Below are 72089 nucleotides of genomic sequence, written 5' to 3' on the forward strand. Positions count from 1 at the left end.
GTTATGTTCTTTTCGTCTAGGGCTTTGTTATAGTCTGAAAGGACGGTAGCACATGTGTCATTAAGATTATCAAGGAATGGTTGACACTCATGCATGCTATAATTGAGAGTTTGAATCATAAGTTTTACTTGCTCGACTATGCTCAGAGTTCCGTCCTTGGCCATATAGCAGTAGTTCTTTTCAGGCTTGATCGATGCATCTTCATCTGCAGTTGCCAACATGCAGATCTTACCATTTCCCTTGATGTTAACGTCTTCATCCTCATCACCCGAAGACCATACTTGATGATCTCTTTTCACATGGGCCACATATGCCCTTCCCTTTTCTTTTTCATCCAACTCTTGTGCCATTCGGAGATAAAAGGCTTTGTCCTTCACAACATTTTCTTTACAATCCTTGGCAAAATGATTCTCTTTGTTGCACTTATGACAAATGACAATATCTTCTTTAACTTCGGTTGAGGGACCGGAGTCAGTTGGTTTAGCAGGTTGTAGTATTTCCTTGGTTTGGTGAGGATGTATTGGTTGCGGTGATTGGTGAGGATTTTTAGGGTAGCGAGAGTGATTATTCTAAGAATTGAAGTTGCGGTTAAAGGGAGGTTTAGTATATTGCTTATTTTTGCGAAAGGATGAGGGTGGTAGCCTGTTGAACTGTTGGCTAACAAGAGCAATAGCGTTTTGGAATTCTTCTTCATCATCGTATTCTGAATCTGCTTCGTATGACTGCAGTGGGTTGTCATACGAGGGTGAGTAAAGTGAGGATTGGGTGTGAGGTGCTTGAGCTATGAGAGCGAGTGGGCCTCCGAAGTTTGCACAGTCTTTGAGCACGGTTGACTCTTGTGCTTGCAGTTCACCATACAACTTGTATAGAGATAAAGAATGAATCTTTCTATCTCCTTGGACTATCATTTTAGCCGTAGTCCAGTGTCTACCCAAACCGTTGAGAAATTGAAGGTTTGTCTCGTGGTTACTTCGGACGGTGCCAACATTAGATAACTTCGTAACAATCAGATTGAACCTTTTGAAGGAGTCTTCCAGACTTTCACCAACAAGAGCTTTGAAGTTGTTGAATTCATTGAGTGTTGTTGTGAGCTTTTTATCTTGAGCTTGTTCTGAGCCTTCATACAGGTTCTTGAGAACATCCTAGATTTCTTTAGCTGACTTGCAATTGATGATGATATCGAAGTTGTCAGGAGCAACTCCGCAAGATATCTCATAAAATGCAACAGCATCATTTTCCATCTTATCGAGATCATCTTTGGTGGGACGATTCATGGCTGGTTGACCTCCTCCCAGTCTGGCTTGAGCGCCATCGGCTTGAACTGGAGTAAGAATAGGGACATGAGGTCCTTCTTCTACAGATCTCCATACATCTCTTCCAAGTCTTCTAAGATATCTTTCCATCCTTTGTGACCAGTGATGATACTTGTTTGCCACTAGTATTAGGGCTCTATTTGAGCCTCCAACACTGTTGGAAACGTTAAGAGATAAAGCTTGTGCCATATTTTCTTGTTTTAAAAAAGTTTTTTTTTTGATTTTTTTTTTGAAATGAGCTTCAGTGGTATAGAAGGTCTTTTAAAATCAAAGTTTTTGTTCGAAAAACAACCACTTTGGCTCTGATACCAATTGTTGAGAGAAAAACTTGAGAACCACACTTAAACAAACATTAGAACAAGTTATATTGCATAATTAGTTTAACTCAAAGGATCATGAAACTCAACAACAATGAGTAAGAGTTAGAGAGTTAGATAATTAGATGCGGAAATATAAGGAAATATAAATGACAACAAGTATTATATCAAGTAAACACTTAAGCTGATTCGTAACAAGGATTACAATCAAACCAAGTTAATAAATGTGATCAGCTTAACGTGATTAAGTCAAGAGTGACTTGCTCCGAGGAGATATTATGATCTTTAGATAAACGATTTAAGTACAACACGATCTTGACAGTAATAAAGTAATAAGAGATAAGATAAGATGAGAAAAGATGTGTATTGCAAACTGAAGTTGGAGGCTCTATTTATAGAGCTCCAAGAGAGTTACAGAAGAAATAAAAAAAGACTAAAGGAAGTGTCCATGCAAGGTACACTGGAAAAAACATAGTAAATACATAAGTTAAAAATACTAAGTGTTTCTTCTTGGAAAGAAGGTTGCGGATGACATCTTTGCTTCACGTTGCGGTAGAAGCAGCAACATTGCGGTAGAGTGGTGACTTCGGATGGAGGTTCAAGAGGGTCACTTCTTGCTTCAACACATAGCGTACATAATCGAGCCAACGACGGAAGCATATGGAACTCAACTCATCTCTGCTATCTCGGCATCCGTAATCGGACACTGAGGTTTACTCAGCTTGGTATTGCTCTGGATAGGTAACTCTCCTTTCTTGGAATTCTCCATGCTAAAACGCTTTAGCACCTTATCCAAGTAAGTACTTTGACTAAGTCCAATTAGTCTTCTACTCCTATTCCTCAAAATTCTTATTCCCAGAATATATGCAGCCTTTCCTAGATCCTTCATAGCGAAACACTTTCCAAGCCAGGACTTAATGTAACATCCCGTAAATTTCTATCTTGTAAAGTCAACCAAAATCCTTAAAATAACTGTAATTGAATTTAGAAGGAAAGGGCTTAAAGCCTTCGGCCCGCAAAAGGTTCGCAACCGTAAACCCTCGCAGCCGTGAACGAGGCCGTGAAAGGCTTCAGCCGTAATCAGGCTTCGGCCGTAAACTCTCCGAATCTTATCGCCTCGGAAATCGAACCTTATCACATTGGGGCACGTTTCCGGTCGCAAACCACCTTCAGACCGTAAACGCCAACCGACCTCGGATCGTAAACGAGGTTCACGGTCGTAAACCCTCGGACCGTGAACCCTCGCATACATACATATATATATATATATATATATATATATATATATATATATATATATATATATATATATGTGTGTGTGTGTGTGTGTGTTCCAGCTAGTTTTTACTTCATTTCTTCACTTCCACTCGAGATTTCAACCTTTTTCTCTCAAGTATCATCCACCAAAACATCATATCTCCTCAAGAACACACAAAGATCATCCTTGTTCATCTTATTCAAGTGTTAAACACTAGTTCTTCACAAGATCTAACAGGTGTCAATTCTTGATCTTGTTATCACTTCAAGAACACCCTTCCATCTTCATATACTAGGCTAAAATCCATTGATTTCACTAGTTTTCACGAAGAAGACGAAGAACATGCGAAGAACACGAAGAACAAACACCTGAAACCCTCGGCCGTAAACCCTTGTTTACTTTGGATCCTTTTCCTTGTTTGGATGTGGGATTATAATATTAGTTATTTTTTCTGAATGTCATTTAAATTTTACTTATATATAATTGTATATGTATATAAATATAAAGGTTATTCCATTCAGTTAAAATACCCTTTGTAACATGTTGAGCAAGGGGTTGCATTCATGAACAGTTAGTACAAATTCAGAAAGTACATATAAATTATAATAGGTACAATTTATGATTCATAGAAAATTAAATTCACGATTCAAGTACACTAAAGTACACTGTTTTACAAAAACAAGAGTTTGATTCAAAACTAAACAAGAGTATACATATTTCATATACAAATTCCGAGGTATACTATCAATCATTCATTTCAGAATGATTGGGTTTTCATAACTATTATACATGTAACGTCTATATGCTTTTTGTGAGTCATTTGGTTCAGGTTGTTTAATTCATTTAAACAACATAGTTAAAGTCCTGACATTATAACCATAATCTCCAGTCGGTGATCGAAACAATGTGTGTATAGATTTATATTGGGATTGACAACCCCGCACTCAGACTGCTAGCTACAATCAAGCATACACGCCTATGAGTGACAGTTGTTATCAACAACTTTCAACGCCTTCAATGCGTTGGGTCAGGCCATCTAGTCAGTATAGTTATAATAACTCATTAAAAAGATATTAACAATACGTTAGTGTATAATTAACTAAACATAAGTACATTTTCAAAGTACGAGTTTTACTAAGATACAATTTACAGTATTACATTACAGCTTACACTAACAGCTGGTGGAACCAGGCACTCTCACAGATACAAGTTTTACATAAAGGAATACAAATACAGAACATTGGTTTACAAACAGAACGGTTTTATGAGATTAAAACTACTTTTCATATACAACAGAAAATATAGGATTTCCTGAAACAATTTATGTTGGGTCTGGTGTTGCGTCTTTGGGCTCGGTCATAAGTCCATTTAGTCTACCCGGTTTGGGCCTGTCCAACCGTGGATAAGCATTAGGGTTAGCATATAAATATTGCATGAATGTATAGCTTTTAGATCGATCGTTCTCATTAATTACTTGCGTTGTAACCCTAGCACACCTCTACAGTCGAAGTTCTTCATCCAGCTCTTCTGAGGTGTGAGTTATTAATCATTCGACACCATTGATCCATTCTCGTGTTCTTTACTTGATTAAATATTGTTTTTCTATTTGGAATCTATCGATCTACAACTCAGATATTCCAACAATTGGTATCAGAGTAGGAGATTGTGTAATACATGCGCATCTCTTCTGTTTGAAGAATCCTTTAGGGTTTCCGCTTTTATCAATATAAAGACGTTGTCTTCCTCCTGTCGACGGTATCTCTAGTGTTTGATAAAACCCTAAGTTTAACTTTACAAGTCTGATTCTAACAGAAAAATTTCATCATGTCTCACGATGACTCGCAAATCAATCCAATCAACATCTCCAACAACATAGGATCAACTACAAGGATTCCCATTCTCTACACTCAAGATTATGAAGTGTGGGCGCATCACTTCGAAGATTATGTAGTTGGATCTGAAGACAATGGCTACTTGATCTGGGAGGCAATAACATTGGGTCTGTTTGTTCACTCTGGAACAAACCGAACAGTCAAGACTCAAAAAGAGTATAACCAACTTCTGGCGGACGTAGATAAGATGCCTCAAGATGAAAAAGACAAGGTGTTATGCAACATTAAATCCATAAGGATGATCCGATTCGCATTGCAATCCGATACTTTTCTTCTGGTGATTTCATGCACAACAGCTAAAGAAATATGGGATAGGTTGAAAGAATTATATTCAACAGATGAAGATCTAGAGCACTCGATCCAAACCCTTCTCCTCTCTGAGTTTGGTGCTTTTGAACAAAAACCTGAAGAGAAGCGTGTTAAGACATTCGAGCGATTCAATCATCAGCTCAGTAAGATGATGAAGCATGGCATTGAAAGGAAGGTGATTGAAAAAAAGGTTACCTTCATGAATGGATTAAGGCCCGAATGGATGGCGGTGGTCTCGACTGTGAAGGCTCATGAGCAATTTAAATCATATTCACTGGCGAAACTAATGGGTATTCTAAAATCTCATGAAAGCGTGGTAACAAAAGAAGCGAAGGTAGTTTCAGGTGTGGGTTCACTGGCCCTCGTTTCTAAAAGCAAGAATGTAGCATACGAGGAAGAGGAATCTGATTTGTCTGAGTGTGATCTATCCAACGAAGAATATGCTATGATGGTCACTAACCCAAAGAAGTTTGCTCGCAGAAAGTTCCCGATCAATAAGAACCGAAACTGGCAGGGAAGCTATAGTTCTGAAAAGGTGAAAGAAGAATCGAAGATCGCCACTCAAAAGGACGATGAAAAGAAGGAGAGTAAGCTTGTGGGAGACTCTGGGTACGATTGCAACTACTGTCATGGCAAGAACCACTTTTCCAAGGATTGCATGCTAAGGAAGATAGCTGAGAAGAAGGATGGCGAAGATGACGAGACTTACTACATGAAAAAGCTGGAGGAGATAAAGAAGAAGAAAGCGACTAACGTTTCTATGAATGCTTTGATTGTACAGGAAAACGTTATTGATGATGAGTTAGGTGGAGTGGAAGTTTGGTCTACAGATTTTGAGGATGAAGAGATACGCATACCATCGCATGGAAGAGCATATGTGGCAAGAGAAGGAGTTGCTGAGTCGGCTGGGAAATGCTTAATGGTTACAACTGAAAGTAAGCATGTGGAAGTGAAGGTCATAGAAGACAAATGCTTCGCTGCCAAGCCCGTGAGTGAAAAGATCAGCGACTGCGATCAGTTGATCAAGAAGGTACAAACTGTCCTAGAATCTCATAAAGTACCAATAACAAACTATGAAAAAGACTTAAATGATTTAAAATCCAAGTTTTCCAATTTAAGTGGTAGTATTATGCAAACTCGCTTAGCCAATTCTAACCTAACTGACCAACTCAGCAGGGAGTCTTCCAAGAGTGAGGAGAGAAGAATATGGATTCAGCAGAAGGAGTTAGAGTTAAGTAGGGCTAGGGATGAACTTATTTATTTGCAAAGAGACAATTTGAAATTTTTGAAACAATGAAATGTTTTCTGTTTGATTGCTAAACGTCTATATACTAATATCACTCAGTTACATTTAGATTGTGAGATAGGAAAACATATTCATAAAATGATTTTGCCTTTCCTTGAATTTAAGGAGGACGAAATCATTGCTGAATGTGAATCTATAATGTCCTCGGATGAAATCTCTATCACTTACAAATATGGACTGGACAAAATTGAATCTTTCATTGAGTCTAAAGAACATAAGTGTATGCTTAAGAATTTGCTAGACAAAAATGATAAATTAAAAATAAAGACCGAGACTATACAAAAATTTGACTCATCCAATGCTAAATTGAGTTCAGAAAATAAAATCAATTTAGAAACCACTTCTGAATTTGATGAGGAGAGTGAGATGAGTGAAATATGTGTAGAAGACGTTGTCGATTGTTCAGAATTCATTAAAAGCGAACCCGAACCAACAAAACCCCTCATATCTAAAAATTCGGTTAAATACGCTCGGGTGTCAAAGGACAAATCAAAGAAGCTCAAAGAAAAGGTTGTTGTCTATCAGAAGGTCCAAACGACTCCAAACTAAGTGTATGCAGTGACTGGTGTAACTAAGAAGCAAACGGCGGAGTTAACATCAATGGTTGACAAAGATAATGCTGAAGGTTATGATAACTTCTTCTGGTCGGCTCCCATCAATAATGCAGACGAAACAGTCGGTCTGTCAGAGCAAACCTCATCGAGAGTTAAGGGACGATACATACCCGAACCCCTCAACAAGCCCTCAAGCTTCGATAAACCCAGCACACGTGGTACAAAAGATATACCAGAGGAACCACTGAAAGCTACCAGCGATTCATCAACTACAACCAGTGCTCATGAGAAGAAAGCGAAGCCTAAGGCCAACATTCACTTGACTCAAGAGCAAATTGCTGAACAGAAACGACAGAGGAACAAAAGATACATGAAAAATCTCAATGAGAGAAAGCAGTTTTGGCACTCACAAAACCCCTCTTATGTTCGCTTTGAAAAAGCTTCTACTCTCAAAAAGGAAGCACAAGCCAAGTCTCATTCCAGCAATCAACATCAATCATACCGTCAGGCGAACCGAACGACCCGTTTCAAACCTAATACTTGTGGTCACGAGAACCAAAAGCCAATTTTTAGTCCCAGCTCCTACTACGCCAAAAACCGAAGGTCCAATTTCGGTCCCAACACAAGATCTCAGAACCGAAAGTCAAGTCTCGGTCCCAAATCCCATCCTCCTCACTCTCATCCTAAATCCAACTCCGTGAAGGATGTCAAAGGAAAAGGAAAGCTGTACTCAGATACTGAAATCCAAAACATCAAAAAGTCAGCTACCCCTAGAAGTTCCAAGAAAACCTCTACTGAGAAACCCACTAACAATAACACATACCGGTTAAAAAAAGATAAAAATAAAATCAGAGTTTACACCATCAAACGTAAAGATGAAACCACCCTAATAAAAAGAACATATATGGTTGATCTTTCGGTTGCAATTCCCTATTCTGTAAAAGACTCACAAGGGCCCAAGCGACTTTGGGTTCCTAAATCTGCTTAATTTATACAGGTAATCAGTGACGAGCAGTTTGACGAAGAATGGTATATTGATAGTGGCTGCTCTCGTCACATGACAGGAAGAAGGGAAGAACATAGGGAGTTTCGGTCCCTTAAGGATGGTGGATGTGTGAAATACGGAAACAACCATTACGGCACGATCAAAGGGTATGGGATGATCACCAACGGAGAATTCTCAATACGAAGGGTAGCCTACATGGAAGGATTGCAACATAACCTCATCAGCGTTTCTCAACTTGTCGCAGGAACCGGTTTGAAAGTCTCATTTGACGATGAGGGCTCTGAAATAATTGAAAAACAAACGAAGAAAATTCTGTTAAAATCTGAGCGAAAAGGGGAGATGTTTCCTCTAAATCTCAACCCGATAAAAGGAAAACCAGCAATATGTTTGCTATCTAAGGCGAACTCAGATGAAAGTTGGTTGTGGCACAGACGGCTATCACATCTGAACTTCAAAGATATTAATAAGCTGGTTGTCACACCCCGCTAAAGCGGAAACACAGGGCGTGGCAGTACAAAGGGTTTCATCACAAAAGTTAAAAGACAACACCAACCATAGTATTAAAAATCATTACAAATTCACAATGGGTTTGAACAACTTTTAAAAGAAATTACAATGTAAATTGAAATACAACACATGCGAATGCTCCTAAAAGTGAAGTGTCCCTAAGTGCCACTTACTCGATGATTCCTGAAAAAGCATGTAAAACGAGCGTCAACTATAAAAATAGTTGGTGAGTACTCACAAGTTTAACAAAATAATATTGGTTCATGAATTGAAATCAAAGTTTTGATAAAAGTTTCCAATAATAAAAGTATATTGCTAAAAGGAGTAAATAAGTTTGTAAAAACAAAGTTCTTTGTCATCATGAGAGATAAAGTATGTTGCCCGAATAAGATGCAACATTCATATTCTCATGGAAGATAAAGTTCGTTACTCAAACGAGTAAACAAGTTTCATTGCTAAAATGAGCAATCAATTTTGTTGCTACAAGGAGCAAACAATTTCATTGCTGAAACATGTATATAAGTTTTCAGTAATAAAAGTTCATTGTTGTAATGAGAAAAAAAGTTCATTGCTATAATTAATAAACAAGTTTATTGCTATAACGAGAAACGAGTTTGTATGTGTATGAGCAAACAATGAGTCTCAACCAAACCTATGACTGAAGCCCTATCAAGATCTATGCTTATCGTTCCATAGATGAATATGGTATCATGCACTCCAGCAATAGGGCGAGTGAGGAGTTGTCAATTCCTAATAGCGCTATCCATAATGACCATTGGCTCAAAGAGTTAATGGTTAGATATAAGGGAAGGGCCTTAGTACGATAAGTTCTCATGTTCCGTGTTGCATAGACATACATAGAGAGACATAGCAATAAAATAGCAATCATGTTTGATACAAATCAGTTTAAATACAACATTCAAATAATAGTTTTTCGGGACATGCTTTTCCACCCCAAAACATAAAAACTGAAAATAGGGGAGTGCGTGAATACTCACAATATGCAAAATATAGCAACCAAGTTTATACGAGTCAAATAAATACAATGAGCATAAATAGTTTAGGACATGCTTTTCCACCCCAAAACATTTAAAAACCGAAAATAGGGGAGAGTGGTGAATACTCACAATATGCAAAATATAGCAACCAAGTTTATACGAGTCAAATAAATACAATGAGCATAAATAATTTAGGACATGCTTTTCCACCCCAAAACATTTAAAAACCGAAAATAGGGGAGAGTGGTGAATACTCACAATATGCATTGAGATGATGCAAATGATGCCTTGAGCTAAGTTCCACTTGTACCACTATCGATTCCTACAATAATGGTATTCGCTAGTGAGTCTCTAATCGAAATCTAACACTAGTATACTTACTACTACAATAGAATTATGCCAATATTGTGTCAAAATTTAATATTGATAAGTTACAAACATTTTTCTGTGAAAATTAAATTTCAATGAATCAATTGTTATATAACAATTTAAGTGGAAATTTCCCATTATTGAAATGCTAATATTTAACAATTTAAGAGGTGTTCCAATGATTAAATATTCAAAAACTAAATTAATTTAGTTCTAAAATTTCCCAAAGTTTGCATTTCAGTTTTAATTGAAATGAAAGACCTCAAGATAAATTTTCTTGAATTTTTGATTTGTCTGACTATTTTTCACGATTTTAGTTTCTTGAATAACCATAAAATCTTGAAAAATACTAAACAGTTAATAAAAAGTACCAAACTTCAGATTTTGGTTCTAAATGTATTAAAAGACTTCTAGATAAATTTTCATGGAGTATGAATATGTATAACCATTTTTCATATATTTAATTCTCTAAATAGATACAAATTCATGAAAAATAGAAATCAGTTTCCAAAATTACCCAAACTTTTTGTATTACTGTTATTAAACATTATTAAGCTGGGAAAAATATAAAAATTGATTTCTAAACTGTTTAACCCAATTTTATGATTTTTGAGCATTTATTCCAATAAAAATTGAAATAAATAGAAAACAGTTTCCAAAATTGCCCAAAATTTTTGTAACACTTTTATTATACATTTAGAAGCTGTGAAAAATATAAAAGATATTTTTCAATTAGTCTTTCTATTTTTCTTTGTTTTATCCTCTTAAATAATCATTAATTGGAGAATAATTATTAAACAGTTAAAGTAAATTACCAAAATTTTTGTACACTTCATTTTCAGAGTAAATAATCTGGGAAAAATACCAAATGTGGTTTTTATATACTGAAATCCGATTTTGTGTATTTAAGTGTATTTAATGTTAGAAAATAGGAGAAAAATAGTATACAGAAGAGAAAAATCATCAACATTTTTATGTAGCCTCCTAATGTACTACAAGGTGTTCTGGTAAATTTGCATGAATTTTGGATGACCAGAAATATTTTTTCTATTTTTAGGCCATTATAATTACAAAAATTGGGGAAAAATAGAAATGTATTATGAAAAATCTTGAAATTATTTTTCTGAGTCTTCCACCTCTGGTAAGAGGTGCGAAAATTGCTAGATGGCATTTTCACACTCTCTAAAGTGGTTTTGTGATTTATTGGAACCACACAAAAAGAAAATCAAAAGACACATCAAACAGTAACAAAAATCGATGAAATTTTATGAAGGGTCATTATTCACCATAAGGGTCATCCACGAATAGGATTTATAGACCTCAGAAAGTATTTTATGTGATTTATGCCCTTGTTTTCTTGTAACAAATTTAATAAATCAAAGAAATGGTAAAAACTCTTGGGATTTTCCAGATATTCATATTATCTTAATGGGAATCTGGGAAAATTTTTATTTTGAACAGAAAGAACTTTTAGATATTTTTTATAAATAAAATCATTTACATGCACTATTAACAATGTACTTTAATCATCAAGCTCTTTAGCTTGGTGTTCATCACATGCATCACGGTTTGAAGACCATGCATGGACATATGTTGGTCATAGTCATGTTTTCAAAGGAAATACTTGAATGCATAAGGTATATGAACCTTCAAAACTTGTAAAAATCCGTATTTTAGTGTTTGACATAGGTTTTGGTCCTTGGATTTCACCATTTACAACATGCATGTTGTTTTTGGTTGAAATCCTACCACCATCATCATCAAAACCATGAGTTTGTGTGTATGTATGTTTATGTGTTCATGATCTTTCATTAGAATGGTGTAGAAGAACAAAGAAATGCAAGAAAATCCATGAAAACTTGAAGGAAAATGAAAGGAAATCGTGTTCTACCTTAATGAACACCATTAGATGATGAAGATTTTGAGTATCTTGAGTGTTCTTGGACATGTTGGCTGTAAAATTTTGTGGTTCATAGTGGGAGGAAGAGAGAAAATGTGTGTGAGAGTGTGAGAGAGAAATGAGAGAAAATGAGGGAATATGGAGTGTGAGAGAGAAGAAGAATCATTTTGTGTTGGGAAGAGGAGAGGCATCTTGGGAGGAGGGAGTCCGACTTTGGAGTGGAGAGAGGGTCTCCCTCTCTTAAATTTTATAAAATTATAACTTTATTTTATAAAAATATCAAGTTTTTATAAAATATGCACCTTATTTTAATTTTCATTCACAAAACCTTGATTTTTTTTTGCATAGAAAATAAGGTTAAATACTAATGACTTAAATTTTTTTTTTTTTAAATGCATTCTCATAATTTTTATTATTATAAGATCATATTATAAGTTTCATAATTATTTTTATAGAAATTTTTAAGGTTAAAGTTTATAAATATGAGTTTTTATGGCTTTTAGGGTTTTGGAGTTTAATAAACTTTGAATATCAAAATAAATAGAATATTTGAGACTTTAAATTATCTTATGGTATTATAACTCTTTTATAGTTATAAATAATGTTTGTAATTTATTTTTATCAGTTTATTGACATTCTATGTAGTGACTCCGAGATTCAAGCGAAATTGAGGAATCAAGTATACTAGTCCTAGTCTACAACTTTGACTTAAGTTTCTATGAGACTCCGACCTAATTTCTACTACTAGGTCAAGTGCATAATGTGTGTATATGATTCATGAAAAGGTGTTCGAGTCAAAGAGTGGCCCGAATAAGGATAGTCACTACCGTTCAGTAGATGCAGAATTCACATATCAATGTGAAATCTAAGCACATTATCCATTGTTTCTAATTGTTTCCAAGTTTCTAGTAGGTCATAACTTAGCTTCTAGTTACTAAGTCTAGTATGTGTCGTGCCTATATGTGCAACTAAGTTTATCCAAATCTAGAACTAACTCGAATTTTGACGGTTGTCAAAGTCTCCCCCGGTTAAAAGAATTTCGTCCCGAAATTCAATTCGTGACGTATCCTATTAGAACTCAGCCGAATACAATTATATAGCTGGAGAGGTGGTGACTTGCAGTGTTCTTTGATTATTTCAGGTTTATTTCCTCAAAGGAAGAACCCAATTATTTAGCTATAATCAAAGTAATGTTTCCTTAATTCGAGTTCTACAGTCTAGATTGCGAGAAATTAGGATCACGGAAATCATGATCTGACAATGGCGACCTAGTTGAAAAAGATCATCTAGTTAGATATTATCTGAATTAAGAGAGCGGTATAAGTTTTGCTGAAGCACCAACTGCACTGAGCGTTAAGTTCGCATTGATCCTTAAGTTGCATTCTAAATTAGCACTAAGTGTAAATTCGCCGCCTAATGAAGAAGAGATTAGGAACAATTTGTTCACTTCCGGGTTGGCTATTACCTCTGGAAAAGATATATTTCGAAATTAGAAGGGGTAGCACGAATGAAAGGGAAGCGATCGAGGGTAAGTTCCTAAAAATACTTACTAAGGGTAGGCAACGAAGTTTTGGTACATCTCAAATGTAAAGGCTATTTAAGTGTCGTCTACAAACTAAATTACGAAATGATTGAGGATCTCCGAGGCTATAATTACTACTACGGTTACTCTTACAATAATAGAACCTTATTCGAAGAATAAATATATTTAGAGAGTCATTGTTGCAAATGGAAGCGATGAAAGTTTATGATATTTTAAATTACATTGTGTAGATAGCATTTTAAGTGTTTAGAAGTGAATAAAAAAAATCTCACTGTTATTAAAATGTGTGTTTAGAAATGATAATTAATCTCACTATTATCAAAATATGTAATAATTCCAAGATAACGAAAATACATGTGTGGCGATCAAACGAAGTAGTAAAATAATATAAAGATTAATTAAGGTTGCAGGTTTAAGTCATCAATAAGGGAATTTATACGAAAATATTTTGATTACTCTTTTGAAAAATTGTCTAATTCTCTAAGTCAGGACAAATTCAAGCTTATGAGTCAGAATATTTATAAAAACAAAGTTGAGAGTTTAGGAACTCAATGAAAATTACAAAGTAGAATGCTATTTTAAGAAACGTGTAAAAATATCGATAATTGAAAATAGTGGATTCTTAATTTAGTGTTTCTACAAAAACAATCATTTAGAGAATATGTAATTGTAAAATTCAAGACTTTTGATGTATTTATAGAAAAGAAGAAGCATAAGAATACATATCCTCCACATATATTTTCGGATATAGAAAAAAATGATAAGCATAAGAATATTCATCTTGTGTATTAATTATAAGGAAAAATACAATGAAAATTGCATTTTATATCAAGTTTTTGAATTTAGAACGAAAGAGCAAATGTAAATAAGGATCGCTTGTTTATAGTAGATTTCAAAATAAAAACAAGATGTATATGATAAAAGGCGTAATTGAATATATCAAAGTTGACTAAAATTAAAGTATGCCTCATGACTATACACGTATTAATCGCTCAAAACGGAAGGGTAGACTTCTAGTCTTTATGTGTACGAACATGATACCAGGAGGGGCAAAATAGACAGAAATAAAGTTAGACAATGTATTATGTTAATATTATGGCGTGCGAGATCTAAAATTGGAAGGAGACGAGAAATAAAGTTCGGGGGAAAGAAAAAGGAAGATAACGGCGGCAATGATTGTTATTGTTAAAATTATAAGAACAATACCTATAGGTAGATTTAAAACCAGGTTGAGATATATTTCAAACTTCAATATTTGATGTATATTGATGATTAAATAGAAATGAAGAAGGTTTAAAGTGTTATATAAGGTTTGCTAAAAATTCACGATTTATCTATTAAGTTAAACTCCATTTGTGAAAAAGAAGAAACACTAAAACTTGTAATTGGAAATCTGACAGTTTTGACCTTTTTGACCGGAGTCCAACAATGCTTAAAACGGATAAGGTAAAGACTTAACATATTTAGATGAATAATTGTGCATTGTCGAAAGTGCGCCACTGGAACTTTAAAAGTGAACACTAAGTTTTGCAATGCTTTATATTTTAGAATCTTTATAGATTATAAAACTATATTGAAGCAAAGTACACAAATAAGGTATGTTTTGAATTACAAGCGTTAGATATGTCTTATAAACATGTTTGAAGTAGACATTTGCATAAATATCATGTTGTGTTTTCGAGAAAACACATTAAAGTAAATTACAATGTCTAAATGAGAAAGCGGTTAAATGTGTCAAAGCAAAAGTGGTTTGGAAAATCCGAGGATGCTTTTACATATATTAGGACTTCAATGTTATATGTTTAAGTTTTATAGCATAGAGTTTAAACACTTTTATAAAAGAAAATGTTTCTAAGTTTTTCGAAAACGTGTCAAAATGGTAAGCAAGGTTTAAAATGGTTTATATGCCCTTAAAAACACATCTATCCATTGAAATGGATTTGAAATAAAATTGAAATAGCAAGGTTAAAACCAATATTGGTTAAGTTGAGTTTTGAAGAAAAGCGTTAAGTTAAAGCAAGTTGTCAAAAGAGTTTTAGCGAGAATATGGCTTAAATTGTTAGGAAATGTCTACTAAGTTGAATGAAGTGGATATAAAATATTTTATCGATGGTAAATAAAACCGATGAAGCGAAATAATTTTTCGATGGAAGATTAAGAAGTAAGGAATAAGTATGTTAGTGTAGCTGATCGTACCTAAATACTAAGGCGAGTCTAAGGCGAGTGCCGATGTCTTTTCCCCCAAGATAAAGGACAAGAAAAATTGTTTGAAAAACGTTTTATGGTCTCAATACAGTTTACGACCTTTTATAGAGGTCAAAGGGAAATCCTATGTTAAGTTTTAAGCTCAAGGTGGAAACAACATAGAGCTAAATCGTAGCGTAGTAATAAGGTCTCACGTATGGGTTAAACTTTCGTGTCTCCTCGTGAGTCGAATCCGGAATGACCACCAATGGTATACAAGTGATTACTTAGTGGCGACTCATCTACCTCCTTACGCGATGCTCCAATTATCATTCGTGTCGATATCGAAACACTTTTTCATAGTTGTAACTCTAGTACGAAGACGATGAAGAGGTATTGAGGAATAATTGGTATAGGTTTCGACTTATGATTATTACTAGTGTATATCTAGCTACTAACCTTACATCTAAAGTCAATAGCTACTGAGGAATACCCATTCATAGTACTATGTGCATTGCTCCTAGAGTGGTTAATGATATAACCTAAGTGGTTAACCTAGCACTTGATAAGGGACATGAATATTTCTAAATAAAGGCATTTTTATAAAAGTGCACTTGGTTTCTAAGTGTATCTAGATGAATGCCTATACTATGCAATGCCCGTACACACACCGAAAAATTTTGTTTTTCAAAAGTTTAAGTTGAAAATTGTTTTGAACATAATTCTACAATAACCATTTCCAGGCTCACATTAACTTTCCTTAATTAAGCATAGTTGGCCAGACTATACTTAATTAAAGTCCAATAATGCGTACTCGAATTAGTTATACCAGTAGTGTGTTCAGTATTTTAAAAACATTTTGAAAATTTTTGGCTATAGTTGTGGTTCTCCAAAGAAAAACCGGTATTCTCTATAACCTTCGGCTCTGATACCATTTTCTGTCACACCCCGCTAAAGCGGAAACACAGGGTGTGGCAGTACAAAGGGTTTCATCACAAAAGTTAAAAGACAACACCAACCATAGTATTAAAAATCATTACAAATTCACAATGGGTTTGAACAACTTTTAAAAGAAATTACAATGTAAATTGAAATACAACACATGCGAATGCTCCTAAAAGTGAAGTGTCCCTAAGTGCCACTTACTCGATGATTCCTGAAAAAGCATGTAAAACGAGCGTCAACTATAAAAATAGTTGGTGAGTACTCACAAGTTTAACAAAATAATATTGGTTCATGAATTGAAATCAAAGTTTTGATAAAAGTTTCCAATAATAAAAGTATATTGCTAAAAGGAGTAAATAAGTTTGTAAAAACAAAGTTCTTTGTCATCATGAGAGATAAAGTATGTTGCCCGAATAAGATGCAACATTCATATTCTCATGGAAGATAAAGTTCGTTACTCAAACGAGTAAACAAGTTTCATTGCTAAAATGAGCAATCAATTTTGTTGCTACAAGGAGCAAACAATTTCATTGCTGAAACATGTATATAAGTTTTCAGTAATAAAAGTTCATTGTTGTAATGAGAAACAAAGTTCATTGCTATAATTAATAAACAAGTTTATTGCTATAACGAGAAACGAGTTTGTATGTGTATGAGCAAACAATGAGTCTCAACCAAACCTATGACTGAAGCCCTATCAAGATCTATGCTTATCGTTCCATAGATGAATATGGTATCATGCACTCCAGCAATAGGGCGAGTGAGGAGTTGTCAATTCCTAATAGCGCTATCCATAATGACCATTGGCTCAAAGAGTTAATGGTTAGATATAAGGGAAGGGCCTTAGTACGATAAGTTCTCATGTTCCGTGTTGCATAGACATACATAGAGAGACATAGCAATAAAATAGCAATCATGTTTGATACAAATCAGTTTAAATACAACATTCAAATAATAGTTTTTCGGGACATGCTTTTCCACCCCAAAACATAAAAACTGAAAATAGGGGAGTGCGTGAATACTCACAATATGCAAAATATAGCAACCAAGTTTATACGAGTCAAATAAATACAATGAGCATAAATAGTTTAGGACATGCTTTTCCACCCCAAAACATTTAAAAACCGAAAATAGGGGAGAGTGGTGAATACTCACAATATGCAAAATATAGCAACCAAGTTTATACGAGTCAAATAAATACAATGAGCATAAATAATTTAGGACATGCTTTTCCACCCCAAAACATTTAAAAACCGAAAATAGGGGAGAGTGGTGAATACTCACAATATGCATTGAGATGATGCAAATGATGCCTTGAGCTAAGTTCCACTTGTACCACTATCGATTCCTACAATAATGGTATTCGCTAGTGAGTCTCTAATCGAAATCTAACACTAGTATACTTACTACTACAATAGAATTATGCCAATATTGTGTCAAAATTTAATATTGATAAGTTACAAACATTTTTCTGTGAAAATTAAATTTCAATGAATCAATTGTTATATAACAATTTAAGTGGAAATTTCCCATTATTGAAATGCTAATATTTAACAATTTAAGAGGTGTTCCAATGATTAAATATTCAAAAACTAAATTAATTTAGTTCTAAAATTTCCCAAAGTTTGCATTTCAGTTTTAATTGAAATGAAAGACCTCAAGATAAATTTTCTTGAATTTTTGATTTGTCTGACTATTTTTCACGATTTTAGTTTCTTGAATAACTATAAAATCTTGAAAAATACTAAACAGTTAATAAAAAGTACCAAACTTCGGATTTTGGTTCTAAATGTATTAAAAGACTTCTAGATAAATTTTCATGGAGTATGAATATGTATAACCATTTTTCATATATTTAATTCTCTAAATAGATACAAATTCATGAAAAATAGAAATTAGTTTCCAAAATTACCCAAACTTTTTGTATTACTGTTATTAAACATTATTAAGCTGGGAAAAATATAAAAATTGATTTCTAAACTGTTTAACCCAATTTTATGATTTTTGAGCATTTATTCCAATAAAAATTGAAATAAATAGAAAACAGTTTCCAAAATTGCCCAAAATTTTTGTAACACTTTTATTATACATTTAGAAGCTGTGAAAAATATAAAAGATATTTTTCAATTAGTCTTTCTATTTTTCTTTGTTTTATCCTCTTAAATAATCATTAATTGGAAAATAATTATTAAACAGTTAAAGTAAATTACCAAAATTTTTGTACATTTCATTTTCAGAGTAAATAATCTGGGAAAAATACCAAATGTGGTTTTTATATATTGAAATCCGATTTTGTGTATTTAAGTGTATTTAATGTTAGAAAATAGGAGAAAAATAGTATACAGAAGAGAAAAATCATCAACATTTTTATGTAGCCTCCTAATGTACTACAAGGTGTTCTGGTAAATTTGCATGAATTTTGGATGACCAGAAATATTTTTTCTATTTTTAGGCCATTATAATTACAAAAATTGGGTAAAAATAGAAATGTATTATGACAAATCTTGAAATTATTTTTCTGAGTCTTCCGCCTCTGGTAAGAGGTGCGAAAATTGCTAGATGGCATTTTCACACTCTCTAAAGTGGTTTTGTGATTTTTTGGAACCACACAAAAAGAAAATCAAAAGACACATCAAACAGTAACAAAAATCGATGAAATTTTATGAGGGGTCATTATTCACCATAAGGGTCATCCACGAATTTTTCTAGGATTTATAGACCTCAGAAAGTATTTTATGTGATTTATGCCCTTATTTTCTTGTAACAAATTTAATAAATCAAAGAAATGGTAAAAACTCTTGGGATTTTCCAGATATTCATATTATCTTAATGGGAATCTGGGAAAATTTTTATTTCGAACAGAAAGAACTTTTAGATATTTTTTATAAATAAAATCATTTACATGCACTATTAACAATGTACTTTAATCATCAAGCTCTTTAGCTTGGTGTTCATCACATGCATCACGGTTTGAAGACCATGCATGGACATATGTTGGTCATAGTCATGTTTTCAAAGGAAATACTTGAATGCATAAGGTATATGAACCTTCAAAACTTGTAAAAATCCGTATTTTAGTGTTTGACATAGGTTTTGGTCCTTGGATTTCACCATTTACAACATGCATGTTGTTTTTGGTTGAAATCCTACCACCATCATCATCAAAACCATGAGTTTGTGTGTGTGTGTATGTTTATGTGTTCATGATCTTTCATTAGAATGGTGTAGAAGAACAAAGAAATGCAAGAAAATCCATGAAAACTTGAAGGAAAATAAAAGGAAATCGTGTTCTACCTTAATGAACACCATTAGATGATGAAGATTTTGAGTATCTTGAGTGTTCTTGAACATGTTGGCTGTAAAATTTCGTGGTTCATAGTGGGAGGAAGAGAGAAAATGTGTGTGAGAGTGTGAGAGAGAAATGAGAGAAAATGAGGGAATATGGAGTGTGAGAGAGAAGAAGAATCATTTTGTGTTGGGAAGAGGAGAGGCATCTTGGGAGGAGGGAGTCCGACTTTGGAGTGGAGAGAGGGTCTCCCTCTCTTAAATTTTATAAAATTATAACTTTATTTTATAAAAATATCAAGTTTTTATAAAATATGCACCTTATTTTAATTTTCATTCACAAAACCTTGATTTTTTTTTTTGCATAGAAAATAAGGTTAAATACTAATGACTTAATTTATTTTTTTTAAATGCATTCTCATAATTTTTATTATTATAAGATCATATTATAAGTTTCATAATTATTTTTATAGAAATTTTTAAGGTTAAAGTTTATAAATATGAGTTTTTATGGCTTTTAGGGTTTTGGAGTTTAATAAACTTTGAATATCAAAATAAATAGAATATTTGAGACTTTAAATTATCTTATGGTATTATAACTCTTTTATAGTTATAAATAATGTTTGTAATTTATTTTTATCGGTTTATTGACATTCTATGTAGTGACTCCGAGATTCAAGCGAAATTGAGGAATCAAGTATACTAGTCCTAGTCTACAACTTTGACTTAAGTTTCTATGAGACTCCGACCTAATTTCTACTACTAGGTCAAGTGCATAATGTGTGTATATGATTCATGAAAAGGTGTTCGAGTCAAAGAGTGGCCCGAATAAGGATAGTCACTACCGTTCAGTAGATGCAGAATTCACATATCAATGTGAAATCTAAGCACATTATCCATTCTTTCTAATTGTTTCCAAGTTTCTAGTAGGTCATAACTTAGCTTCTAGTTACTAAGTCTAGTATGTGTCGTGCCTATATGTGCAACTAAGTTTATCCAAATCTAGAACTAACTCGAATTTTGACGGTTGTCACACTGGTGCTTGGTGATCACGTGCGTGGTCTTCCTGTTCTCAAATTTGACAAGGAACATCTGTGCACAACATGCGAAATGGGCAAGCAAAGCCGAAAGAGTCACCCTACTCGCATCAATACAAAGATCATCGAACCCCTCGAACTACTGCACATCGACTTATGTGGTCCTTAGGCTATTGAGAGCTTCGGTGGTAGTAAGTTTATACTAGTAATTGTAGATGATTTTTCTCGCTTCACCTGGGTTTTCTTTCTAAAACAGAAATCAGAGGCGACACCCAAGCTGAAGGTTTTTATCAAACAAGTGGAAGTCCAGCTGCGAAAGGTGGTACGGAATATAAGAAGCGACAATGGTCTTGAGTTCAAGAATAAAGATTTTGAAGATTTTCTAGCTGAAAAGGAGTAACTCACAACTTCTCTGCTCCCTATACTCCACAGCAGAATGGGATCGTTGAAAGGCAAAACCGTTCTTTATGTGAAGTAGCCCGAACCATGCTGAGCTTTGCTTCTCTTCCACTATACTTTTGGGCTGATGCAATTGCTGCTGCATGCTACACTCAGAACCGATCCTTCCTGAACAAGAGATTCGCCATCACTCCGTATGAAATCTTGAATGGTCGAAAGCCAAATGTAAAGTTTTTCCACGTGTTCGGTTCAAGATGCTTCATTTTCAACTCCAAAGAGAACCGAAACAAGTTTGATGTTAAGGCAGACGAAGGCATTTTTCTCGGTTATTCACTCACTTCAAAAGCATATAGGGTTCTAAATAAACGCTCAAAGAAGATTGAAGAAACCTATTACGTTACTGAACACGTGGAAAAAATACAAACAACCGAAAGTCCAACGGAGGAAATCTTTCCAAAATCTTGTCAGGTCTCGGTTCCTATTGCTAACCTGTTTGATGAGTACATGCTGCTCTTTGATGAACCAGAAAAGGCGATCCACTCAGAAGCGAAAGCAGCAGATAACAAAATCGATAACTTGAAGAAAATCATTGATGAAGCTGCTAAATTCATGGAAAGAGAACCTCACCAACCAACCGAGAGGCAGACACAAAGCGAAACTACTGTAGCAAGTGATCATCCAGCTACTGATGACCCTCCAAGAGAAAGCTCAATAATCCAGGGGGAGGGTTCGTCCACTCCAAAACCAAACGACATGCCTTTCCAGGGGGAGAATCCTTCAATGGCCCCAACCCATGAAGATCCATCTGAGGGGGAGAGCACTGAATCTGACATAGGATTCGGCTCGCCATTTGAGGGGGAGAATGAAAATGCAAATGACGAAGACGATATGTCAGAAATGGAAGAAGAAGTCAATGCTGAACTGGATCCTGCCTATGATCCCAATTACCCTCCTCTTGTAAAATGGACAAAGAATCGTCCTAAAACACATATTATTGGTGAATCATCTGAGGGTGTTCTCACACGCTCACAAATGAAAGCGAAACAAACTGCTTTATTCTCTCAAGTAGAATTCTACATGTTTAATTCGTTTGTCTCTAAAGTAGAACTGAAAACGGTAAATGCTGCTCTTGATCACTCTGATTGGGTGCAAGCTATGCAAGACGAACTCCACGAGTTTGAACGAAATCGGGTTTGGAGACTGATTCCCACACCAAAGGATGCATTTGTAGTTGGCTTAAAATGGGTATTTAGAAATAAATTGGATAAAGAGGGAAATGTTATTCGCAACAAAGCGAGGCTGGTGGTGAAAGGATATTGCCAAGAAGAAGGGATAGACTATTAAGAGACCTTCGCTCCAGTAGCAAGGTTGGAATCTGTAAGAATCTTCTTGGCATATGCTGCACATAAAAACTTCGAAGTTTTCCAAATGGACATAAAATGCGCTTTCTTAAATAGAGAACTAGAAGAAACGGTATATGTTGAGCAACCACCCGAATTTGTGAACGAGAAGTATCCTGATCACTGCTACATTCTGGATAAAGTAGTCTATGGATTGAAGCAAGCCCCGAGAGCCTGGTATGAAACTCTTACTCGTTTTCTCAAAATGTCAAAATTCAAGCAAGGTTCGGTGACCCAACCTTCTTTCGCAAGAAAGAAGGCGAACACTTAATGATAGTTCAGATTTATGTCGATGGCATCATCTTCGGCTCCACGAATCCTAGCTTAACAGCTGAATTCAGGAAGTTGATGGAGACTAAATTTGAAATGAGCGCAATGGGTCCAATTAAGTTTTTCATTGGATTGAATATAAGACAGGGACCAGAGGGCATCTTCATTAATCAGGAAGCATACATGAAGACTCTTTGGCGAAGTTCGGCATGACGGGTGATTCCAAAGTAAAGGTTCCAATGGCATTTGGCACGAAGTTGACTCCATCTCTTGAAAAACCGGCTGTTGATATGACTCTTTATCGTCAAATGATAGGGTCACTAATGTATCTAATGGCTAGTAGGCCAGATATAATGTTTTCTGTCTGTTATTGTGCCAGGTTTCAAGCTAATCCAAGAGAACCTCACATGATTGCAGTGAAAAATATCTTCCGTTATTTAAAGCGAACCTCATCTCTCAGTCTTTGGTATCCTTCAAAATCTGGCTTCTTCGTTCAAGCCTTCTCTGATGCTGATCTTGGTGGATGTGGATTGGATCGAAAAAGCACAACCGGCGGATGCCAGTCCCTTGATGGCAAACTTGTCAGCTGGCATTCAAAGAAACAAACTTGTGTGTCCCTCTCCACAGCCGAAGCTGAGTACATTGCTACAGCGTCCTGCACATCACAGGTCATATGGATACAAAGCCAACTTAGAGATTATGGCTTGAGCATGAAGAAAATCCCTCTATACTGTCACTCTGAAAGTGCAATACGAATATGTCACAATCCAATGCAACACTCCAAGACAAAGCATATCGCACTGAGATATCACTTCATCAAGGACCACGTTGAAGATGGAAATGTTGAAATTCACTTCGTTCGGTCCTCAGATCAACTGGCTGACATCTTCACTAAGGCCTTACCAGAAGCAAGCTTTAACAAAATACTCCAAGGCTTAGGAATGATGGAAGCTGAGTCAGCACCGAAACCTCCTTCTAATCACTTAAATTGAACAAGCGAAATAGAGCGCATGCTCGGTCTATTTTGGCTCCTGAATTTTCGGGAACCGAAATGAACCGAACGCTCGGTCTATTTCGGTTCTTAAAGTTTTGGGAACCGAAATGAACCGAACGCTCGGTCTATTTCGGCTCTTAAATTTTTGGGAACCGAAATGAACCGAACACTCGGTCTATTTCGGCTCTTAAATTTTTGGAACCGAAATGAACCGAACGCTCAGTCTATTTCGGCTCTTAAATTTTTGGGAACCGAAATAAACTGAACGCTCGGTCTATTTCGCTTCATCTTTTTCTAAGGAATGGTTTCGATTGTATAATTTTATAAACATGTGTTATTCTTGAGTGTATTTACATTCGGTTTCTTTTCTGTTTCTATTATTTTTCAGAACATCCAAAAATCCAAAAATATTTTCTTTTCTGTTTTTATTATTTTTCAGAAAATCCAAAACTCCAAAAATATTTTCTTTTCCGGTTTTTTATTTTTCAGAAAATCCATAAATTCAAAAATATTTCTAAGTTTCTTTTTGTTTTTGTCTAATATCTCTATTCTAAACATCAATTCAAGTTCACAGATGCGAAACACGATGATGATGGGGCAGGTATAATCTTCTTCTCTTTGTACTAGTTAAGTGTCCCTAGAAGCATGCTGCTGCATGTAGACTAAAGCCTCCATGACTCTGAGTAAATCCTTAATGATTCGATAAACACAAATCATTTCTTCCCAATCAGGCTGTTAAAATCACTCAAGTCACGAGCTACCTTACTCTTCTCATAATGAGTTAAGAGTTTTCTGCTTTGTCCTTCTAATATAGCAGAGGTGCTTTTGGCTCCTTAACCACCTCACATTTCTCCATTTAAGTTTCACTTCACATTCGTAACCCTTGAGACTCTCAGACATTTCCACTGAGGTTTATGGTTACACAATCTCTATGTTGATGATCTTAGTTTCGTCTACCACGAGCTAAGTGAAACCCAAAATCCAACACCTTGAACGAATTGACGGTGAACACTCTGATGTTCAAGCTATTACTTGTCACCTCATGAAATCTCTTTTTTCTTTTTGCGTGGTCTTTATGGAACTGTCTAACACCTGGACGTTTCTTCCCATTAGATCCAAATTTTTTTTTTGAGATTTCTTACTATTTTCCAGTTACTTATCATATTTTCAAACCAACTTGTTCAACAAACCACATCGGTTTCACAAGTTCTTCACCCGACTTTTGGTCTTATTTCAAGTATCAAGGTTCGGTTGAAGGTAAGCTACCCTAAAAAGCCTATGATTGAAAAGATGCCTTTCAATGTTTCTTTAAAGACATTTGATCGTATTTCACGGGATACCACACATACACTTCTCAGTCTCTCTAAACTTTGAAGGAAGAGATTCGTGCCCGGGATCATCAGTTTCATGTCTAAATAGACATCACTTAAATCCCACAAATATCTCGCTTTATTTCTTTTTAATTGGCACACTCTTGCACGGAGATCTTTATGATTTTCCAAATTCTTGTTACTGGTTCTAATAGCAATTTTTAGATTTGTGCTTTCGGTTCTACCAGATATGGTAATCTACTTAATTATGGAGAAGCGACAGTTGATTTCTACAACGCGAAAGGATGTGTCTCGTTTATGGTGAAGCTGATTTATTTTTATAAAGAAAATCAAATGAGGGTGGGTCAGCATGAAGTTGAAACGGTTCGAAATTTGAATAGGAGATAAGGTCGAGAAGGCGCGTGAATTTAAAACGGTTTCTATACCCACGCCTGCTGACGCATTTCTAGGGATACCAAGCTGTCACATCGTGCTTTTTCAGGCGACGTTTCAGAGATCGAGTCATCATCACAACCGGATTTTTCTCTCTCCTAGAGATGGTATAAAATATTTTCTCGAACCTCTTGGACTCCTTTACCAACTCTTCACTCTCTCTCACCAACTCATCGGCGATTATACACTGTTCATCTTCTTCTTCCTCACTGCAACAATGGCGGAATCATCCTCTGTCCAAGATCAAACTGTGTCATCATCGTTTCTCACGATCAAAACCAATCAGAACCTTATCATTCAACTGGATCCTTTTCTCTACGATTCCTACATGCTCCATGTTGTCGAGTGCCTCAAGTATTCTCTATTGGTGATTGCACTCATACAGGTCGAATCAGTTCCGATATCTCTTCTATCCCATGTGTATTTTACTGCTTCATACGACAAGCGCAAGGAACGCATCTTCTTCGATATCTTCAATCAAAAGACATCCGTTTCCAAGGTAAGATTTTGTTCGCTGCTAGGGCTTGCAGCTGATGCCTCTGTAATCTCACTGGACTTTATCACTACGACCCAGTTATTTCAAATGCTCTATGATATGGGTTACACAGACATTCTAACGACGGTAACAAAGTTCAAGAAGTCTTGTTTGCCACCTCAGTGGAATGGTCTGCTTACCCTTCTCTACAAGGGTTTAGCAGAACGTGTGGCAGGGTCAGATGGGGCAAGCAAAGGGTTCCTGACCATTCTCTATGATATGGACCAAAAAAGCACAATAATGATAAAAAAGCAGAATCTTTGGGCACAACTGGTGCAGAGTCTCAACTCCTCAATGAAACATTCATAGATCTCCTGCGGCCGTTTCTGGACTTTGATCACTAACAGAGCTATTCAATCTTTTCAGAATCCTGTAATGGAAGGTGCTCTGCGGTCTTCAATTGCGACCTTTCACACAGTCAAAATTATTGTGACTGATCCAACGAAGTTCTTATTTATCGGTTCAATTCCAGAATCGATGTACCGATGTGTCTCCAATGAAAGTAAAATAATGGCTGATTACAGGAAGTTGACTCCTTCAGATCCACGCCAACTCACTCCCAAGATGCAGGGTTCATTGGATGTTGCGGACAAGCCAACAAAACGAGGGAAGAAGGCTGATACCAAAGGAGACAAAGTGGGTCAATCCTCCAAGGTTTCAACCCCTAAGAAACGCAAGGTAGAGCAAGTTGTGCCTACTGCTTTAAAGAAACAAAAGGTCAAAAAGCAAGCTCGACGACCGAAGTCTCCTTCCCCATCCTCTAGTGACTCTGATTATATTCCTTCTGATGGCCAACCAGATCCTCAGTCCACTGATGACGAAGCTACTGAAACCGATAGTCCATCTAGAGGTAATTCGCCTCCTCCCTCACCCACTAATGATAGCAACCGAACCTCGCCTCCACATTCTGTTCCACTTTCGGTTCATATTACTATCGCTCCTTGTCCTCCACCTATCACATCTACAACCGCCTCATTCATCCCCATTCCAACCCCTCTGTTCTCTATAACTACAACTACCATAACCACTACTACACCCGAACCAACAGTTCACGTCAACGTATCTGATACGGGGGCAAGTCCATTCGGTTCTGATCCTCCTGTTACATCAACTCCTTTAACCCCACCTACATCACCTGAACCTATTCTTAGCGGTGAAGACATGGAATTCGATTCCACCTATTTCAATCCTTATTGCGTACAAAGCGATGAAGATGATGACGCCCCGATTACCAAAAAGCATCTCAAGGCTGTCACGGAAAAACTTGATCAATTCCTTTCGTCGTCTTCTACTGGTGCATATTCAGAGGTTGCTCTCTAAGCTCTGTTCTCCTCAGTTGTCAAAGATCATGAGGCCTCCATCTCCAATGCTGCCAAAGCCATTGATGCTTCAACCTCCACATGCCAGAAAGCTTCTCTTGCCGTTGAAGCTTCGACCAAAGATTGCAAGGAAGCGACCGCAAAAGTCGAAAAACTAGTTTCAGAGGCCCAAATCTTTCTGGATTCTCTACAAGCGGCAGCTCAGAAAAATGCTCACACGGTGAACGCCTCCGTTGATAATCTTACGCGTTCACTGGAGGCAGAGACGAAAAAATTTGAAGCAGCTCGTAACGCAATTGAGGCTGCTAACCAAGAGCTTCATACTTCGATTAATGATTAGCTGACTCAACTTGAAGCCGAGCTTGCTGTTGAAAATAAAATTATGAATGAGCTGGATAAGCGAACTTCTCAGCTTAAAATTCAGAATCTCAAGCTGAAGTCTGCTACCAAAGAGATTGAAGATTTAAAATCTGATAGAGAGGTGATTAAAAGCTCATTTGGAGATGTGCATTCCATTCTCTTACATCTACTGGAAGCTCACGACTCCATTCTGACCATCTCCATCCGACGCCACTTGGCTGAAAATCTAAGACCTGCATTGGATGTATTGAGTCGCATTGAAGGTGTTCTGGCGACTGGTGTCCATCTGAAACAAGGGGGAGATAAGGTCTCTCAATCTCAACCCCCTCCAAAACCGAAAGTCACTACTGAGCCGAAGGTTAATGAAGCTTCGGGCAGTATGAAGGACAAGAAAAAGAAGAAGATTGGAGATGATGATGTGGATGAAAGTAATGATGACGATGATACAGGAGGGAATGCTTCGAAAAATGAAAGTTTAAAAATCAAGCCTACTGATCAAGAGATTCGGGAGAAGGTTCAGAAAGAGAAGGAACTTCTTGAGAAGGAGTTGAAAGCGAACGAGCTGCTAGAGCAGAAGAAGTCCATGTTTCCTGAATGGACTATGGAATCGCTTCTCAGGGAGGTTATTGATGCACCGAGCACTCATTGGCTCGAACCCGTTTTTTCGTTCGGGCTTGAGAACTCGAAGGACTCACAATTTGACATGCCAATAACCCGAAAGGCATTTATTTTTCACTGTTTTGAGTCGACGGCTGGCATTCCTTCTCTAGAACCGAAGGTCGATCGGGATTTGCTCGAGTATTATCTTGAGTTTGCTCAGCCACAATACCTGACCTGGAGCACTCAGAAAATCTCAATGGTCAAGGTGTTGAAGCCCACTTCGGCAGGGAAATTCATCAACATTAAATTTAAAGTGACCCGAGGCTCTGATAGCTCGGTCCATATGATTTCCCTGGCTGACCTGCCGAACTTGAACCCTCTGTTGGGTTTTGAGCATTCTAACACTTCCTAAGTGTACATGCAACCCTATTAAACCTTGGATCTATGTTTGTCTAAGATACATGCAAAATATTATTTTCCAAGGTTTATAACCTATCTAGCATGGCATGGGGTACTTTTAACCATAAAAGAACCAGATGAATTACATACCTTTTGTTGATTGTTGATTCCTTGGAGTTTGAGAGCCAAGCACCAATAATGTGAATGCCTCAAATGGAAATCACAAATCACCACAAACTTGGAAAATATATGAGAGAGTATACTAACTCTTGATTTTTGGCCACCACACTTACACACACATTAGTGTCTTTTTCATGCAACATAAGCTTGTTTATATAGTGTACATGGTTAGGGTGAAACCCTAATAACCCATGTCTTTTCCTCTTCCAAGGATCCATGGGTAAAAGCTCCATGGATCATCCATGGACTTCCATATAAGCTTAGCCCATTCCAAATGAGTGTTAGCCCACACCATATAAATATAATAGCCCATGATTTAATTAGTCTTCCTTTTAATCACTAAATCAATTCATAATTAATTCAAGATTAAAACTAATTAAATAACATGACTATATATTAATATATTATAACTTATAATATATTAATAAATCGTAAGTATACAATTCTCATAAAATTATCCATAACTAGTTCGGGTGAAGTGCAACCCAAATGGACCATGCCGGGTCGGGTCAAGTATATACCAAATAAGTTATGGACTTAGACACCTTATCCAACAGACTCCCACTTGGATAAGTCTAATAACTGTATTTGCCTATATTACTTCAGGAACCAACCGGCAATCGTAGCTCTCGAAAACTCTTGTGAACTATGAAGCGCCATTTTAGATAAGTGATCATATAATCCTCTGCTCTCATGATATCAGCCGGACAAATACATGGAACAATGTCTTACTTATTGTCTAGCAGTTGTTTCTCGATTTCCGATTTGTTTGACAAAGAACTTAACTGGACACATCAATTTAGTTCTGACCGGGCCCGGTACATGGGTCAACACAAAATCATCGAGGGGCCCAGATATCGCTTCTATTTCTAGAAGGAACAGATAAACTTCGACTCATATGCTTGTTCTACTACTTATTGAATTGCACACAAAGGCACGTTTTATAACATCAAGTTACTGATGCGTTTACGTGCAATCAATGCACAACCAACTCATAGGTAACAACTCATATCTCTAGGTTTGAAGACTTATATGATATTACCGTCTCACGATCACTCGAGATAAATTCCATGAAGTGATACAAGTGAGCGTGGGTTTATTCCAATACTCATAACTTATGAGTACTCATGAATGTTGTAGCAACCATTGCTATGGCTAAACACCTTTAGTCATCTACAATCCCAATTCATGACAGTCTTGATTCATACCTACTTCCGACATATGACCGACTGTGGAGAGTTTGAATAAATTAATTATTTTGGAAGTCAAAACATGCAAAACTGAAACAATAGTAAATAATTGACAATGATAGCAACACTTTACTCATAAATAAATCACAAATTTTATTCATCATCAAACGTCGATTACATTTTACAAGTTTCAGAAAAGGCTATCTAATCTGTAAAACTAATATCGTCCCTCTGCCCGATGCGCCTCGAATGCTGCAAATGCTTCACCCTCGTCAGTCCCTTCGTAAGGGGATCCGCAGGGTTCTCATCTGACGATACCCTCTTTGCCACGAGGAGTCCCTCTTCTATCTTGTGTCTTATGAAGTGATATTTTCTGTCAATGTGTCGGGATCTGCCATGATCCCTTGGTTCCTTGGCTAAGGCAACCGCACTATTGTTGTCACAGAAAATCTCCATAGGCTCCTTAATAGCTGGTACAACTCCAAGGTCTCCGATGAAGTTCCTCAGCCATATCGCGTCCTTTGCCGCTTCACTCGCTGCTATGTACTCTGATTCACAAGTCGAATCAGCTACAGTCTCCTGTTTGGAACTCTTCCAAGTGATTGCCCCTCCATTTAAGGTAAAGACCCAGCCCGACTGAGAGCGGAAGTTATCCCTATCAGTCTGAAAGCTAGCATCACTATACCCTACTACTCTCAAGTCATCACTCCCACCAAGGGTAAGGATCCAGTCCTTAGTCCTCCGCAGGTACTTGAGAATATTCTTTACCGCAGTCCAATGAGCCTTGCCAGGGTTCCCCTGATATCTGCTGACCATGCTCAAAGCGAAGGCCACATCAGGACGGGTACAAGTCATAGCATACATGATCGAACCAACAGCGGAAGCATAAGGTAATTGACTCATCTCAGCTATCTCATCTTCTGTACTTGGGCTCTGAGCCTTGCTCAGTTTGGCATTGCTTTGGATCGGTAATTCTCCTTTCTTGGAATTCTGCATGTTGAACCTTTTCAACACCTTATCCAAGTAGATACTCTGACTAAGTCCAATTAGTCTTTTACTCCTTTCTCTTAATATCCTTATCCCTAGGATATAGGTAGCTTCTCCAAGGTCCTTCATAGCAAAGCACTTCCCATGCCAGGACTTAACCTCCTGCAAGGTTGGGATGTCATTTCCTATGAGTAGTATGTCATCCACATACAATACCAAAAAGCTAACTATACTCCCACTAGCTCTGACATACACGCAGGACTCATCTTCACTTCTTGAGAAACCAAATTCTTTGACCTTCTCATCGAAACAAAGATTCCAACTTCGAGATGCTTGTTTCAATCCATAAATGGATTTCTCAAGCTTGCACACTCTATTGGGGTACTCTGCACTGACAAAACCTTCTGGCTGATTCATGTAAACATCCTCAGCCAACTTTCCGTTAAGGAAAGCGGTTTTGACATCCATTTGCCATATTTCATAATCATGAAATGCAGCAATGGCTAGCATAACCGTAATAGACTTAATCTTTGCTACTGGTGAAAAGGTTTCATCATAATCAATACCCTGAGTCTGAGTAAACCCCTTCGCAACCAGTCGAGCCTTATAAGTGTGCACCTTCCCATCCATGTCGGTCTTCTTCTTGAAGATCCATTTGCACCCGACTGTCTTACGGCCTGGTACATTGTCAACCAAGTTCCAAACTTGATTGTCATACATGGACTGTATCTCGCTGTCCATAGCCTCCTTCCATTTAGCAGACTCTGGGCCTGCCATGGCTTCCTTAACACTTGTTAGGTTCATCCAGATTTACCAGTGTACTGTTATTGATAAATGTATCACCTTTCGTAGTAATATGAAATCCATAATAAAACTCAGGTGTGTTCCTAACCCTTGTGGAACGCCTCGGAAGTATAGACTCGTCAGCTGGATCAACAGGAATTTCCTCCTCAAGTTGATTGCTAGTGTCTGAGGTTCCTTCACCAATTGAGTCTTGAATTTCTTCAAGGTCAATTTGCCTCCCACTGTCTCCTTGGTTTATAAATTCTCTCTCTCGAAAGACCCCTCTCCTAGCCACAAAGACCACATTCTTACTGGGTCTGTAGAAGAGGTAACCAAAGGATTTTTGTGGGTAGCCGATGAAAATACACCTTTCACTTCGAGGTTCGAGCTTGTCATGAGTTTCGCGCCTCACGAAAGCCTCGCAACCCCAAATCCTGATATGGTCCAAATTGGGAACTTTCCCAGTCCACATTTCATGAGGTGTTTTGGCAACCTTCTTTGTAGGGACTAGATTAAGGATGTGGGCGGCAGTCTCTAAGGCATACCCCCAAAAAGAGATTGGTAGCGAAGCTCGACTCATCATAGAGCGAACCATGTCCAACAAAGTTCGATTGCGCCTCTCAGCTACACCATTCAGCTGTGGTGTCCTGGGAGGTGTCAATTGTGAGACAATCCCACACTCCTTAAGATAGTCGAGGAACTCAGTACTAAGATACTCACCACCTCGAACGGATCGAAGCATCTTAATGTTCCTGCCCAATTGATTTTCTACTTCCTGTTTAAACTCTTTAAACCTTTCAAAAGTTTCTGACTTATGTTTGATTAAGTAGACATAACCATATCTACTAAAATCATCAATAAAAGTCACATAATAGCGATTAGTATCCCTTGTGGCGGTTTTGAATGGTCCACATACATCAGTATGTATAAGGTCCAACAAACCCTCACCCCTTGCACAAGTACCAGTGAAGGGTGATTTTGTCATTTTTCCAAGTAGACAAGACTCACAACTATCATCCGACTTGAGGTCGAACGACTCCAAGACTCCATCCTTTTGGAGCTGGCCTATGCGTTTCTTGCTTACATGTCCAAGACGACAATGCCACAAAGATGCTTTATCCAAGCTAGTAGAAGAATCAATACATAATACATTATTTCCTAAATTATCTACAACCGATACAGCTTCATACACACCATCACAAGGTAATGCTTTAAAATAAAGAACATTATTAAAGAAAGCATTAATACTACCAACTTCATTATCAAAAGAAAATGTAAAACCTTGTTTGTACAAAGCATGAAAGGAAATAATATTCCTCGCCATTTCAGACGAGTACACACATTTATTCAAATCTAACTTTAACCCACTATCTAGCAACAAAGTATAAACTCCAATCTTGGTAACAGGTGCAACCTTCTTGTTCCCCATGATTAAGTTTATCTTTCCGTGCTCCACATCCTCACTTCTTCTTAGGCCCTGCAAGTCACAACAGATGTGAATACCACAACCTGTATCAAGAACCCAAGAATTAGAATATGGTGAGTTATTAGACAATATAGTGTAAATACTTGCATGGTATGGTTTCACTTTCCCATCCTTGACATCCTGCAAGTACTTTGGGCAGTTTCGCTTCCAGTGCCCCTTATTTTGACAGTAGAAGCATTCAGCATCCTTAGGGATGGCAGAAGGAGTGATAGAACCACCTTTGGTTCCAGATGAGGAGCCTTCAAGGGACTTTCCCTTGGTACCCTTCGAAGGGTGCTTCCTCTTCTTCCCTTTGCCTTGCCCGATAGCCAAAACAGGGGTAGTAGTAGGAGTAGGAGTAGCAACCGACTTACTCTTAAGACCACTTTCGGCAGTCTTCAGAAGTCCTTGAAGCTTACTGAGTGTGACTTCCTCCTTGTTCATGTGGTATGTCATACGAAATTGATCATAACACGATGGCAAGGAGTGCAAAATGATATCAATTGTCAACTCCTCAGGGAAGTTCACATTCAGTTTCATTAGACGGTCCACATACCTTTGCATTTTCTGCATGTGGCTCGTGATTGGTTCGCTATCCTTCATACGGGTAGTGATCATGGAGGAGATTATTTCATACCTCTCTTGACGAGCACTCTGATGGTACCTTTCCATCAGATCCTGATGCATCTCAAAAGGGTAATAGTCCTCATAGGACTTTTGGAGTTCAGCTGTCATGGTGGCCATCATGATGCATGCCACCTTGGTGGCATCTCTTTCATGTGCCTGATACTCAGCGACCTCCTCAGGAGTAGCAGTGGACTCATCAAGCTCCTTTAGCTCCTTATCGAGGACATATTCCTTGTCCTCATAACGAGTAACCATCCTGATGTTCCGGATCCAATCCATGAAGTTGGAACCATCAAAGATGACCCTCCCACAAAGGTTCATGAGGGAAAAGGAGCCAGTAGGGTTAGAGCCCGAAGCTTTGTTGTTGGAAGACATCTGAAAAGAAGAAAACAAGTTTAGATTAGATATATCGAATCCTTAATAATACACCCAAATGTAATATTAAGGCTAGGATCCAACACAATATATTATAACTTAGAAGAGGGATGCCGTAATCTAAGCTATAATATATTTGAGGTAGGTGAATGACGATTCACCAATTTCCACCATGAAAACGAAATGAATTATTAGGTTTAATTGGTTTTTTGAAATTCCTAGATTCTTTTCAGATTCATTGAACTTTTCAATGGCATGTTTCAATCTCGATTGTGCCCTTCAAGTTTTGTGACTGGGATGCCGAGGATCACAAAACAAGGTGTGAATAACCATGCAAATTCACTTGGTACCCTTAATATTATCACCTCATCAATGTGCCGGTTAACCACACACGCTCCACCGATCTATGATAAACATTAAGTCACCCTTCGTGATCCTTACTAGTCCAAGTTAGTGTGCCGGTTAACCACACACGCTCCACCAACGACTTGGTAAGGTACAAAGTGTGAATTTCATGGGTTAGCACCATATTCACATTTTCCTAAAGTAACTAAGATTGGGAATTTATAAAAGGTTTAGTTACTTTATAATATTCATCATACTTTTAATGCGATGGTTAAAGGAAAGATTGATCCCAAATTACTTTATAAAAGGTTTAGTTACTTTATAATATTCATGAAGTCGCGAAGATGGATCAGGAGATCGCTTCTGCCATTCACAAGAAGACCACTATGAAGCTGGTGGGGAGGGCAGGCGATGTGAATGCGATGGTTAAAGGAAAGATTGATCCCAAATTACACACTGTTATGTTCATGAGAAGCGAAGGTCAAAAATGCTTGTTCGCTTTGATTGACAAACACCTATTTTCCACTTCCTGTTTGGAGCATATTTTGGAGATCATACATAGGTGTAATCAGAACAGTGAAGTTGATAAGAAGTTGCTCACTGATATGCTTCGGTGGTATATTTAGTTTCGACAAAAGCTTCTTGCGATCATCCCTCGGCTGTTCAAGGTTGTGAAGAAGACCAAGGTCACTCAACCGAAGTAGTCTCTCACCTCAATTGACGCAAAGGGGGAGATTCTTGGGTCTGGTGTTGCGTCTTTGGGCTCGGTCATAAGTCCATTTAGTCTACCCGGTTTGGGCCTGTCCAACCGTGGATAATCATTAGGGTTAGCATATAAATATTGCATGCATGTATAGCTTTTAGATCGATCGTTCTCATTAATTACTTGCGTTGTAACCCTAGCAAACCTCTACAGTCGAAGTTCTTCATCGAGCTCTTATGAGGTGTGAGTTATTAATCATTCGACACCATTGATCCATTCTCGTGTTCTTTACTTGATTAAATATTGTTTTTCTGTTTGGAATCTATCGATCTACAACTCAAATATTCCAACAATTTACATATTCAAGAAACAGAAACATACTTTCAAACATAAATACTTATGCACTCACTCAACTTTATGTTCATACTCTCTTTTCAAATTACTTGTATTCTCAGGGAATCAGTAGACAGGTACTTCCCGAGCTTATGAGAATATGGAGCTATTTTGAGTCATGTCTTCTTCTTTTGTATAACTATTTTGGTTTCAATTTACAATGCTTGAACACATGTAAATATTGATACTTTTTAAATACAATGGTTGTTTGTACTTTGATTACTATGATGCATGTGTTGCGATACTACAAATGAAGTCATCCACCCCCGGACGTTTCCGCGGTCTGGTTTGGGGGTGTGACACTTAACCCCCTGCAGAGTTGGAACGTCGTTTCGTATGAGTAGTATGTCATCAACATACAATACTAGAAAGCTGACTATACTCCCACTAGCTTTGACATATACACATAACTCATACTCACTCCTATAGAAACCAAAATCTTTGACTTTCTAATCGAAGAAAAGATTCCATCTGCGAGAAGCTTGCTTCAATCCATAGATTGATTTCTGAAGCTTACACAATCTATTGGGGTATTTAGCATCCACAAAACCCTCTGGCTAACTCATGTAAACATCCTCAACCAATTTTCCATTAAGGAAATCGGTTTTGACATCCATCTGCCAAATTTCATAATCATGAAACGCAGCTATGGCTAACATAACCCTAATAGATTTAATCTTAGCCACTGGTGAGAAGGTCTCATCATAGTCAACCCCTATGGTTTGAGTAAAGCCCTTCGCAACCAGCCGTGCCTTGAATGTGTGTACCTTTCCATCCATGTCGTTCTTCTTCTTGAAGATCCATTTGCACCCAGCTGTCTTACGACATGGCACATTATCAACCAAATTCCAAACTTGGTTGTCATACATGGACTGGATCTCGCTGTCCATTGCCTATTTCCAGTTGGCTGACTCAGGGCCCGCCATGGCTTCCTTGAAGTTAGAAGGCTCATCTAAGTTTACCAGTGTAATATCACTGATAAGCGTATCATCATCTGAAGTAATATGGAAACCATAAAACTTCGGTGCCATTCTAACTCGATTGGAACGTCTAAGAGGTAATGACTCGTCAATCAGTTCAACAGGAATTTCTTCCTCGGGTTGAGCGCTAGTGTTATAGGTTCCTTCATCGCTTGACTCTTGAGTTTCTTCAAGATCAATTGTGCTCCCACTGTCCTCTTTTCATATGAGCTCTCTCTCGCGAAAGACTCCTCTTCGTGATATGAAGACCACGTTCTCACTAGGTCTGTAGAACAAGTATCCAAAGGACTTCTGTGGATACCCGATGAAAACGCACCGCTCACTTCGAGGTTCAAGCTTGTCATGAGTCTCTCGTCTAACGAAAACTTCACAAAACCTTGATGTGTGCTAACAAGGGAACCTTCCCTGTCCACATTTCGTGAGGTGTTTTGGCAACCTTCTTTGTTGGGACTAGATTAAGGATATGGGTGGCAGTATCCAAGGCGTACCCCCATAATGATATCGGAAGCGAAGCTCGACTGATCATGGAATAAACCATGTCCAACAAGGTTCGATTACGCCTCTCAGCCATACCATTAAGTTGTGGTGTCCTAGGAGGTTTCAATTGTGAAACATATCCACATTCCTTGAGGTAGTCATGGAATTCGATACTAAGATACTCACCACCCTTATCGGATCTGAGCATCTTGATCTTCCTGCCCAATTGATTTTCGACTTCATGTTTAAACTCTTTGAACTTTTCAAAGGTCTCTGACTTATGCTTGATTAAGTAGATATATCCATATCTGCTATAATCATTGGTAAAAGTCACATAAAATTGATTTGCATCTCTTATGGTGGATCTGAATGGCCCACACACATCGGTGTGTAAGAGATCCAACAATCCCTCACCTCTTTCACACGAACTTGTGAAAGGCGATTTAGTCATCTTTCCAAGAAAACAAGACTCGCATGTATCATCTTACCTTAGGTCAAATGATTCCAACACTCCATCCTTTTGGAGTTGGGCAATGCGCTTCTTGTTGACATGTCCAAGACGACAATGGAAAAATCATTCCTTGTCTAAACCATTAGACGCATCAACTTGTAACACACTATTTCCTAAATTGTCTACTACCATCATAGTTTCATATACACATTCACAAGGCAATGCTTCAAAATAAAATACACCATTATAATAAGCATTAATAGAACCATTTTCATTATTAAAAGGATATCTAAAACCTTGTCTGTACAAACCATGAAAAGAAATAATATTCCTTGTCATTTCTGACGAGTAGCAACAATTATTCAAATCTAAACTTAACCCACTACTAAGCACTAAAGAGTAAATCCAAATCTTGGTAACAGGTGACGATCTCCTATTTCCCATAATTAGGTTTATCTTCCCATGCTCCACATCCTCACTTCTTCTTAGTCCCTACAAGTTAGAGAAAATGTGAAAACCACACCATGTATCAAGGACCCAAGAATTAGATGCGATGAGTTTTTAGATTGAATAGTGTAAATACTTGCCGAGGTTGGCTTGATCTTTCCATCCTTTATATCTTGCAGGTACTTGGGACAGCTTCTCTTCCAATTCCCCTTGTCATGGCAGTAGAAGCAGGCAGCCTCTTTTGGATCAGAGGAGGGGCTTCAGAACTAGACTTGCCTTTAAGGCCATTACTGGAAGACCCGACTTGGGACTTTCCCTTCCAGTTCTATTTTGAGGAGGCTTTCCTCTTTTTCCCCTTCCCTTGCCCAATGGCCAAGACGGGAGCAGCAGCAGTAGGAGTGGATTCAACACATTTTCCTTTTAATCCACTTTCAGCAGTTCTCAGCAAACCTTAAAGATGACTTAACGTGACTTCCTCTTTGTTCAAATGATAAGTCATTTTGAACTGATCATAACAAGAAGGCAATGAGGGCAAGACTATGTCAATAGTTAGCTCCTCATCGAAGTTCACATTAAGTTTTAGCAGACGATCCACATAACGTTGCAGGTGGGTCATGACGGACTCTTCGTCCTTTATTTTGGTGGTTATGAGTGACCTGACTATATCATACCTTTCTTGGTGTGCTCTTTGATGGTACTTCTCCATCAAGTCCTTGCACATATCATAATGCCAATAGTCCTCATAAAACTGATGTAGCTCAGGAGTTATAGTGGCCACCATAATGCATGACACTTTGGTAGCATCTTTGCAGTGGGCCCTATACCCAGCTATTTGTTCAGGAGTAGCTTTTGATTCATCTATCTCGTTCAACTCTTTATCGAGGACATATTCCTTGTCCTCGAATCGCAAGGACATTCTGATATTATAGATCCAATCATTAAAATTGGAACCATCGAATGTCACCTTTACACAAATGCTCAAGAGCGAGAAGGTGTTTGAGGAGTTGTTATTGGAGGAACCATAAGCGTTATTGGAAGTTGACATCTAAAAGAAGAAGGACAAGTTTTTGATTAGATAAGGAATCCTTAATATAACACCCAAATGAAATATTAAGGCTAGGACCCAACACAATAACTCACAATTCAGAAAAGGGACGCTGTAATCCAATTGTAAATTATTTGAAGGTAGGTAAATGATGATTTACCAATTCCACCACGAAATACGAAATTTAAACGAATTAGGTTTTAAGTAAACTTCCTAGATCTTTTGAGATCCATTGAACTATTCAATAGCATGTTTAATCTCGATTATGCACTTTCCATTTGTGAATGGGATACCAAGGATCACAAACAAGGTGTGAATAACCATGCAAATTAGCATGGTACTCTCGATGTCATTTATCACCTAATCAATGTGCCGGTTAACCACACACACTCCATTGATCAATGATAATTTACGAGCTACCCATTGCCACCCTTTATTAGTCCATATTAGTGTGTCGGTTATCCACACACGCTCCACTAACGACTTTTATAAAGTGCAATGTGTAATTTCATGGATTAGCATCAAATTCACATTTTCCTAAAGTAACTAAGATTGAGAATTTTATGAAAACATTTAGTTACTTTATTTACTTCATTATACTTATTAATGAGAGTTTAATGTCCTATCAAACCTGTTCGGCTAACGACCCTCCACTAGTTAAGGGTGCGGTGGATAAGAATGGATACCCAATGACGGTCATTTTATAGGCCGCTTCCTTAAACACCCCTTATAGACCAGCTTCGTGAATGAGACCTACTAACGGTAAGACTGACCTTTTCTTATATATATAAATATTAACTTTTAATCTTACAATATATATATATATATATATATATATATATATATATATATATATATATAAGGATGTATTTTAAACTTTTAAAATACTAGGGGTCTAGAATTTAAGATTTCAAAATTAAACTATTTAATCAAATCTTAAATTCTAAAACTTAGGGTGTATTTTTAAAACTTTTCAAAAATACTAGGTTAAATTTTTTAATAATTAAATTAAATATTAATTTTATCTTTATAAAAAAATTAAACCAAATCATAGATTTTGATAAGGATATCCAATTACCTTTTCAAAAAATTCAATTTTAGGCAGAAAAACGAATTAATGTAATTATCCTAATCAAGCCAAGTTTATAAAAATCGAAAAATCAGGGATTTGATAGGCCAACTCGTAGAGTCTGTGCAATGCACTCGTCGAGTTGGGCCAACTCGTCGATTTGGGCCAACTCGTCGAGTTCCAAACATGAACTCGTCGAGTCTATGAACAAAATGACGATTCTGCTCCTTTCTCCTTAGAACGATTCACAATTGCATCAAGTTCATCTAAAAAACATCGTAGGCTCTGATACCACTGGTGGGTTTTGAGCATAACTATAAATCCTATGTGTTCATGCAACTCTAAATTAAGGATCTAGGTTTTCACAATTACATCAAGGTCAAGAACGTGAATCTCTAAAGAACAAATTCAAGGCGCAAACGTTTTACCTCAAAATGTCCAGAAACGTAAAGGAGATGTTGGATATAGGCTTGCTCTATGCTTCCTTACAACAAGAAGGAGTTCCTTTCTTCAGAAGGTTCACCAAAATAAGAGGAACTACTTAAAAATCAATCCACCAAGCTCAAAACCAAGGTTGAGAGGCTAGGGTTTCGAAATGGAGAGATGAATGCTGAAGGAGATAACCTATTCCATGAGTTAAGGTGTTTTATATATGAGGGAAACCCTAAAAATCACGGGTTTGGGCTGCAACGATTGCCACATCGTGGCCCTCTTCTTGCCACGTTGTGGTAACCATAATAAAACACACGTTTCATAAAACCCATGCCACATTATGGGCATCCATGCACCACGTCGTGTCATAGGGTTTTTCTTCAAAACCCCTATCTTTGGTCCCAAACTGGCTTTTATCTGATATTTTTGGAAGACGAGTGTTATACATACATTTAAAAATACTAATATATATTTATATGGGTTTGAATAGATTTCCCATAAATGATCAATAAACGTATTTCATAGACAGACGATGAAGTTATTATTGGTTGCAATACAACTTAACATATATTCTTCTTCTTATTATTCTTCAAGACTAGTTATCATATCCTCGTTATCATTATTATTTGGAGTAGACGATGTATTTCCTCTACTGAAAATTTATTTCAAGTGTGATCAAATTTCTTTTCAAGAAGATTATGTATTGACTCATAATTATTTGTATCATACATTTGGCCATCCTTTAAAACATGATGAGCATCTTGAAATTTTCACACATGTGTGTATGTTTTGTCCATCTTAGAAAGTGTAAGAATATTTAAAGTTCCATATATGTGAGAGTGTCTTGTTTGCCTCCACCACCAGATACACATTTGAGAATATTTAAAGTTCCATACGTCTTCATTTTCTAGGTTTTCTTAATTTTCTTTAAATTTAGATAATTATGATGATGTAATAGGTGGTTCGCCTTTCGAACAACCTTTGGATGTGAAAAAATCAAAACTGAAAAGAATAGAAGGATGATCAAGTTGCATTTGTTGTCAGCACCACTCATGAAGGGGATAATTTTTTTTAGAACAATTAAAAAATTCATATGCTCAGAGGCAACATTTTTTTGATTGTCAAAGCAAAGGTTATGTTTTGAAAGAGGTTAGAGATGAAAAAAATGTTGCTTCACTATGTGAACTCAAAGTGGATCTAAACGTTCAAACATTTGTTTTGACTAAACAAGCATGGATTATAGGAAAAAAGGTTGAAAAAAATATTAACAAACTCCTTCAACATGTTCATTGTTTGGACAATATTTTAATAACTTGGGGGATATGGATATGGTTTACATGATTATTAAGCTAATAGTATTGTCGTTTGTCGGTTTTTATTAGAATACTATTGTAGTATATATGTTAACTGCATCTTTTATTATAATATATTATTGTATTTGTAAGATATATTTTAATTACAGCTTTTATAAAATATATTACCATGTTTCAAAATTTTAATATATTTAAATTTTTATATGAATTCGATATATAAATATTAAAATTTACATTTATGAATAGTTAATATAATTTAATATATAACATGATATTACAAATATTAAATATTACATTTAAAGTATAACTGGTATACGAAAATAAACTAGAAATGTATAACATAAAAAAAGTGGGACTAATATCAAAAAGTAAAACTTCAATTCTATTTTCAAAGAAATGAAAATTATTAGTCTACATTTGGAGTAATACTAATCATTTCTAAAAAAATAGGGTATGGTGTGAGAGGAATAAAAAAAAGGTAAGATTAAAGAGGAATTGAGGAAAATTTAGATAAAAGATGGCATTTGGAAGGAGATTGAAGATGCTCTTAGGGTTCAATACAAAAGGGGAACATTTTAAGGCCAACGGGGACTTTAATGAGGAAAAATTGATCAAGTGGATAAAAGATGACGACGTGGTTAAAGTTTAGTAGGTTATGAAGGTGCTGATGCGATTTAAAGTCTAATGGCTTGAATAAATTATTAAGTGATATATATATATATATATATATATATATATATATATATATATATATATATATATATATATATATATATATATATAACAAATTAAATTTATTTTTTATTTAATAATATAATTTATTAAATTAAGTAATTTATTTTGGTATTATAGTTTTTTTTAATTATCTAAAACAATAAAACTATTTAATTTTATAAACGTTTTAAAATGATAACATACTAATAAAATATTTCCAAATATTACAATACAACCTAGTAAAATTACATATTAATTAAACGTTCCAAAAATACTCAATTAAATTATGCCGCACTTTTTAATAAAATACAACATGTAATAACATTTGTATGTTAGTTTCTATCTTGTAATTTTTTACTTGTAGTTTGTAGTTTGTAGTTTGTAGTTTGTGGTTGTAATTTGTAACTTGTAACTTTTAATTCTAATTAATACTGTGCTTTTATATATATATATATATATATATATATATATATATATATATATATATTAAAGCTCTACCTAAGATTAGGTAGTAAATCACAGTGAATTACATCATTTTATTAGATAAAGATTACGATTATAGATTCATGATAACACTTGAAGCTGCAGATTCAAGATTGCAACAATAATTTTTATATGGAAGCAAGAATATTGATTATCTTCGACTTTCGTGGCGGTGAAAAAAAATAATGCTCATTGCGGTGAAGTAATATTATTTAATGGATTTCTATATCACCCTTTTAATATATATATATATATATATATATATATATATATATATATATATATATATATATATATATATATATATATATATATATATATATATATATATAGGTTCAGGTTTATTTGAGACCATGCTAATTTTGTGAGACCGTGAGACCAAATCTAAAAATAATTTTAAAATGCAAAATAAAAGGAAAAATCCGAAAATTCTTTTTTTAATTATTATTTTCGTCACTTTAATTACCTAAAAAAATAAAAAAAAAATTACCGTTTTTTTTAAAATACGTGAAATATTCTAATAGAATATTACATTGTAATATTCTAATGTGAATTTTAGAATGTTAAAATATTCTACTAGATTTGTGAGTGTTGGGTACAAAGTTATTCATGTATGACTTTGTAAATGAGTTGACTTTTGTAGACCCACTTGCGTGTGGTGCTTTAGCCTTATGAAATGAGAGATAGAGAGTGAGAGAGAGAGACATGTAAACACCTATATATAAGGTGGGTTCATTCCACATGTAGAGGTGTGCTTGATAGATGTAAAATTAAGTGTGTAAGTGTGTGTTATTAATGTAGATTTAGATCTAGATCCCTTTTTGTAACACCATACATAATCGAATGCATCTCTTAAACACCGAAATCACCGTGTTCATTGTGTGTTCTTTAATTCCGAATGCCAAACCAAAGCTCATAAATCACATCAATTGGTATCAGAGCGGGTCTTCGAAGATCAACATGATTTTTTGAAGAAACGATTCTCGGTTTGGCTAAATTTGTCACAATTGGAGCATTTATGGCGACTCTCTCTCTATGATCTCTCTAAATTTCATTGATTCGTGTGTTGTGTTCTTGATTTTTGATCATTTTGATTCGTTGGATCAAATTTTTTTTAAAAACCCACTTGTTATGATCCAATAATTTTTTCTTTGATCAAGCCCGATCCAATCTCATATCCGTTTGTTTGATTCAATTCTAAACTTGCAATTGTTGTTTGAATAAAAAATCAGATCATATGATTTAGTATTGTTCATATTTGTTTTTAATTCAAAATCTAATTTTCCAATCAAGAATTAGCCCAAATATCTTTCGATCTTACTGTTCATGTCCAATCATTGAGCCCAAGACATTTTCGAATCAGAATTATTTGAGCCCAATGACTTATAAAACTCATTTAATCGATGTTACTGTTGGTAAATGTTTCTCATCGTCACACACTTTATCGGTTGTACATGGTGATGTTCTTGATTCACATTTTATTCAACTTGTTCTTATGACTTTGATTCCGTTTCATCATCTCTAACAGTCGATTAGCTTTGATTGTTACGTTAGTCTTGTGAATCGATTTTATGTAGTTTGGACAAATCACAAAATCGATTATGATCAAGCTGTTCTTAAGAAATCGTCAATTGATTCTTTGATCTTGATAAACTTGACCAAGAACACATAAATGTGATGACAAACTGTTGGATAATCATGTTTTGATCCAAAATTTGGTGTTTGAATCATCCATTTGCTGTTTGTTCATCTTTGACTTCGAAAAGTCAAACACAACAAAAAGTCAAACTCGATTTTTAAGTGATGAATCAAAGAATTGGAGGTTGAAATCGTTGGATTTGAGTTGAATATGAGATATGGATGTCGAAATCAAGTCTAATTTGGGATTTAATTCGAAGTTGGATGGATTTTGTTCTTGATGACTAAAGCTACGATGTCGATGGGATCGTATGATTCAGTAACGAAATCGATTTTATGAAGTTGATGTGCGAATAGTTATTTCGAAGTGAGTTCGTCAATGTCGATTTCAAATGGGTTAATGATAAGAGGCTAATTTCGAAGAACTGAAGCCATGGAGTCGACTGGATTGAATTCGTGATTAAGGGTCAAATAAGTGTTTTGGATTGAGTTCGCTATCTGTGGTCTCGTTTGGAGTGTAGATGTCGAACACAACTTTGCAAAGGTTTGCTGTGAATCATCTTATTGGGTATTGAGAATGGGAAGGTTGATGATCGAAGATTTTGATGTTTTGATTTCGATGGTTTCACAGTTTGAATCGATGGTCAATGGTTGATGTTTTGGTTTGAATGATAAAAATCGATTCAATTTTGGATGTCGATTGATTTCGAAAGTTTGCATTTGGGATACTAAGTCTATGGTCAAAGAACGAAGATTTTGGTGATTCGCCACTGGAACAATCGAAGGAATCGATGATTTGGGAAGAGGGCTGATCAAATATTTTGGGTTGTGGATTTCGTTATATGGTTAATGAACTGGGAAGTATTGGTTTTGATATCAAGATTTTCGTTACCTGATAACGAAAAGGAGATGGATTGTGATTTCGTTATATGGTTAATGAATTGGGAAGTATTTGTAATTTCGACATTTTAAGAAAATTTTTTTTCGCTAAAATGGTCTTGTGGATTTCGTGATTGAAACTAACGAATGGGAAGGAAGAAAAACTTGGTTGTCTTTGTAACGAATTGGGGAAGAAAACATAAAAGTTTCGAAAATGGCCCTTGAAGTTTCGAATGTTTGTCACTTTTTAATACATTTCGAAATCAGGAGGTAATTTCGTAAGTTGGGGCAATTTTTCGAAAGTTTGGATGAAATATGGCGGAAGTTTCGCATTTGGTCCTTGTTGTTTCGAAAGTTTGACAGATTACACCCACCTTCGAAAGTTGGGATAATTTTTGACATTTTGGGACAAAAGGCTGAATTTTCGAAAGCAGTCCCTGAAGTTTCGAAAATTTGGCTGTTCATACCCAATTTCGAAAATGGACTGATTTTGCTGAGAAATTGAAGAATATGCATTTCAGGCCCCTGCAGTTAATGCAAATTGACGCTTTCTACCCAGTTTCGTAAATGGAGAAGAGTTTCGCATTTTTGGCTGTTTTGGGCGCACCGGGTCACTGCAGAATTTTGAAATTGACAATTTCTACCCATTTTTGAGAAATTTTGTCAAAGGCGGTCCGTGAACGAAGCTAAAAATTGAAGATTTTTTCGGTTTTTCGGATTGAAGCAAAAAGTTTATGCCACATGTTAAGGGGGAGTTTTGACAAGAAAAATACCGAATAAAGTTCGTTCTCTTTCCTTGTTGGTTTTATAATCAAATTTCGATTATAAAAAGGGGGAGAAATATATATGGAAATTCGAAAGTTGAATTTTTCATATTACGCGGACTTGAAGACCGAAGTGACCTTGAATTTTTTTGAAGTTTATGAAATGATGCGATTGGAGATTCGAAAGTGATTTCGGTTCAAGATGGGTTTGGACTTATTGAAGATTTTTGGGGTGTGCTTTTATGCTCAACTTTAGGGTGATTATTTGGAGTTTGAGAAGCTCTTGCTCATTCGTTGATGCTCAGTTCGTATGGTCTCACATCCTAGAACCCAAATTGAAGAATCATGGAAGAATTTAAGATTTGAAGTTCATCTCTACATGTGTCACGCTTGAGGCTCGGATCGCGTAGTTGCTCGATTTTGGAAGATTTGAAGTGGGTCATCCATTCCTAACTTTGAGGGGGAGAATGTTGGATACAAAGTTATCCATGTATGACTTTGTAAATGGGTTGACTTTTGTAGACCCATTTGCATGTGGTGCTTTAGCCTTGTGACATGAGAGATAGAGAGTGAGAGAGAGAGACATGTAAACACCTCTATATAAGGTGGGTTCATTCCACATGTAGAGGTGTGCTTGAGAGATGTAAAATTAAGTGTGTAAGTGTGTGCTATTTATGTAGATTTAGATCTAGATCCCTTTTTGTAACAGCATACATAATCGAATGCATCTCTTAAACACCGAAATCACCGTGTTCATTGTGTGTTCTTTAATTCCGCATGCCAAACCAAAGCTCATAAATCACATCAGTGAGATATGTAAAATATTCTAATATTCTACTAGAATATGTAAAAAAACACTACAAGAAAAATTCTAAATAGCTACGGAAAGTTACTATGGAATCAAAATCCGTTGCTATTTTACTACGGAATATACTACGGAACGACTTGTCGTAGCTATTTTGCTACATAAATTGTTACGGAATTGCATTATGTAGCTAAATCTTAAATAGCTACGTAAAGTTGTTACGGAATCTAAATTCATAGTTATGTTACTATGGAATATGTTACAAAATTGTTGGTTGTAACTAATTTGCTACGGAAATGGCTACGGAATTGCATTCCGTAGCTAAATCTTGAATAGTTGCTACGGAATTAAAATCTGTAGCTAGTTTACTACAAATAATGCTACAAGTTTTTTGGTTGTAGCTAGTTCTCTATGAAACTTGTTACAAAATCCATGTATGTAGCTAGTTGGCTACATAATTGGCTACAAAATAAAAATACGTAGCTAGTTAGCTATGAAATTAGGATCCGTAGTTATTTTGCTAGGAAAATTTGCTACAAAATAAAATTTTGTAGCTAATCTATTATGGAACTTGTTACAAAAAGATGAATTTGCAAAATAGCTACGAAATCAAAATCCATAGGTATTTGGCTACGGAAAATTCCGTAGTTAAGTAGTTACGGAATATATAGAAGATTATTGAAAAAAATATATTAAAAATACACAGTTATCTTTAAAAACTGAACAACAAAAATAACATATTATTTTTAACTGTTTTGAAAATTTAATTATAATATAATTTCTACATTATAAATACAATTTTTAGATTTTGATGACATACATTTGCTAATTTTTGTATAATAATATTATCCCCATATTTTTGAGGCTTTGGAAATTATTACTCCTAAATCAAAATTTATTTACACTGTACCAGGTGTTTTAAAAAAAAAATTAATTTGTAAATTCTCTAAAAGGCATGGACAAATTCTAACGCATGGACCATATCTGTTGTCTTCCAATTAACCAAGTACCATTTCTGCGACTTCCATAAATTTAAACAAACTGTTTATATAATATGTATTTTCATTTATCACCCTTCTATTTAACTATGTATTCCAAAATTCACCTTTTACTTGTTTAAAATCTAATCCACACATCCATTATTTAAATATCATCATTAATATAATATTCTAAAAGGGAAATGACTTTTTTTTCTATTACGTTAATCGAGTTTGTGAACGTTAATTTTAAACATTACTTGAGTTTTTAAACACCAATGTTAATTTTTTAAAGCACTAATTAATTTTAAACACTAACTGAGTTTTTAAACACTAATTTTTAAATGTTGGTTGAGTTTACAAATGAATTAGACTAACACTATTATAGGTTAAAAATAATGTATATATTTTTTAAAATATTATCATACACGTATTAGCATATTTCTAGTAGACTAAGATAATATAGTGAATTTTTAAAAGTCGATAAAGTATAGGGTGAAATATGAATATTATGTATTAATAAAGGGATTAATGAGAATTTATATAATAACATTTTTACATAAAAGGGATTGTTACAGATTGTCATGTTTTCAAATTTAAGGCACAAATACTAAAACATTACACGACTCTTTTGATGCGAATAGGAGGACCCATAATATAAATTTTTTTTTGACCAGTCTTATTAAGGGCAAATGGGTCAAATAAGTCTTCTTCCCCAAATCAGAGGTATTCATATCAAATTTGTCAATCGCGTGACCTGTCGCCGGCATTCCTCATTCCTCAGATTACTTACGCCATTATCAATCGGAGCTCCTCTCACTCTCATTTGCTTTGTCGTTCGTCGCCTGCTCCGTTAACCGGTAGATTTTTCTCGATCGTCTTCATCCCTACCAGGTAACATTCTTCTCTCTTCTTTTTGCTCCATTTTCTCTTTCTATTATCCAACGACTTGAAGGATATTGATCTCTCCATTGAATCCGTGACGAGTTAATGTTCTGTTAACTCTATCAATCCATACACGCAGTTTGATTCAATTTTTTATTGATGAATTTGATTGATCGAGTTTATTGCATTTGATGCGAATTATGGATTTTAATGCAGTGGTTGCCAATCTGACATGATCTAATAGATTTCATTTAGCAATTACATTCATCAACAAACTTGTGTGTATTGTTTAATATATATAGTGAATCCTTTCTAAGTCCACCTGTGCCATATGTCCTCTCAACTGAAAATGGTGTCTCCTATGTTACTATCTGACAATTCACCTTGAGCTTCAAGAGTGTCTGAATTTGCTTTAGCTGAAGATACTTAAAGTCATAAACTATTAGATTATTGAACACAAATAAGTCATAAGTTTCTTATATGCTCAAATGGGAAGAAGAAAAAAGAAAACCTCACATGTATCCTCTAATTAAGGCACAGGTTGCTGCTGCTTTCGAACCACAATCATTTGCTGCTCTCTTATGGTTTCATTCATTGAGTCATTAAGTCGTATACAAGTTGTTCTTGGATTTGGGCATGGTGTTTTGCAAAAAAATAGATCCAAGATGTATGTGCCAACGAGAATTTGCATTGAATGATTGCTCCTATATTTAAACTTGTCAGCATCTAGTAAACTCATATATTTTAATCAGTTTTTTATGTCTTATCAACTAGACCATGATCTATCTGATCTTTTTTTTTCTTTTCTTTTTTTATTATTTTTACAGGTTTCCAAACTTTATGATGTAGGGCCACCAATTTTTGCGGAACTTGGTAAGGTGAGTTATTTTTTGAGTTATTTTTTGTGTTTATATCTTTGAAAGAAAAGAAGATGATTTTTTTCCTCTATTTGGTCTTTAATTAACACGCATAAAAGGAAATGTTTTATCTTTAGGAGAAAATACATTCCGGAATTTCCTTGTAATTGTTTGTATCCTTTTATGCTCCTTATAATTACTTGTTTCCTCCTTGCTTCTTTGCCAAGTTTTCGCTATACTTCTGACTTTAATTAAGTATATGTATTATAAAAGGGGCATAAAGAGGAATCCTACAAACTAGAAATGAATCATTGGTAGTGGAAGGAAATTTTGGGTATTTTACAAGGTAATTATGTTAGATTGTTCAGGTTATAGGCTGCTGGAAATAATGAGGAAAGCATCTCTTATGATTCTATAATCACTGTGGAGATGGTAGGTTATCAAATCTGTAGCAAACATCTTAAACCATTTTCATCACTTTGATGTTATTTTGGAGAGAATTGATCATACATATAGTAAAGCTTTTGGTTACCTTTTCTTGTTAGATTTTATTCTCAAATGTCCAGACGATTGTTGAACACAACATCCTACTCTCACTATTATAATTAATTTTCCTGAATTTGCACAGCTTCTTTCTTCGATTCCTTCTTAGGAATTCTATGCTGCTATCAATCAATAATCATTCATTTCATGCTTTTAATCTAATTTTCAAATGCATTATTATATATATATATATATATATATATATATATATATATATATATATATATATATATATATAGCTCGTTTTTAATGAAGTGTCTAAAATATAATATTTGACCACCCATTCAATATACATTTAATTGAATATGTATAACAAACATATATCCCAACTTGCATCATAAACCATGATCTAAATATAGAAGCTTTATCTTTTTTTCCCATTAAAACCACATAATGCAATACAAAACCTGAAACAAGACACGTGTATGTATGAATGTATGATTATATCATTATATGTATGTATGTATGTATGTAATGCACAACATACCTGGACATAAGACATAGGCCGTATAATCCATGATACATAGGCCTATATTTTTCTTCAACCACTTATTTTTTTTAAAGATTCAAAGCTTCTTGCTGACAATTGAAAGTTCTTGCCTTCCTCTCCATTCCTCACCCGGTTTTAATGTAACCAATTTTTCAACTGCTGCAGCCTCCACACACAGCATATATTTATACTCCTCATCTCCAAAGTAAACTATAGTCTTTGACTTTTTATCCCATGGATTCCACACCACTATACATTTTTTTATTAAAAAAACTTTATAATTAATAATTAACTATACATCATTTAATTAAAAATTAATCTGACCAACATCTGGAAGTCAGTCTTTTCGGATGACAAATGTTCGCTTTTTCATGATCCATGACTGCAATTTTGGTTGGTGTGCTGAGATAGATCTTGTCAACCTGGTTAAAAAAACGTTAATACCCATGGTTAGGTTAAGTAATGAAAATTGAGGTTTAAGGAATAAGAAAAAGTTACTTCTGATTCAAATGTTATTGAGTCTCCTTGTTCTGTGAAGCGTTCTCTTTTTTGACAGTTGTCAAGGTAATCCAAAGTTTCCAATCCTTCTACACGGACTTCACTGGACAAACAAAAATACCAATCTATTGCTAGGTTCAAAATACTTCAATATATACTTTCTTGTTTATCTGTTAAAAAGGAACAACAAACACCATGCTTGGATTTCATGTTCCAAGACGAATTATTTAGGTGGTGTTTGTTGAATTTTTATTTACTTTGATGTAGGGTTATATATAAAGGCATATTAATTTCACTTATTTGCATCTCTTCAATGATATGCACAATCACAATGATGGAATTACTTTGATGTAGGGTTATATACCAACTGAGAAACAACAAAATACCTTCACTTCTTAATCCATGTATGCTTTGTTCTACTAAATTCTTGTTTTGTGCATAAATACATAAAATAGAAATGTACTTTCATTTAGTTGTATGTTATAGTTTTTCTAGTTCCATTTTGATTTTTAAGAGGACTAATCCTAAAAAGTACGTTATTTTATTTTTCATTTTTAAAGAGTGGAGCCCAAATGCAAAAAATAGCAATCTACTTTCATTTACTTTTGTATCATAACAATCTAGTTCCATTTTGATTTTAAAAAGGGTTTAGCCTAAAAGTAAGTTGCTATTTTTTCATTTTTAAATATCTAAGCCTAACTGTAAAAATAGCAATCTACTTTAATATTGATTTTTTTTGTATATATGTAGAAGAAGCTTTGGGGACATGATCTGACACACCATGAACTATTCTTGTATACACAAGCTAAGAATCACGATGGAGTGACTTTTTTAGTTGACAAAGCTAAAAAAATTCATGTAAGTTTTATTTTGAATAATTTCATGTAAGTTTTATTTTGATTTTTTTTGTATAAGTTTTATCTCAACACAATTATAAAATTATAGGATGATTTTATGGAACGATGTGATCGGTTGGAAGCGATAGGAGAGGAAATTGATGATGACAAACTATTTTATGATGTTGTTGGGGGTCATGATCGAAAAAAGAGATTATATGAATTTGGCTCATATGGAACACACATTCGTTCTAGTAAAGGATCTTCTGAAACGCATCGCGAACAATATGAAGATAATAATGTCGAGACAAAAGTCGAGATTGAGAATTTGAAGAAGTAAGTTGAGACGCAACGCGAACAATATGAGGATATTCAACAAAAATATGAGGATGTTCAGCAAAAATATGAGGATGCTCAGAAAAAGAATGTGGAGTTTCAGCAGAAAAATGTGGATGTTCAAGCAAAGTTTGAACAACAACTTGCACAAGCAATGAATTTCATTAACATATTGAGTGAACAGGTCAAAACTTTTTATTAATAAATGATAGAATATTATGTATCGAATAATGTTTTACGTTAAATTTGTAGCGACTTTTGATTTTGAAATATGTATCTTTTGATGTATTGGATATTTCTTTTAGTTTCTATAGAAATACTTTGTTATTTTTGGTTTTATATTAATTGTATTTTTGTAAATTGATATAATAAGTCAAATTAAATAACCGAATTTTATAGAAAAATGGTATGGAACGATTGTTATGGAATTGACTACAAAAAAGTTGTTACGAAATTTGCTACGGAACGAATGGCTACGGAATTTGCTACGGAACAATTAGCTACGGAATTTGCTATGGACCAAATGGCTACGGAATTTATTACGGAACGAATGGCTACAGAATTTGCTACAGAACAATTAGCTACGGAATTTGCTACGGAACAAAATAGATACGGAATTTGCTACAAAATTCATTGTTACGGAATTGTGATGGAAGTGTGTTGTAGTTGAAATGCTACGGATAGACGTCATAGCAACCGCCATAGTAAAATTGCTACGGAACTATAATTTCGTAGTTAAACATTTTGCTACAAGAAATCTTAGTATGAAATCTCATTGGAAAATTCCGTAGCAACTTCCGTAGTTATTTAGGTTTAGCTACGGAATTACATCATTTTGCTACGGAATTTTTCCGTAGTTAAATCGAAATTTTCTTGTAGTGAAAGGTATTTTTTATTTTTTATTTTTTGTACTTTTTTTTTGAAAAATATAAATGACGAAAATTATATTTGAAATTTTTTTTTATTTTCAATTATTTTGCATTTTAAAAATGTTTCTTTTATCTACAAAATGAGTGGCTAGGATTGCGTCTTACGGTCTCACAAAATTAGACCGTCTCACATAAACCTAACGTTATATATATATATATATATATATATATATATATATATATATATATATATATATATATATATATATATATATATATATTAAAATGATGATGTAGAAATCCATTAAATTAAATTTAATGGTTTTTTGGAATTTAGAGTTTAATGGGGTAAAATAATATGATAAACATTTAACTCTTAAATATTTAATGCCGAGATAACCTAAATGAAAAAAAAACAGCTGAAATATTACACTTAAACTCTCTCATCTTTGTTTGAAATTGCTAAATCCTTAAATGATCACAAACACCATGTAACAATCCAACTTTTTGTTTTTACTCCATTTATATAATTTGCATTTTATCCATTAGAAAGAGTGGCATCTAAACACAATATATATAAAACAAAAACACAAAATGACAATTTCTATCAAAGTTTTGTATTACATTTTGGAATATGATTTCTTATTAAGAGATTAATAATTTGTTTGAACTGTTTTCATGATTTTGACTATTGATCATGATTCATGGCACAAGAACCAAAAAGGGTACAACTAGACATTTTACCTTATCGAAAGCTTGACACATAAGCATTAAGGTCTCATCTATGAAACCAACCCCAACTTGACATGTTAGCAACAAGATTCAACATCTTTTTATTGATTTTCTATGATACTTCATATAAGTATATTCTTATCAGACGATTTGTTTGATTTTGAAATATTTCTCTCATTATCCTCTTGCGTCCACAACGGAGATATCATATCATGTCGAATACGCTTTTACTCTTTTACCCTCTTATAGAAAAAAGAATTTGAAAATGGTGTCTATATTTGTTTCTTAAGACATTTGGATTAAGAATACTTCTTGGACCATCATTAGTATGTATGCATCGAGCACCACTTTAGCATACAAAAAACAAATTCCAATCTGATGAAGAATATTGGGAAATCTTTGTATCCATATATCAAACCACTACTTTTCTTGAATTATTAAAGATGCCAATCGGATTTGTTTCAAAACCTAGAAAGGTATAACTCATCAAGAATCTTTCAGAAGCACAATATCTCGTTCAATTTGCTAACTTTTATGTTGTGGCATTCGTTAATTACCTTGTGCATCAGCGTTTGGCAACACATATGATTCCTATACACATTAGGATCCTTGTTATGTATAAATGATATTTTAGTTATTTTTTCCCATGAAGAGTTCACATTCCTATAACTTACGTCTGTTTGTTGTTGTAATGTATGTTTGCTTTGATCAGAAAATTTGATAATCAGATTCTGATCAAAGTAAGGATGACCTTCAAACATGTAAACCTGGTTCGGAACCAGAATCGTAACCGGTATATGTTAAATCAGTTCGGGTATCATGTATAGTGGGTTTGTGTTTAGTGGGTATGGGTAAAAAGGGTAAAGGGAACCGGACACTGTAGTTTAAAGACCTCAAATAAAAAATCAGTGGCGGTGTCATGGTCAAAGTAAAGGGGTATCTCCCAAAAAAATCGTGTAATATATAATAAGAAAAAAAAAACGCAACTTCACTAGACATAAAGTTCAACTTCCATAACAAAGTTATGTTTTAAAGTTCACCTATTCGCATTTTCATTTTACAAAAGCGAGTAATTACGGTATCGATGACGGCTTTAACAGAAGAATCATTTAGATGGATCACTCCATATATACAAAAGTAGTATTTAGTCACTGAAGAATGCTTTAGATGGATCACTATATATACTGAAATGGAAGTCTAAGCAAAGAACTCAACAAGCCTCATTCACTATGTATGCTAAATACAACCATCCACTAAAGATTTGTTCCAATTTAAGAGAAGTAAAATGATAACATTTCTTAAAGTTGAAAGTTCATGATTTGTTGATCCCAACAGAGGTTCGATAGCACCAAAATGCATATACTAGAACAAAATCACATTCTATTAAAAAGCCTAAGTTTAACACAACCATCCACTCAAAGTTTGTTCCAATTTAAATGAAAAATGGAGTACATTGATCTTATAGAAACCAAGTCTGTAGGGGTGACGCACCTATCATTTCAACCAAATCATCAAACCACAATCAATTCCTAAATGTCAAAATTCAACCATGAAACAAATATTCAATTAACTCCAAACCGTAGCATGGTCTATGTTGAAATCATTTATAGGTATTTCGACAAGTCTGTAGGGGTGACGCACCTATCATTTCAACCAAATCATCAAACCACAATCAATTTCTAAATGTCAAAATTCAACCATGAAACAAATATTCAATTAACTCCAAACCGTAACATGGTCTATGTTGAAATCATTTATAGGTATTTCGACAATTAACTTGATTTCAAGTTTCAACAACAATATAATCACTAATTATTAACCCTAAGTCTCCAATCTAAAAATCCTAATTGGTAATTTCTAATTTTTCAACACAATGACAACAAATTGAATTTTAATTAACCTAACGATAATCACTAATTTTTGTACTTGCTTCATTGTCCACTTTGATCAATAATCACACACCACCTGAGGATTTCGCCGGAGAACACCCACCACCGGAGGCAAATCGCTGTTAGAAAGAAGGAAGACAACAATGACTGCAGCGTGCGTGAGTCGCAGGAGGGAAGGGGGAGTCCGAAAAAAAATTATAGTACTGAATTTTTTTTGAGGGGCATCCTGGGATACCCCGGGCTCCAATGTGGATCTGCCTATGTATAAAATTATACGTGCGACTTGGACTCCCAATGGACTGAAAAAAAAAAAAAAAAAAACTCATGTCGTAGTTTCCATCGTGCCCCCTTAATACAAAAGTACCAAAACAACCCATGATTACTAGTTAAAAATACAAAACACTCCCCATACAAGTTGAAAGCAAAAATTTCCGGTTTTCCGGTTCTAAAACCTGAAACCAGATTCTACTCTACCCACTTTGACATTTCTAATTCTAGATCCACTTTAACCGGTCCCGTACCCGGAACATGTTCCTATATACCGGCCCGGTTTCCAGTTCTAATAAATTAGGTCTTCCGGTTTTCCGGTTCCGGATCCATTGTGACATATATCATGTTGGTAGTAATACACAAGTATAATATTTTTTTTAAGGAAGCATGTTTTGTGCATACATGTGTAATGTATACATCAATAAAGCGATGAAATATGCATGCACTATGTGGGCGTCAGGGCGTGCGCATGCAAATAAATTTCAGGTGGGGTTTTGAATTATTGTGAAGAAGAGAATAAAGTAAAGATGAAAATTCATATCGAAAGACATGAAGCACAAATTCTTTGCTCAGATAACTGGTACCACTATCAGAGTGTATAACTGGAACTGTAGCACGTATTTCGGTCAATCGCATTGTGTAAACACGATTATCGTTGTAATTTTGATATTAGGAAAACACAAGTCTAAAAGTTTTACATACACCTTATAAAAGAAAAGGAAACGAAGGATAATGGGTAAGGAAGTTTACATATATAATTCTTTCTGCAACGTGTGGGCAATATACACAATCACACATAATTAAGATCTGCACAACACAAGTAAATTGAACAAATATCATTTAGACACATTAATTATGAAAATACAAAATGTATTTTTAGGTTATACTTATACATCATACATTCTAAATGTTATTTTTCATTTGGAGTGAAAATGAATAAATGATTATGCAATATATATACCCACACTTTCTAAAGGTATGTTAGATAAAATCAAATCAACAAGTGTTATTACAAGTCTTAATTAATTTAAAGTTATCTATGAAATTTATATGTAACAATATAAAAAGACTCAATAGTTTAATGGATGCGGTTCTAATAATTTTTTTTGAGTGCTAGTATTGAATAAAAAAAATGCATACTAACATTAACAAACATTTTTTTTATAAGTTGTTTACTTATAACTTATTAAAAAATGCTATTTATAGATGCAAATTAATCAATTTACCCTTTTTCCTTACTTTAAACCTAAAACAACCATTGGATCGCAAACCGATTTTTTCATCGTCACACACATACCAAATTACTTGTTTATCTATGTCGTTTTTTGCTACTTACATGTATAAACGGAATTGTCAAACACTAAAATTTGGTTTATCAGTTTATTACATTTTGGTACCTCATAAGTCGTTTCGTACATTTTTTTAAACATTATTTCAATACTACATATGTTTATAAACACTTTTACCAAAGAAACACAAATTGTAGGAAATCCCAAGCACCCCTAACTATTTCTAATTATTATTGGATTTTGTCATGGATATAGGAAACCTACAAAAATACATTTGTTCGAGGAGGCTCTTCTTGTCTTGACACCAAATTAAGGATAAAAATTGATTTGATTGACTCCATGATCCTTATGTTGGGTTTTTAATGCATATATACACACGGTTAGCACAACGACATAAACAAATTAATCCATATGTGTACATGCACCAAAGACATTGTTGTAAAACTTGTCGAGTTGGCCGATTACTCGGCCGAGTACTCCCTACTCAGCCCCTTACCGACGCGGGTTACAGAATCCGAGTAATCCCCGATCGGCCCTTACTGAAGCGAGCAGTGTTATAAAACTCGGCCAACTCGGTGATTAATGTTTATCTTATACTTAATAATTTGTTATTTAACACATACATATGTGATTATTACCACACACACACACACACACACACACACACACACACATATATATATATATATATATATATATATATATATATATATATATATAGAGTCAAGATCAAATAAGAAGGAAATTTTTGGTAGGAAGGTAACAAGTTTTTTTTCTATATATTTTTTTCGCGAACAAACAAAATGAATCATTAGATGATTCATTTGTAAGATGATTCACAAGAAAAAATTCTCAAAAAAACATCTCGATGATTCATTTATACAATGATTTTGTTGTTATTCACTAAAATTGTCATAAAAGTGAATTTTTTCTTAATTTACTTAAAAATGAATCATAAATATATTTTTTTGGGAATTTTTTCTTGTGAATCATCTTACAAATGAATCATCTAGTGATTCATTTTTTTTGTTCGTCAAAAAAATATGTAGAAAAAAAACTTCTTACCTTCCTACCAAAAAAAATTTCTTACCGGATATATATATATATATATATATATATATATATATATATATATATATATATATATATATATATATATATATATATATATATATATTAAATTTTCAATAATTATTCACGAAGTGAGACCATTGTGTGTTTTTTAGTTTTGATGTATTCACATGTATCTAATTTTGTTATATATTTCAATCAAATTATGGTTTTAACTTATGATTTTGACATATATAATTTCTCCAAAAGTATTTATACATGAATTACCGAATCCGAGTGTAACATCCGGATTTCCAGGTATCATAAATTAAGTATTTATTTTTGAGTTAAGGGGAGGGACTCGACGAGTCGACGCCTAAACTCGTCGAGTAGGATCACGACTGCTGACTAGGATTAATGAATGAACTCGACGAGTCGGCGAGTCGAATCGACGAGTCCGCGCTGTGGACAGAAACCCTAAATCTTCGGGCATGTGCCCTATTTAAGGGTCCTTATGGCCCTCATTGCGGCCACACACCCACTTGAGAAACCCTAACGAACCAGAGAGCATAGAGAGTGAGGGAAGGAGCTAATTACATCACCTTTAGTGCATTCTTGCAAGAAGGAAGGAGGAGGTTCAAGCTAGGTTGATTGAGGAGCTCATACCTACTATTACTTCTTCAAAGGTTGTTGTTTGAGGTATGAATCCATGCCTATTTTCGTGTATTTAATAGATCTCATGAATCTAGGGTTTCTTTTCCCCTTCTTTAGTTGGAACATGGGGCATGTGGACTCCCATTAAGGAATAGACTTTAGATCTGGACCTTGAGGGGTCCAGAAGTCCCAATCATTCAGCTTTATGCAGTCCCATAAGAGTTTTGGGTCTAGGTGTCCATTTTAAGTGTTATTTCATCAAATAGGGCCATATGTACGATGCATGAACATAAAGTTCAGACCTTTACGTGACTTTTGGGTGTTAGAAGGTCATATCTATAAGTTAGAGAAACAGATCTGACCTCAGAAGTTCGTTTGAGCATTCTCATGGAGGAAACTCGCCGAGTCCATGAGAGGATTCGACGAGTCAGATCGTGTTGCACCACGATTCGTGATCAGTGGTAACCCATTGAGAGAAAGGTTAACTCGACGAGTCGAGTGAGGCTTTAGGAGGATTCAGAGGACACGCATGGACTCGCCGAGTCACCCAAGTGCACTCGACGAGTCTGGTCAAAGTTGGACCGTTGACTAGAGTTGACTTCAGTTGACCTTGGGGGTTTGGTCAAACTGATTCATGAGAGGTCATAGGAGGGTAGAATGGTTTTCTACCCATTCCTTAGAGATGAGAACATGAGGAGAGTTTTGATTAGAGATATTATCATTTTGATAGGCGAAGACTAGATCGGGGATATCGAGCACGAGAGTTTACTAGACATCATACGAGATGAGTCTTCTCAGTATACATTACCTAGAGTGGTATCTATGTGCAGACCGGAGGGTCTTATGTGTTATGTGTATGTTTGAGTTTATGTGCATTGTGATATATGTATGCTATGTGTTATATAGACCGGACTGGAGGGTCCAACGATTTAGACCGGACCGGAGGGTCCAACGATTTAGACCGGACCAGAGGGTCTAATGATTTAGACCGGATCGGAGGGTCCAACGAGCTAGACCAGACTGGAGGGTCCAACGAGCTACGAGACTGGAGGGTCCCGCTGAGACACATTGACCGGAGGGTCATACCGAGTTATAGCCTCGAGTGGCTTATGTGTTGTATGTGGTATTTTGGGGAACTCATTATGCATTTATGCTTACCGTGTTATGTGATATGTGTTTTAGGTACGAGCGAGGATCGCGGGAAGGCGCCGACATGATTTGTACACACTGACAGAGGATTTTATATTTGGGATTCTGGGATATGTTTTACCATGATAACATTTGATACACTTGAGTTGAGATGATTTATATGAGTTATGTTATGTTTGAAAAATGAAAATTTGTTTTGAAAAATTACGTCGTTACACCGAGTACTCGCCGAGTACTCCTAAGTACTCGCAACTCGGTAGTCGGTGGAACAGGTACCGAGTAGTGAGTTCTACAACCATGACCAAGGATCAAGGTTTTACTAATTATAGCAACCCACTTTAAGAATATAAATCTACTAAAAAAGACATAATTATTAACCTCTTACGTTGCTTGATTTTGATCTTCTTGAACTACTTGAACCCTTCTTGAACCTTCTTGATCCAACCATGTTGCTTGGATGAGAAGACCCAACGGAGAATCCCTCTAATGAAATTACACACAAGACTCTAAACAAAGAACCAAAAGAAAACTAGGAGAGGGACAAACTTCTACCAACCCTAAATAGGGTTAAGAAATTTGTCCCATAGAACGGAAAGAAAGAAGCAGGAGAAATTTTAAGCCAAGGTTCCAGGAAGAGAGAAACCTGTAGCACCCTATGCACATGCGGTTCATGAGGTCCATCAACGCGGCAGGAGCATTGGTGAGCCCGAAGGGCATCACCACGAACTCGTAGTGGCCATTGCGAGTCCGAAAAGCAGTCTTCTGTACATCCTCATCCCTGACTCGCATCTGATGGTAGCCTGATCGCAAGTCTATCTTGGAAAACCAAGATGCTCCCTGAAGCTCGTCGAACAAATCATCTATCCTCGGGACTGGGTAACGATTCTTCACCGTTACCTTGTTCAGCTCCCGTTAATCTATACACATGCGATGCGACCCATCCTTCTTCTTGACAAACAGAATCGGGGCTCCCCAAGATGAGCTACTCGGACTGATGAACCCATTGTCTAGTAGCTCCTGCAGCTACGTAAACAACTCTTGCATCTCGGGGGGAGCCAACCGATATGGTGCCTTGGCTATCGGAGCCGTACCAGGGACTAGGTCGATACTGAAATCCACATGCCGCTCCGGAGGTATCCCAGGAAGCTCCTCTGGGAACACATCTGCGTAGTCCCGCACCACCGGAACATCTCTCACCGTCGCCTTACCCGCCTCCCGGGTCTCCATAACATAGGCGACATACCCAGCACAGCCCTGCTGTAGGTAGCGCCTAACCCTTGCTGCTGAACATAATGTGGGTCCACGTTGTGGCCTCTTGCCGTGGATCACCAACTCTCCCCCACTTGGGGTCCTGAATCGCACTAACTGCAGTGCGCAGTCTATCACCGCCCCATTAGGGCTCAACCAATCCATGCCTATAATCACCTTGTTCCCACGCAACGGAATAGGAACCAAGTCTACTAGGTAGCGCTCCTCGAATAGCCATAGAACACAATCTCTGAAAACTGCTGATGCTCGCACCGATCGGTCATCGGCAATCTCAATCTCTAAAGGGCAATCCAACATGCCCACAGACTCAGGGAACCTCTTGCTAAGTGCAAGAGAAACAAAGGATCGAGTGGCACCTGAATCGAACAACACCTGAACTGGGATACCGTTCACATGGAACGATCCTAAACGTGTATACACATAACAAATCAATATCATACGCATCGTATAAATAAAACCAGGGAGAAGGAATCATACCTGTTACCACATCGGGTGCGGCGCGTGCCTCCTCGGTAGTCAACTGGAAAGCCCGGCTCCTCACCACTGGAGCCTCTGTCTTGCCCTGCCGGCCATCCGTAATCCGCAGGGTCGCTGGAGTTGGCGCCTTCACTGGCGCTGCTGCTGTCAACTGGGGGCAATTGGCCTTCTTATGGCCCCTCTGGTCGCAGTGGAAACACAGCAACTCGGATGTCTGAATAATGGGTGCAGGGGCGGTACAATCCTTGCTAAAGTGCCCCGTCTTGCCGCACTTGTAGCAGCCCGACAATCCCAACCTACAAGCTCCCTCGTGTGGCCTGCCGCATTTCCTGCAACGGCCCTGTCCCGACTGGCCTTTCGGCCTAGTGTCTGATCCCTTGGGCTTCTTCCCCGAAGCCCCAGTCATCTGTCCCTCCTCTACCTTCCTCTTATGGATGTGCTCCAAATCAATATCTCTCTCCCTTGCCCTGGAAATCATGGAGTCCAGGGTAGGACAAGCTGAAAAACTAACATGCTCCCGAATATCGGCTCGCAACATGTCGTGATAGCGGGTCCTCCTCATATCCTCATCTCCTGCATACTGGGGCACCAATAAAGCCCTCTCTCGGAACTTGGTAGTGATCTCCACCACTGTCTCGGTCGTCGGCCTCATATCAGAAACTCCCAGGCCAATTGCTGGAGCTCCAGAGCGGGTGCGAACTCAGCCCTGAACTGGGTCACGAAATCCGGCCATGTCATAGCCTCAATAGCCGAGGCTCCCAGAGAGTCACCAACTGACTCCCACCAATCATTGGCCCTGTCCCTCAAGCATCCCGCCGCATATCGAACCCTCGACCCCTCGGGGCAGAAGCTAGTCAACTGTGTAGACTCGATGTCTGCAATCCATCGCCTGGCAGCAATGGGGTCCTTCGCCCCATGGAAATCCAACGCACCACTGCCCCTGAAGTCCTTAAAGGACAGTATGCGTGATCCTGACTGGCTGGTCGCCGTGTCACTCCTAAATGCCCTGAGACGATCCTCCATCAAATCTACTATCCCTTCCTTGATCGAACCAAAGATAACCGGGGTCGCATCAAGGATGCCTCTAGTGATCTCTGACGCGATGAACTCGCATAACCTCTCATCAACTAGCTCGGAACCTGAACCCGAACCCGATCCCTCTCCGGAATTACCAACTCCTGGCCTAGAGCGTAGTAGCACCATTCTGAAAACACATAATGACAGCCGTCAGAAATACTGACGAAACTAGAGGGATCACATCTACCACAAGTTTCCTGGTCTTGTCTTAGCTTTCCTCGATTCGAGTACGGATCCTCTGCTTCCGGTAGTACGGGCCCATCACACACCTTGAGCTAAGCCGGTCGCGCACATCACACACCTTGTTCTTTCTCAAAACCCTTTACTTAGATTTTAGAAACCATCTTTCTTTGTAAGAAAAAAATCTTTTAATCCCTCGGTTTGAGTCCAGACACGCCCGAGGGTGTGTCCGAATCCCTCAAACCAGGGCTCTGATACCAACTTGTAACATCCCATTTTTCAAGTCCAAAAATTTCGATTCTGATATAACAACATAGAAAAACATTCATAAGAAAATATCATGAAGTCATATCATTTCATAAAAACCATAATCTCAAGTCTGAAAATCATATCATAAAAGTAGTGACAATGTGAGAGTACAATCCCAAGAAATCTCATAATGCGGAATCCAATGTGTGTATGATGTGCAGCTACCGCGCCGGCTCCTTCCCCTTCGATGAAGAGGTACCTGAAACAAAACTGAAAACTGTAAGCACAAAGCTTAGTGAGTTCCCCCATCGTACCACATACCATACAATCACACAGCATACATACTGCCGGCAATTCTGGGGTGCCCGACCTACCCAGTACGACCATTCTGGGGTGCCGCCCTACCCGGTACTACCATTCTGGGGTGCGACCTACCCGTGTCAAGCCATTATGGGGTGCTGACCTACCCGTGTCAAGCCTTTCTGGGATGCTGACCTACCTGTGTCAAGCCTTTCTGGGGTGCTGGCCTACCCGTCGGTCCTAACAGCCGAACCTCGGGGACTATTCCACCCCCTACAGCTACTATCGCATATATCAGAACATAAGTTTACTATCAGACATATCTGGGGTATCCGAACTACCCTTCGGTCCTAACAACCGAACTTGGGGACTATTCCCCTCCTACTACCGCTATCACATATAACACATCATGCCAACATATAAACATATCATAACATACTGTCAGACATATCTGGGGTGTCCGACCTACCCTTCGGTCCTAACAACCGATCTTGGGAACTATTCTCCCCATACTACCACTATCACATATAACATATCATGCCAGCATATAACATATCAGGTAGTAGCAAAACCTAGATGATATCACAAAGACAATCATCCAACATACAACTCCTACTGGTGGGCTGGCATTGTGGCCGTAGACCCACCGCTACTGGAAGGTAACTCACCTCGTAAGGCTGACTACTGAAATGCTGATCGGGAAATGTCTGACTGCTGCTCCGGCAACTCCCCGGCTACAATTCCCATAAATACACTTAGTCAAGTACTGCTAATAAATCTTTGGGTAAAGTGACTAATTTACCCCTGGTCAAAGTCAAAGCTTGATCAAAGTCAACTTACAGTTGACCTGACTCGCCGAGTTGGGCCGCCAACTCGCCGAGTCCTATTCTTTCTTCTGACCCCTTCCCGACTCTACTCGTCGAGTTTAGCAACGACTCGACGAGTTCTCCTTATATAATATCATTGAATGAACCTTCATCAGACTCGCCGAGTTGTATGAACAACTCGTCGAGTTCAACTTCATCCTATGAACGTGTCCAGTCTGTGACTCGCCGAGTCGAGTTGTATGAACAACTCGTCGAGTTCATCTTCAAAAGTTGGAAGATTACTTTGGACTCGCCGAGTCTGTTCATACACTCGTCGAGTCCTATGATTTCCAGATCATGACACTTTCTCAAAACGTCACAACCCTCCTTGGGGCCTTTCTAATCTTCCGCTAGCACTCACAGGGTTCCTTTGGAACCATAACATAATGGGGACACAAGCATCAGACTCGCCGAGTTCCAAGAACAACTCGCCGAGTCGAGGTTGTCCAAGTCTTATTTCTCGATTTCTGATGTACAACACTCATCCAGAAGATAGATCGGGGCTTCTAAGATCGATCTAGCACGTAAAGTCACGAACTTTACGTGCATGCATGGGAGTATAAGCTTAATGGACCCAAAATGAGGTCTAATGGTGTATGGGGCTCTCTATGGCTACAAAATTGGCCACTTTATGCCATGTAGTCCCTTAAGGACCTTGGATCTAGAGTCCTAGCCCCCAACCATGCTTGCACTCATGATTAGTCACCAAAAAAATGGTTCCTAAAAGCCCTAATTCACTCCAAAAAGGGATCTAGAACATGAATGAGCAAGATATCAGCTTTTTACCTTTAAGGAACTGTAGATGCTGCACAAACTCGAAATCTTCTGGTTTCCTCTTGGCTCCTCAAGCTTTTCCTTCTTTCTTGCGATTACAAGCCACCAAAACACCAAAAAGAGCCTTAGATCTCACAAAACGATTACGGTTTTAGTATGAGGTGTTCTGGGAGCATAGGGGACGATGGAGGCTGCATAAGACGTTTAAATAGGGTGCAATCCCTCAGATTTAGGGTTTTGTCCAAACAGCGCCTACTCGCCGAGTCAGTCTCTGACTCGTCGAGTAGGTCACTTAAACTTCCCGCGGATCCCGTCTTTACTCTACGAGTTGGGCCATCAAGTCGTCGAGTCCCAGAGAAAGTACATACAATTATTAAGTAAATTACATACCAGGAATCCGGTGTTACAAATCTCCCCCACTTATTTTATACTTCGTCCTCGAAGTCTGCTGCTGAATCTGGAAAACGTTCGGGGTAATGCTCCCTCATCTCTTCCTCCAGCTCCCAAGTCCATTCCGATCCCTTGCGGTGCTGCCATTGCACCTTCACCAGCTCCACCCTCTTGTTCCTCAGTTCCTTCGACTTCCTGTCGAGGATCGCCACTGGCCGCTCTATGGTTACAAAATTGGCCACTTTATGTCATGTAGTCCCTTAAGGATCTTGGATCTGGAGTCCTAGCCCCCAACCATGCTTGCACTCATGATTAGTCACAAAAAAAATGGTTCCTAAAAGCCCTAATTCACTCCAAAAAGGGATCTAGAACATGAATGAGCAAGATATCAGCTTTTTACCTCTAAGGAACAGTAGATGTTGCACAAACTCGAAATCTTCTGGTTTCCTCTTGGCTCCTCAAGCTTTTCCTTCTTTCTTGTGATTACAAGCCACCAAAATCACCAAAAAGAGCCTTAGATCTCACAAAACGATTAGGGTTTTAGTATGCGGTGTTCTGGGAGCATAGGGGACGATGGAGGCTGCATAAGAAATTTAAATAGGGTGTAGTCCCTCATATTTAGGGTTTTGTCCAAACAGCGCCTACTCGCCGAGTCAGTCTCCGACTCGTCAAGTAGGTCACTTAAACTTCCCGCGGATCCCGTCTTTACTTGACGAGTTGGGCCATCAAGTCGTCGAGTCCCAGAGAAAGTACATACAATTCTGTGGTATGCATAGGTACTCTTCTTGTGAGTTCTGTAACTGCTTTGGTGTTATTTGACTCGGGTGCGAGTCGATCTTTCGTGTCGTTAGCGTTTAGCCAGCACATCAGTACCCGGCGAGAGGCGTTGAGTCGACCTCTACGAGTTTCTATAGCTGACGAGCGAGTGGTTTCTGCTACTGATGTGATTCGAGGATGTGTACTCGAGATTTTCGGTGTTGAGTTCCCGATAGATCTGGTACCGATTGCGATGGGGGATGTCTGTGTCATCGTGGGCATGGACTGGTTGAGCCGATTTGGAGCTGTTATAGACTGCGAGCGACAATTGGTGACCATACGAGACCCTAGTAGGGGAGTACTTACGGTGTATGGCGAGGGTACCTGATCTGGGTCAACATTTTGTTCGGCTGCCAGAGCGAGACAGAGTCTACAGCAGGGCTGTAGGGGTTTGTAGCCTATGTGATTGATATACGAGTTGCCGCAGAGAGGTTGAGTTCTGTCGGTGAGGTACCGATAGTGCGAGAATTTCCGGATGTTTTCCTCGAGGAGTTGTTGGGTGTGCCTCCCGATAGGCAGGTGGAGTTTCGCATCGATTTGGTTCCGGGGGCAGCGCCTATTGCCAAGGCACCCTATCGCCTTGCGCCACCGGAGATGCAGGAGTTATCCTCGCAGCTTTAGGAGCTGTTGGGGAAGGGATTCATCTGACCGAGTAGCTCGCCGTGGGGAGCGCCGATCCTTTTTGTAAAGAAAAAGGATGGTTCACACCGGATGTGCATTGATTACAAGGAGTTCGACAAATTAACGATCAAGAAACGTTATCCATTACCGAGGATCGACGATCTGCTCGATCAGTTGCAGGGTGCGTCTTGGTTTTTCAAGACAGACTTGAGGTCTGGATACCACCAGGTGAGGGTGCGTGATGAGGATATCCAGAAGACGGCGTTTAGGACTCGTTATGGGCATTACGAGTTCATGGTGATACCTTTTGGTCTCACCAATTCACCAACGGCGTTCATGGACCTCATGAACCGAGTATGCAGGCCGATGTTGGATCGATCGGTGATTGTGTTCATCGATGATATTCTAGTGTATTCGAGATCCAGAGAGCAGCATGAGGAGCACCTGAGGGAGATCCTTAGAGTATTGAGATCGAAGAGGCTTTATGCCAAATTCTCCAAGTGTGATTTTTGGTTACGAGAGGTCCAGTTCTTGGGACATATCGTTAATCAGAATGGGATACTGGTCGATCCGGCCATGATTGAGGCTGTGATGAGTTGGGAGGTGCCGAGATCCCCCACCGAGATCAGGAGTTTTCTGGGGTTGGCCGGCTACTATCGGAGATTTATCTGAGATTTCTCCAAGATTGCCGTTCCCCTCACCAGATTGACCCGGAAGGGTGTTGCTTTTATTTGGGGCCCCGGGCAGCAGACCTCGTTTGAGACTCTTCGCCAGAGATTATGCGAAGCCCCGGTGTTAGCCCTTCCGGAGGGAATGGAGGATTTTGTGGTGTATTATGATGCGTCTATATCGGGGTTGGGTGCGGTGCTTATGCAGAGAGGGCACGTGATATCATACGCATCGAGGCAGCTGAAGCCTCATGAGACGAGGTATCCCACCCACGATTTGGAGTTGGGGGCAGTGGTGTTCGCCCTCAAGATATGGCGCCATTATTTGTATGGGGTTCGGTGTACCATATACACGGACCACAAGAGTTTGCAGTATCTGATGGATCAGCCCAACCTGAATATACGCCAGAGGAGATGGTTGGATGTGGTAAAGAATTACGAATGTGAGATCCTGTACCACCCGGGCAAGGCTAACGTGGTAGCCAATGCTCTGAGCCGCAGGGCGGAGAGTGCCACGATTCGAGATATATGTATGAGGATGACGGTGATGACTCCGGTGTTGGATACCATTCGAGAGGCCCAGGCAGAGGCTGTGAGACCGGAGAACCGCAAGAGGGAACGGGTGATTGGACAGGTGTCCGAGTTTGTGACGGATAGCCGGGGGCTTATGACCTTTCGTGGTCGGATTTGGGTGCCGTATACGGGCGGGGCACGTAGCATTCTGATGGAGGAGGCGCATAAATCGAGATTCTCGATCCATCCCGGGGCCACTAAGATGTATTTGGACCATAAGAGAGACTACTGGTGGCCCTGTATGAAGAGGGCTGTTGCATGGGTAGTAGAGACGTGCTTGACCTGTCGCCGGGTTAAGGCCGAGCACCAGCGTCCGCATGGCAAGTTGCAGCCATTAGAGGTTCCCCAGTGGAAGTGGGAACATATTTCTATGGATTTTATGACCAAATTGCCGAGGACCGCGAGGGGTGTTGATGCAATTTGGGTGATTGTGAACCGGCTGACGAAGAGCGCTCACTTCCTTGCTGTCAGTGAGAGCTCTTCTGCGGAGAGGCTGGCAGAGACATATGTGAGAGAGGTGGTGTCGCGACATGGAGTGCCGATCTCGATTGTGTCGGACCGAGATGTACGTTTCACTTCCAGGTTCTGGAAGAAGTTCCATGAGGAGTTGGGTACGAGATTGCACTTCAGTACTGCTTACCACCCACAGACGGATGGCCAGAGTGAGCGAACGATACAGACACTCGAGGACATGCTTCGGGCATGTGTTATGGACTTTGGTGGAATTTGGGACACATACCTACCTTTGGCTGAGTTTTCTTACAACAACATCCACCATTCGAGTATTGGTATGCCTCCCTTTGAGCTTTTATATGGGAGGAGGTGTCGGACCCCCATCTATTGGGGAGAGGTAGGGCAGCGAGTGATGGGTAGCACTGAGATAGTGGTTAATACGACTGAGCAGATACAGCAGGTCAGACAGAGGTTACTGACAGCCCAGAGCCGTCAGAAGAGTTATGCGGATAGGCGGCGATCCGATCTCGAGTTACAGGTTGGAAATTTCGTACTCCTGAAGGTATCTCCTTGGAAAGGAGTGATCCGATTCAGGAAGAGGGGCAAGCTGGGGCCCCGATACATTGGTCCGTTCAGGGTAACCGCGAGGGTGGGTAAGGTAGCATACCGTCTGGAGCTACCCGAGGAGTTGAGTCAAATCCATGATACCTTCCACGTATCCCAGTTGAGGAAGTGTATAGCCGATGAGACGACGGTTGTGCCGCTAGAGGATATTCAGGTGGATGCGAGTCTGAATTACATTGATAGGCCGATCGCGATCTTGGATCGGAATATCAAGGTTCTGAGGAATAGAGAGGTGCCCCTGGTTCAGGTCCAGTGGCAACATCGGAGAGGGTCCGAGCTGACTTGGGAGCCGGAGACGGAGATGCTGGAGCAGCATCCAGAGTTGTTTGTAGAGTGAGACTTCGAGGGCGAATTCTGATTCTACTGGGGGAGAATTGTAACATCCGGATTTCCAGGTATCATAAATTAAGTATTTATTTTTGAGTTAAGGAGAGGGACTCGACGAGTCGACGCCTAAACTCGTCGAGTAGGATCGCGACTGCTGACTAGGATTAATGAATGGACTCGACGAGTTGGCGAGTCGACTCGACGAGTCTGCGCTGTGGACAAAAACCCTAAATCTTCGGTCATGTGCCCTATTTAAGGGTCCCTATGGCCCTCATTGCGGCCACACACCCACTTAAGAAACCCTAACGAACCAGAGAGCATAGAGATTGAGGGAAGGAGCTAATTACATCACCTTTAGTGCATTCTTGCAAGAAGGAAGGAAGGGGTTCAAGCTAGGTTGATTGAGGAGCTCAGACCTACTATTACTTCTTCAAAGGTTGCTGTTTGAGGTATGAATCCATGCCTATTTTCGTGTATTTAATAGATCTCATGAATCTAGGGTTTCTTTGCCCATTCTTTAGTTGGAACATGGGGCAGTTGGAACATAAAGTTCAGACCTTTACGTGACTTTTGGGTGTTAGAAGGTCATATCTATAAGTTAGAGAAACAGAACTGACCTCAGAAGTTCGTTTGAGCATTCTCATGGAGGAAACTCGCCGAGTCCATGAGAGTATTCGACGAGTCGGATCGTGTTGCACCACGATTCGTGATCAGTGGTAACCCATCGAGAGAAAGGTTAACTCGACGAGTCGAGTGAGGCTTTAGGAGGATTTAGAGGACATGCATGGACTCGCCGAGTCACCCGAGTGCACTCGACGAGTCTGGTCAAAGTTGGACCGTTGACTAGAGTTGACTTCAGTTGACCTTGGGGGTTTGGTCAAACTGATTCATGAGAGGTCATAGGAGGGTAGAATGGTTTTCTACCCATTCCTTAGAGATGAGAACATGAGGAGAGTTTTGATTAGAGATATTATCATTTTGATAGGCGAAGACTAGATCAGGGATATCGAGCATGAGAGTTTACTAGACATCATACGAGATGAGTCTTCTCAGTATACATTACCTAGAGTGGTATCTATGTGCAGACCGGATGGTCTTATGTGTTATGTGTATGTTTGAGTTTATGTGCATTGTGATATATGTATGCTATGTGTTATATAGACCGGACCGGAGGGTCCAACGATTTAGACCGGACCGGAGGGTCCAACGATTTAGACCGGACCGGAAGGTCCAACGAGCTAGACCGGACTGGAGGGTCCAACGAGCTACGGGATTGGAGGGTCCCGCTGAGACACATTGATCGGAGGGTCATACCGAGTTATAGCCTCGAGTGGCATATGTGCTGTATTTGGTATTTTGGGGAACTCACTAAGCATTTATGCTTACCGTGTTATGTGATATGTGTTTTAGGTACGAGCGAGGATCGCAGGAAGGCACCGACATGATTTGTACACACTGACAGAGGATTTTGTATTTGGGATTCTGGGATATGTTTTACCATGATAAGATTTGATACACTTGATTTGAGATGATTTATATGAGTTATGTTATGTTTGAAAAATGAAAAATTGTTTTGAAAAATTACGTCGTTACACCGAGTACTCCCAAGTACTCGCTACTCGGTAGTCGGCGGAACAGGTACCGAGTAGTGAGTTCTACAACCATGACCAAGGATCAAGGTTTTAATAATTATAGCAACCTACTTTAAGAATATAAATCTACTAAAAAAAGACATAATTATTAACCTCTTACGTTGCTTGATTTTGATCTTCTTGAACTACTTGAACCCTTCTT

The 72089-nt window shown here is 37.3% G+C and overlaps 1 long non-coding RNA gene across 1 annotated transcript; it reads left to right on the forward strand.

Annotated features, from left to right (window-relative positions):
- Positions 1 to 49055: 49055 nt before the first annotated feature.
- Positions 49056 to 52889, forward strand: LOC145111168 (uncharacterized). Its single transcript, XR_013710197.1, has 4 exons — positions 49056 to 49178; positions 49997 to 50047; positions 52308 to 52415; positions 52503 to 52889. It is a non-coding gene; the product is annotated as an uncharacterized LOC145111168 (long non-coding RNA).
- The last annotated feature ends 19200 nt before the right edge of the window (positions 52890 to 72089 follow it).

This window comes from Lactuca virosa, chromosome 5 (assembly GCF_052849685.1).
Source record: "Lactuca virosa cultivar CGN04683 chromosome 5, Lactuca_virosa_CGN04683_v6, whole genome shotgun sequence".
Lineage (NCBI taxonomy): Eukaryota > Viridiplantae > Streptophyta > Magnoliopsida > Asterales > Asteraceae > Lactuca > Lactuca virosa.